This window comes from Lissotriton vulgaris, chromosome 5, assembly GCF_964263255.1.
Source record: "Lissotriton vulgaris chromosome 5, aLisVul1.2, whole genome shotgun sequence".
Taxonomy (NCBI): Eukaryota; Metazoa; Chordata; class Amphibia; order Caudata; family Salamandridae; genus Lissotriton; species Lissotriton vulgaris.
In genome coordinates, this window is record NC_141693.1 from 794,284,857 (window position 1) to 794,356,945 (window position 72,089).

Below are 72,089 nucleotides of genomic sequence, written 5' to 3' on the forward strand. Positions count from 1 at the left end.
CACCACCTTTTTTACTGGACTGGACTATTCCAAATGAACCTAAAGTCTCTCGTCATTATTCAATCCTCTAGGTTTCATACTCTGGAGGTCAATAATATACTTGGATTCTAAAGCTCTTACTGATCTTATCTTATCTCCACCCCGTTCTTTCCTATCCAGTTGATCAATAAGGTAGAAGGACAATAGGTCCCTATTGCTCTTATGGTGGGTCTCAAAGTGGCGTGCCACCGGGTAGCTTTTATCCCTATTCGTAATGGCACGCATGTGCTCCAAGATATGCTTTTTTGCCGGGTTGATTGTACTCCCGATGTATCTCTTGGAGCACGGGCATTCCAGGCAATAGACTACAAATTCCGAGTTGCAATTCAGGAATTTTGTAATCTCTCTGACGGGTCGTGGGTCATTGGGTCTCCCTTCGTATTTGGTCCGCTTTTTGCTGTACTTGCATGCTTTGCACTGCATGCACGGAAAAAAGCCTTGACTGGAAAAAAAAAATTCATATAAATATATATATATATATATATATATATATATATATATATATATATATATATATATATATATATATATATATATATATATATATATATATATATATATATATATATATATATTCACTGAAAAAACCATGGGTTATAGACCATATATAGTTAGGAATTAGCATTTACAAAACCTTATTTTACTCACACAAAACCATTGAAATTCCATATATAGTTAGTTGCACTAACTATATATCGCGCACCCGCAATCCACTGCTGATGATGTCTCATATTACATCTTCATGACATGGTCAGTGACATCACTGATGACATCACTGATGACAACTCAAATGACATCACTGATGATATTATCCAATGACTGAATGTTTCTGTAAAGTTAAAATATGTCTTACATATTGAAGAATGAGTGAATGTATAAGTGTCTGGATGAAGAATTTAGTAGGTGCATGACTGACTGTATGAGTGAGTGATTAAATGTGTCTCACTGAGTGCATGGGTTAGTGACTAAACTGTCTTAATTTGTGCATCATTATGTCTGTTGTTCTGTAAACTGCTGAATGTTTTAATCAGTAGCTATATGAGTAACTATATGGGATATTCATTGGTTGCCCAAGTATTTGTATGGGAGTCTAAGTATGTGTGTGAGTGGCTGGGAGGTGTATGACTCTGTGCATAGATGTGTGAGCAGTTGATTCACTAGATGTATGGGTTCAAAAGTGCATGTGGAAACAGCTGCATGGGCAGTTGAGTGTGTGCATGAGTGTATTGGTGAGTGAATGGATATCTCAGTGCAACATGTCAAAGTAAGTACATATGTAAAACACAGTACATGTGAGAGTTGACACATATAACCGTACATAAGAGCCAGTGAATGTGTGAGTGGCTGTATGGATCATTGTGAACTTGTATCAGGGATCGTATACGAGATTAAATATGTGTTAGAATATGTTTGAATTAGTAAGGTGTGTATAACTGTATAGTTGAGGAAATGGAGGTGTGATTGATCCTTTGCATGACTGACTAGATGTATGAGTAACTCCATGGAAGAGTGACAATCTGTGAGTGTCTTTTTACACTGATTGTATCTAAGGTTATATTAGAGTCTGAAGAGGTTCATTGTATTATCACATGAATGATATTATCAGTGATGTTGTCAGTGATGTCATTTGAGTTGTCATCAGTGATGTCATCAGTAATGTCACTGACCATGTCATGAATGATGTAATATGTGACATCGTCAGCAGTGGATTGCAGGTGCGCGATATATAGTTAGTGCAACTAACTATATATGGAATTTCAATGGTTTTGTGTGAGTAAAATAAGGTTTTGTAAATGCTAATTCCTAACTATATATGGTCTATAACCCATGGTTTTTTCAGTGAATTTTCAAGGTTTTGTAAATGCTAATTCCTAACTATATATGGTCTATAACCTATGGTTTTTTCAGTGAATTTCAATGTTTTTTTAATAGCAAATATCAAAAGCTTTAAAATGTCAAGTACGTAGTAGGTAAAAACATTTTCGTGTCTATGCACGCTGATGTGCTTTGAACGCTGCCCCCCCCTCTTTTCTTTTAGGAGTATTCTCTCTTTGCAGATAGTGAAGGGTAGGTAACGCAGGCCTTTGCCCCCGTTGTAATCCGTCGTGCCTGCTTCCCTCTCCATTTGATTTATTGTTATCCAAGCATTTACTGTTTTAGAATTGGTTCTCTTTGGTTTATTCTCTATTTACAAACAAGCACAGAGTCGCAATAGTCTGTTTAGTCTTTGCAGATAGTGAAAAATCATTAGAAACAACAAAAGGAATCAAGCAAAATCAGTAGGCCACTAATGGGATCTCTTTTTGACCTCGCTAAAATAGAAACATTAGGAACAACCCCTCATGAGAAATATGAAACTAGTGAGAGGAACTGAGCTCGACGCCATGATGGCTGCAAGACAGCTCGGCTCCGCCACCCACCCCGCCCAAAACAACGACAAACACTATGCAAATATTATAAATATATACAACACACCACCAAAGTAACAGGGTAAAACGTTTTATTAAATAACTATTTACATGGCAGCCTGCTGCAACATCGATCCAAATGCATGCCGCCGTTCCCGGGATTTCTCCCCGACTACTATGCGGCCTACGAGATGGAGAGGCCGGGTCGTTGACTAAGCAGGGCCTCCGGCCGCAACCACAGTGCCAACGATCGCTGCTAACAGCCACTGATCTGAAGAACCGCTGCCTGCAATGCTTCCCTGAGCCGCTTGACGGAGGCCCCCGAGGGGCGGTGTGGTGGCGCGGACTCGGAGGGGGCACTTGACTCCTGCCCCCTCCCCAAGTCTTGTTGCCCTGGTGTGGCCTGAGATCACCCCCGACATAGGTGCTCGGCTCCCGGGGTCAGGCGGAACTTGTCTTTTGGTGACTCTTCCATTCTGGACCTTGTCCCTCAATCCGTTTGACCTGAAGACACGTCCTGCGGTGCCCTGGTCCAACCATCACATATACCTGCACCAGGACACGGCGTGGGGTGCACTGAAAGGGAGAGGTGGCGCGAACGAGCCTCCCCCACCTCCCCAGGTGGAGGTTTCTCAACTACACCCCAGCGCTTCACTCGGCCACCTGAGTTGCGCCCGCTCCTGCGGCACAGGGCCTCGCTCGGCCAGCTGAATTGCGCCTGCTCTTGTTATTGCAGCGCTCCATCCGCCATCCAGATGAATTACACCCACTCATGCAGTACAGCGACAGGCGGCTGCCACGGAGCTCAGGAAATGGCGGTCGGCTCCACAGACTTGGGCCTGGCCTGCAAGGATGGCTCTGGGCAACCCTTGAACTCGGACGCTTGACGGTGTGGGGTGCACTGAAAGGGAGAGGCGGCGCGAACGAGCCTCCCCCACCTCCCCAGGTGGAGGTTTATCAGCTACACCCCAGCGCTTCACTCGGCCACCTGAGTTGCGCCCGCTCCTGTGGCACAGGGCCTCGCTCGGCCAGCTGAATTGCGCCTGCTCTTGTTATTACAGCGTCTCACCCGCCATCCGGATGAATGGCACCCACTCTTGCAGTACAGCGAGAGGCGGCTGCCACGGAGCTCAGGAAATGGCAGTCGACTCCACAGACTTGGGCCTGGCCTGCAAGGATGGCTCTGGGCAACCCTGGAACTCGGACGCTTGACTGCTAGGGCATGGGCAACATTCCCAAAAGCGTCCCCTCAGCCTTGAAGATTCTACAAGAGTCACCAGGGCCCCCGACTCCCGCAGACTTACGGTGGGGAGCGACTGCCATGATTGCTTGCGGAATGGCCACGACGGAGTCACGAGATGGTGGTGCTCTCATGCTGACGCCAGCTTCAGTCTGAAACATCCAGAAACACTGTAGACTACCAATTCGATCAGTTCCGGTGGAGCCCCAACGTGACCCGGTAGAGAAGAACTTGCCCTCCCCTCTTTGACTGATGGTTCTTGTTGCCTGTCCCTTCTGTCATATGACGCGCCGCGTTAGCGCACCCGGAAGTGCTCCGGTGCGCGAGGCGCGAAAAGCAGCTACCCTGAAGCGATCCGGGGCGCGGCGCGGAGCGCGTAACGTAAGCATAACAGGTCATGTGACTTGTTAATAAAACTTTTCATTGGTTCATTTCACTTTTGGGTTCCTAATGATGTAAGGCTAGGTCATGTGACCTAAAAATAACACTTTTCATTGGTTCGGACTGGGAAGGGGGCGCTTGGCTCCTGCCCCCTCCCCAAGTCTCGCTCGGCCAGCTGAGTTGCGCCCACTCTTGCGGCCTACGACATGGAGAGGCCAGGGTGTTGACTAAGCAGGAGCCTCCGGCCGCAACCACAGCGCCAACGATCGCTGCTAAAGGAGGGGAGCCTTGCTGGTGAGAGCCACTGATCTGAAGAACGGCTGCCTGCGGTGCCTCCCTGAACCGCTTGACGGGGGCCCCCCAGGGGCGGTGTGGTGGCGGCGACTGGGAGGGGGCGCTTAGCTCCTGCCTCCTCCCCAAGTCTCTCACAGACAGCTGAGTTGCGATTACTCTTGCGGCCTATGACATGGAGAGGCCGGGGCGTTGACTAAGCAGGAGCCTCCGGCCGCAACCACAGCGCCAACGATCGCTGCTAAAGGAGGGGAGCCTTGCCGGTGAGAGCCACTGATCTGAAGAACGGCTGCCTGCGGTGCCTCCCTGAACCACTTAACGGAGGTCCCCCAGGGGCGGTGTGGTGGCGCGGACTGGGAGGGGGCGCTTGGCTCCTGCCCCCCCCAAGTCTCTCTCGGCCAGCTGAGTTGCGCCTGCTCTTGCTATTACAGCGTCTCACCCGCCATCCGGCTAAATTTCACCCACTCTTGCGATACAGCGACTCTTCCATTCTGGACCTTGTCTCCCCAGAGGTACATCACCTTACACAGACATGCACTCTGATCTCCTTGGTCTCAGTCAAGCATCAATAGTAAGATTTTCATAGGTGAGTGTAAGTGGGGGCTGTGTGAGGGCCTGACTGCATTGGAAAGCAATGTGATGCGGTGCCTCCCTGAACCGCTTGACGGAGTGGCGGTGTGGTGGCGCGGACTGGGAGGGGGCACTTGGCTCCTGCCCCCTCCCCAAGTCTTGTTGCCCTGGTGTGGCCTGAGATCGCCCCCGACATAGGCGGCCGGCTCCCAGGGTCCGGCGGAACTTTTTGCCTTTTGGGGACTCTTCCATTCTTGACCTTGTCCCACAATCCGTTTGACCTGAAGACACGTCCTGCGGCCTGGTCCCTGAATGTGTGCAAGGGGACGGTATTGATTGGATCAAGATGGCGGCTTCACACAAAGCTGACTCAAGTGTTGCTGCTGATGCTATGCAAACAAAAACTGGTTTTCAGTTTGTACATTCTTCAGGATTTTTCCATCCAAGGCTGGTTGAGAGTTTGTAGAACGATGGCTTCAGATTTTCAACATACTACTCTTCAACATTCTTCATAAATGTACTTTCAAAATGCTGCCAACAATATTTTCTGAATGGAAGACACCATCTTGCAGCATAAAAGGCTGCGTCAAGGGTGGTATTGCCCAGAATGTCTTGTTTTCTTTTTTTTTTTTTTTCTTTTTTTTTATGACAACTTATTTTTTTTTATTTGTCAGTATCAAATTACACAGTAAAGTCATGAATTCGTTTGCTACAGAAATTGAGTTTCTGGTTCAAAAACAGCAATAAAAAAAAAACTCAGAAGGCATGTTTTCCCAATTACCTCAAAGTACACGATAAGTGTATGAAATTGTGCGTTTATGATCCTGTTTGGCATTTCCTGGCAAAAGTAGCCTGCATAAATAATTCTGTACCTCATTTTCAGCTTTATGCACTGTAAATATGTCCTTTAATAGGTAAACTGTAGACTGAGTTAATGTAAATCCGGTTTACATCAATGGGGAGTAAACGGGACTAGGACACAAAACACACATTATGCTGCAAATGTGGTCATTCGCCGATCAGGTTGCACGCTTCCAGAGAAACCAGACTTCAAATGATACCATAGGCCCTGCTGAGTTGATGACCTCCCCTATTCTTACCAAGCCCATCATACCTGCATTGAAACTTCTGTACTGCTCCTGTGTCTCACACTGCCTTCCTTTCTCACCTGATCTATGCACTGAGCCCAAACACCTCTTACTTATCTTTCTCGAGATGGCAGGGCCAGGTGGGATGAATTGATCCCTCCCCCTCCCTGCTATCACCTCTCTGACGACAAAGGATCACTGCTCCCATCACCCTTATAGGTGATGCATTGTACGAAACTCTCCAGTAAAGTGTTGGTCTGTGTTCGTTCCTTCTTTTGTTCCAAGTCATTGTTCTCCTTCAAGAATGTCTTGTTTTCTAGTGCTCGTAATGACGAAGCCAGAACTGCCGAAAAGGATTCTGGTCCTGCCGCTACTTACTGGAGACATTGAACTATACTCTGGACCTACCTGGCCTCAACCAAAATGGCGCCAGTATGGGAGCAACTTGCAACTCCTTATGACGTTCTAGTTACTTAGCCTTGACGTTATGGGGGATGTATGCGGTCTTTGTGCACATGGCGGGCGGGGAAGGGTACTGACTGGGAATACGGACAACCCTATCGATGTCGATTTTTCATTATTAATTATTGTATTAATAAAGCTTCGAAGTAATGTTACCCATGATACTCGCCCATGGTGTGCGTATAGACGATTTTATTGTAACTGATCCTGTTATACTTTCAATTAAAAAATCAACCTTCGCTGATCCTACAACCGTTTGTCACGTTTAGTTTTTTCAATTAAATGGCTCGCTTGTTACATACTCCTATACCCCTGGCTTTTGAAAGACACCATCTTGTACAATAAAGGGATGCTTCAAGGGTGGTATTGCACAGAATGTCTTGTTTTTTAGTGCTTGTAATGACGAAGCCAGAACTGCCGAAAAGAATTCTGGTCCTGCCGCTACTTACTGGAGACATTGAACTATACTCTGAACCTGCCTGGCCTCGACCAAAATGGCGCCAGTATGGGAGCGACTTGCAACTCCTTATGACGTTCTAGTTACTTAGCCTTGACGTTATGGGGGATGTATGCGGTCTTTGTGCACATGGCGGGCGGGGAAGGGTACTGACTGGGAATACAGACAACCCTATTGATGTTGATTTTTCATTATTGATTATTGTATTAATAAAGCTTCGAAGTAATGTTACCCATGATACTCGCCCATGGTGTGCGTATGAAGGATTTTATTGTAACTGATCCTGTTATACTTTCAATTAAAAAATCAACCTTCACTGATCCTACAACTGTTTGTCACGTTTAGTTTTTTCAATTAAATGGCTCGCTTGTTACATACTCCTATACCCCTGGCTTTTGAAAGACACCATCTTGTACAATAAAGGGTTGCGTCAAGGGTGATACTGCCCAGAATGTCTTGTTTTCTAGTGCTCGTAATGACGAAGCCAAAACTTCCGAAAAGGATTTTGGTCCTTCCGCTACTTATTGGAGACATTGAACTATACTCTGAACCTGCCTGACCTCGACCAAAATGGGAAGGGAAGGGTACTGACTTGGAATACGGACAACACTATTGATAACGCAAAAAAAATTATTTTTTTTGTTTTTTTATTTTTTTGGGGGGTTTTTTTTGTTTTTGCCCCGCGGGGCCCTTTTAAAGCCTCCACATCAAACCTTGGAGGTCAGGGAGGATCTACTATGCCCCCTTATGGTCATTTCCCCCTTCGTTTCGGCTTCCTCTTGTCTCTCGATCCTACCGAGAGACAAGATGGCGGCCGCTCCGGAATGAGAATGTTGACAGACACAGAAGAGCCAATCAGCTTCGCTTTGCAAAGTTCCGTTACGCGAAAAGTACGCGAACCGGAGCGCTACCCGGGACGCTGTTACAGATATATATATTTTTTTGAACGTTAATTTATCAAAATCCACTAGAGCACTTATATTGAGACCTAGCAAAGGCACATCGGGCTAATAGTCCCTACAATTTTGCCAAGTTTCGTGCAAATCCATTCAGCCGTTCGAGCTAAAAGTGAGGCCAACCGCCCTATGGAAATTAAAATGGGAAAAACGCGTTTTGGGACCCCCCTTTTTTCTCGGCCCCCCTTGACGAACCGCCCAAATTGTCAGGAGCTGCTCAGAAACAATATGTGCCATTTTCCTGAAAATTTCAGCCAATACCGTCCACAAACGCCAAAGTTATTAGACATAGAATTTTCAAAAATCCCATAGAGAAAAAATCCTAACTATATATACCTACTGGCGACCGCCTACTTAAGGTTTTAAAAATGAATAAATCCACAGAGGAACTGAGCCCACTCAGGGTAGTACAGTGAATTTGCCGCAATTACGGACTACGATGACCAGCATGCCTCGGCATGCCACGCCCTCATGGGTGCATCCTGAAGCAATGAAAGGCGAACAGGAAATTGGGGCGAATACATCAGCTTCCTCCGTGTCAGTTCTATGATTAAGGGGCGTATTGCCTTGAAACGCGTCGGAATCAGAAAAAAAGCTGAGAAGTTAAGGAATGCGAGCAGGACACAGGCAAACAAAACCGGATGGTGGGCAGCGCGCAGTGTTCCCTCTCAGAGCGCAGGGGCTCATTTGCTGAAACATATATATATATATATATATATATATATATATATATATATATAAATATATGTTCACTGAAAAAACCATAGGTTTCACACCAGTTATAGTTAGCTGAAAATGTTACTGACATAAAATCATTGAAATTCCCACGTTATATTTAGTTGGACTCACTATAACCTGCGCGTGCAATGCACTACTGATGACGTCACATATTACATCACTCATGACATGGTCAGTGACATCACTCATGACATCACTGATGACACCATCCAGTGAATGTGTGTCTTTCTGAAAAATAAATATTAGTGAGTAATGTTTAAATTGTTAAATATATGTATTAGTGTTTCACTTTGTGTATAAGTAGCTGCATGGGTTGGTGAGTAGCTACATGTGTATGTACATGGGTTATTAGATGCTTTTCTTAGTATCAGTATTAATGTCTATATGGTTTGGTGGGGGTATTACTTAGCACATAGATGCATGATTGACTGACTCTCTGTTTGTATGTGTTTTGAAGACAGCATATGTGCAGGATTGTATGGGTGAATGAGTGTGTATATGTGTATGTTAGTGAGTGAATGACTGTCTCACTAGTGTCTTTATCAGTAACTACATATGTTTTAATCTAGTATATGTGAATATTGATGTATATAAGTGAGTATATGTGAGAGTAAGTGTTTTTAAGAGTTACTGTTTAAATAAGTATGTGTTTCTATAAGGGATTGTTTAAGAGAATAAATATGTTTACATTTCAATAGAAGTAAGGTAGTAGTGTGTGTATAGCTCTATATACAAATAAATGGATGTTCAATAGTTTATTTGCATGTGTGAGTATGTGTGTGAGTAACTTTTGGATGACTGTCGGTGTGTAACAGGATGTATAGGTGTATCATTACATATGGTGACTGACTATATGTATGAGTGAGTATATTGAACTGTATGTGAATGAGTAAATGTGTATATAGATGGTGGAATTACTGAATTGGTTGTTGTAACTGGTGTAGGTATCTCCATTTAAAAAAAAATGTAGTTTCTATTTTTGAATATGTGTTTCAAGGGTTACATTACAGTGAAAGGAGGTCTGTCACTCTGTCACAAGGATGGTGTCATCAGTGATGTCATGAGTGATGTCACTGACCATGACATGAGTGATGTAATATGTGACATCATCAGCAGTACATTGCAAGCGCAAGTTATAGTGAGTCCAACTAACTATAACGTGGGAATTTCAATGGTTTAATGTCAGTAAAATTTCCAGCTAACTATAACTGGTGTGAAACCTATGGTTTTTTCAGTGAATTTAATAGGTTTTTTAAATGCTAATTCCTAACTATAACTGGTGTGAAACCTATGTTTTTTTAGGGAATTTCAAAGGTTTTTAAATGCTAATTTCTAACTATAAGTCTCAGTTTATAAGTAAGACTGTCAGCGCTCTAGTTGTTCTTTAGAACACTCTGGGACATTCTGTCATTGGCCTATATTTGGGCTACATCTGGCTGATATTTGGGCTACATTTGTTTTTTTTCGTCTCTGGTGGCCATCTTTGGGCTACATTGGGCTACATTGGGCTACATTGGGCCACATTTGGTCTCTAACATATATATATAGCCCAATGTAGCCCAATATATATTTTTTCAAAGTTAATTTTCGTAAAAACCACTTGAGCATATATCTTGAGACATAGCAAAGGCGCATCGGGCTACCAGTCCCTAAAATTTTGCCAAATTTTTTTTTGTATATTTATTTATTTTTTTAACTTTAATTTTTGCCTTGGAGCGCTCCCGGTGCGCGCCCCAGTGAGCGCCCCGGAAAGCGTAATTATATGAAGCGCCCTGGGGCGCGCACCGGGGAGCGTCCCATAAGCGGCAATATCGCAAACGAAAACATGATCGTGACGTATCGCGTAGCCGCGTTTGCGTGATACGAACGGCGTAAGCGCACCCAGAAGCACTCGAGCGAATACGATTGCGCAACGTAGGCGTCTGACGCGCTTACGCCACGCGCCCCAGGGCGCGTAGCGTAAGCGTGTCGGGTCATGTGACCTGAAAATAACACTTTTTATTGGTTCATAACAGTTTTGGTTTCATAATGATGAAGCCCCTGGTCATGTGACCTGAAAATAACACTTTTCATTGGTTCAATACATTTTTTTTCTCAAAAGGATGAAAGACCACACCTTTTTTCCTTATTCTGACTTTGTCCTTTGACTTAGGAAGACCTGTTTGTACCTCTCTGTACCTTTTTGATCTTTATAATGGCTTCGTAGCAGCAGCAGCTGGTGCATCTGCACCACCACCACAACTACCAAGAGGACCACCACAAGATATCATTGGTGGTCAACAAGAGGAGGAAGAGGAGGAGGAGGAAGAGGGGAGGAGAAGATGGCTTGAAGAACAAAATACCCCATACCAGCCAAGACCACACATTATATGTTAGTTTTTTTCGATTCCACAGGGGAAGAAAAAAGTAAATGCAGCCAAGGTGACTTGCTTAATCTGTGGCATGGAACTTTCTAGGGGGAACCCTAATAAAAAATATTAATTTGGAAACAACACGATGATTCTCCACATGCAGCGCAAGCATCCAATAAACTATTCTGCTGCATAGATGAGGGAACTGGCCAGTAACCCTCCCCAATCCACAGCACCACCACAAAAAGAAAGCAACCCACTCCGTCGGCACCAGAGGAAAGCAAGACAATGCCTTGCATTCAGCCACGATTTGCAGATTTCCGAATTATCTGTAAATATTGTGGGAAGACCATCTCCTACGGAGAACAGAGCGTAAAGCTCATCGTCCTTGCTGGGGACAACCACAAATGCCCTAATAAACCCTAATTATTTCTTTTCTTTTTTATTTGCTCCAGTTGAGCCATTTTCAATTCCCTGTTTTTTCGTTTCTCCCCATGAAAAATACAAAAAAAATATAAAAGTGTTCAGAAAACCCCAAAAAAGTTTAAAATGTTCAAAAAACAATAAAAAAATATAAAACAACAAAAAGAAGAAAAAAAAGTTCTTTTCAGAACTACCTCCAAATTCCAAAAAAAGGCTATATTTTTTAAAAACTCTATTATTCATTTTTCCCCATTGGACGCTCCCCGGTCCGCTCCCCGGTGCGCATACCGGGCGCTCCCAAAAAAAAAAAAATGTTGGGCCCCACTGGGCCCTTTTATGGCCCCCACATCAAACCTAGGGGGTCAGGGGGGTCTATCCCTGACCCCTTATGGTCATTTCCCCCTTTGATTTTTCCACCTCTTATGTCTCGATTTTACCGAGACACAAGATGGCGGCCGCTCCGGACTGTTTCGAATGTTTACAGACACCCGAGAGCCAATCAGTTTTCTGTGCGCAAGTCGCGTGGCGCGCCCGCAGCACTCCCCGGTGTGCGTACCGGGGCGCGGCCATAGATATATATATTTATTTGAACCTAAATTACTCAAAAACCACTGGAGCACATATCTTGAGACATAGCAAAGGCACATCGGGCTACCAGACCCTACAATTTTGCCAAGTATGGTGCAAATCCATTCAGCCGTTTGGGCTAAAAGTGAGTTCGACCGCCCTACGGAAATTAACATGGGGAAAACACGTTTTGGGACCCCCCTTTTATCTCGGCCCCCGCTTGACGAATCCCCCCAGGGAAGGACCGGAGCTCCACAAGGCAAATTTGAGGAAATTTTCAGGCAGATTCGTCAACCAACGCCAAAGTTATTCACAATAGAATTCTGAGATTTTGCATTGAAAAGAATCCTAACTATAACTACCTACTGGCGACCGCCAGTAGGTAATATATATATATATGTATATATATATATATATATATATATATATATATATATATATATATATATATATATATATATATATATATATATATATATATATATATTTATATATATTTATATATATATAAATATATATATATATATATATATATATATATATATATATATATATATATATATATATACGCTCCAAACTTGCCCTAAGCAATGAGTCGCACTCCAAACACCAACATAAAGGAATGCTTTTAATCAGGTACGAACAGTACATGCCAGTAGATTCAATCAACAGCTGTTCCCTCGAGTCTTCGCCTTACGCATTTCAAAGGAATAACCTTCTTCTTCAGAGGCATATGAAGACAGACAGTTTTTTGCAGTTTCCTGTTCAGTTCCACTTATTTAATGCTAAAATCCACACCCCCAGATGGCTTGCTCGTTTGAGATACCTGTGGAGCATTCTGGAAACTGCAGTCCACGAAAATTCCTTGCTAGTCATGGGAGCACAAATGCACTGTAAATAAACATTTCAAGTCTGCAATGGGCCTCCGCTGACGGGCGCTGCTCTTAATCCTAATTGGTGTTTCCAACAGCAGGGCTCGGATACATCGGGCCCCTTGAACCCCTCACTCTGGGGTGGTGCGTCCTCGGCAGCGGGGCACGCCGCCAAAAATATACGCTCCAAAATTTCCCTAAGCAATGAGTCGCACTCCAAACACCAACATAAAGCGATGCTTTAAATCAGGTACGAACAGTACACGCCAGTAGATTCAATCAACAGCTCTTCCCTTGAGTCTGCGCCTTACGCGTTTCAAAGGAATAACCTTCTTCTTCAGAGGCATATGAAGACAGACAGTTCTTTGCAGTTTCCTGTTCAGTTCCACTTAATTAATGCTGAAGTCCACGCCCCCAGATGGGATGCTCATTTGAGATACCTGTGGAGCATTCTGGGAACTGCAGTCCAGTCCATCAATCTTTGCCACAACAAAAGGAAGGGGCACAAACAGGAAAGGATTCTGCTTGTGTTTAATGAAGGCTTGCTGTTGGGTTACATCAAAGTTCACAACTTCTCTGAGATGTTCCGCCTGACGCGTTTCATATTTTCATACTTCATCAGAGGCCTGGAACAGCAACCGTGCACAAACCTGTTGCTGGTCCCTTTTAAATACGTTCCAATACCAACATTTGTGGGCGTGGCCGTTCACACGGCATTCTAGTATTGATTGGTGATTTCTGAAAATTCAACATTGAAAACTAGGGTGCATGCTACTGATTTTTAAAAGGAGAAATGCTAATGGTTGAGAAAAAGTCATTGAAAGAAACATTGCACATGATACGCTGGTATATTGAGAAGTCAAACACCCTTGCTGGTTTGGTTTGCAACATTTTGTGATGAACTTTTCACCTGTGCGTTCAGTTAGGTATTCTATGGAGTGTTACCATGGTAACAGGCGTAGAGAGCAGTGGGGGAAGGTTGAACATTATGTGAGTTTGAAAGTGTAGAAATGTATAACAAATTAAAATGTTAGTTTTGATTTGAATTCATATAGGAAGAAATGTCATTGGCTATCTACATGAATATGTGTGGAAAATGAGAGGGAAGCAATGCCATTCTATGGTTCCAGTGACTGGTGCACAATTCAGGGATTCTGCTTAAGAAAATCTGGTGTGTGATTGACACTGTTCTAAATCTACAAAATAATTTTTAAAGGTGAGTTGTAAATTTGTAGGGGATCTATGCTGTGCACTTTAGGTTAATAAGTAAAATGTGTTCTAATGTGGAAGCAGGAGTTTATTTGTTCAGAGTCTAATTCTGAATTTGTCTGCTTTGGGAAAAACATTGTGATAGGCGCATTTGGTATGTTAATGTGTTTGAGGAGATTTTTTTGCAGTACAGTGCTGTTGTTAAAAATGTAGAGTGTGTACATGAAGTGGTCTAACCACTTACACACTTACTTGTATATCAGGGTTAGAATTCTCAGATAGTCTCCTTGCAGTCTAGTAAACATTCTGGGTGTGCTGCACAAATGCCATAGAAAATCTTCCAGTAGCAGATAGTAATCATTTCAGTGAATTGCAAGGGATACTGTCATTTGTCTAAGATCACTCTGTGAGTCAGTATTCATTTCAGGAAATTGTGGCAGAATTTTTTGCTTAGTTGATGTGTTTAAAAATACGGGAATACATGTTCTCATGAAGTGAGTCAGGCTTTAGGACATGTAGTGTTAGAAAGTTGTATGCAGTATGTGTGTCAGGCCTCTTAATTCCCAAATAGTCTCCATGCTGTGTAGTAAAGATCCTGGGTGTGCTGTAGAAATGCCTTAGCAACTCTCTCTGTAGCATGTAGTAATCATTTCATTGAATTGCAAGGGATATTTTTTTTTGTGTAGAATCAGAATGTGAGTCAGTGTGTTTTGGGGAATATTGTGACAGAATCACTTGCTCGGTGCATGTGTTTGCAGACATGGGAATACATGTACTCATGGAGTGAGTTAGGCTTTAGGACATGCTGTGCTTTATATTCCTAGCCCCTGCATGATACCATACACTGCCCAAACATAACTACAGTGCTCTAAACTCAGAAGTACCAGTCCCACCATGACCCCCTATACTGCCCTAACACCACTGCACTGTCCTAAACCTTGAAACACCATCCCTAGCAAAACCTGCTAAACTCTTTCAACACTACTGCACCATTATAAACCCTGAAACACCATTCTCAGCGAAAGCCCCTATAATGTTGAAACACCACTGTACTGCCCTAAACCCTGAAACAGCACTCCCTGCATGATCTCCTACACTGCCCGAACACTGCTGCTGTGCCTTAAACTTACTTATGGAGCGAACCAGACTTTACAATATATAGTGCTTCTAATTGCTGTGTAGTATGCTAGTAGTGGTCTATAATTGTAAAAAAAAATGTAATTTTTTTTTCTTCACAACAGATTTTAATTATCTACAGAAAGAAAAACCACCTTGCCTTGAAAGACTAAGAAAAGAAAAATATATAAACAGGCTTACTTTTCCAAGAAAAAACAAGTATAAGATTTATCTAAACAACAATGTGTGGAGAAAAAGAAGAAAGCTCCTGGTAAGACAACAAAAGAATTTATAGGAAAATAACACAAACTAAAAAAAGTGTGGAGAATCTGGAAGTTTTTTTTTATCTGTAACTACAGAGAAAAACCAGACAAAAAAGAAAAATGATGGAAAACTATGTGGTAAAGGAATTGTCTATAGTAAAAGACGAAAAAATCAGTTTGTAGAAATTCGCAAGCGTATGTTTTATAACAGATTTGTTTTAAATTTATTAAAAAATATAAAGAATTGTTAAAGAAAAACAGCTTTTTATAAGAAAAAGAAAGATATTGAAACAATTGTTGAGAATGCTTTTGAATTCAAAAAGAAGTTATTTATTTTAGTAATCAATAGAATTCGAACACTAGATAATCCAATCAATGTTATGAAGGCCAAAAGTAAGTGGAAAAGACTAATTAATAGAACTCTTTTTTGTAATGTTTTTTTCTGGAGAATGGAAACATAGTTCAAGTTGTGAGCCATTTTTTAATGAAGAGAGTTACCTTCAGAGTAATGATTTGTTGCATGCAGTTCACTCCAGTGGTCAAGCTTATGATGTTAAGAATGGTTGTCCGATTGAAAAAGAGAAATGTTTTAGGGAGACGTCCAGTGTACACATGGAATTGTAGTAGTATTTGTAGTGTACAACAGGATTCAATCGATTTTTTTCACAATTTCTTACGCAAGTATACTAAGAAAAGTGTTAAACAAAAGATTAAAATGTTGCAAGAATTAGACCCTTGCAGAGTGAGAGAAAAAACGGGTTTGCAAGGTCATTCTCTGGCTAGTCGTTCTAAAAAAGTATGTCAGAGTGTTTTTCTACCATTTTAGGATGTTAGCAGTGCATCATACTCAAGTGAGGAAATTAGTGAGAAGGTTGTATTATGCAAAAAGTCCAGCACTTAAGCTAAAATAGTTAAACAGTGCTCTTTTGCATGGATCTGTATTAGATGCAATCAACATTTGTGAAGAAATTGAGGTTAGTTACTTTGGTCCAGAAGAAGACAGTGCAGAAACTGATACATTAATAGAAGGACTTTTCTTGTATTTGTTGTAGACAAATTCATTATATAAAAGCAGACCAGGTTAGTTGATCTATATTTAAAAAGTGAAAAGGAGAATACTAATCAGTGGAAGGAATTTGCAACTTATTTGTTGGTAGAGAATTGTTTTGATTTGGGTTCTGATCAACGTATTTGTAAATTTTGTTATAATAAATTAAATGAAAATGTCTGCATGATCTGTACATAATAATCTTGAGTTGGTAAATATTCCTTCTGAACTGATGGATTTAAATACTTATGAGTCTATTATTATTCAATGTGTGCATCTATTTCAGGCTATTGTTCGTATGCGGCCTAAGACAGGGAAATTGCCTCCTTCAGATTTACAGAGAGGATTAAAGGGAAGAGTTGTATATTTGCCTCTAGATTTAAAGAAAAATATTGAAACAATTGGTGTAGAAAATGTGGAAGAGGAACCTCTAGTTATTCTAGTTAATTGCGTTCCTACGAAGAGTAAGAAAATCTAGCAAGAATTAGTGGATGTTAGGAAAGTGAAAAAGGCAACGTTGTATTTGGAAAAAAATAATCAATACTATAAAAATGTATATGTAGGAGAAGAGGAAACAACTGTAGAAGAGGACAGTGATTTGTCAAGTGGACAAATTGAAAATGTGGATGTGTCCAGAACTGAAGAAATTTATGAACATTATAGTGTGCATCCACTTCACTCTAAAGAAGTGATGGTGAATATTATTGAGTTATTCCAAATGAAAGAAGCAAAAGGAAGTCCCATTAGTGTATGGGAAGAAAGCTTGGAAGCTTGTTGTTTTCCTCAGTTATTTACAACAGGCAAAGGTGGACGATATGATGACCGACCTGTGCAGATTCCTGCATCTGAATACCGTACATCAAAATTATACGCAGAAGATCCAAGGTTTTGCCAATGTATTCCATATTTGTTTCATCTTCTGTTTGAGGGTGACTTATCTGGACTTTCCTATACAGTGAACCATATACTAAAAAGTGGAGTACATCTGCAAAAAGTTTCGGCAAAGGACTTTATGCATAAAGTCCAACAGAAAGATACTGTTTTTTAATCTCAGCTAATTAATCTCATGGCATGTCAGCATGGTACTAATGAGTATTGGTACCATCGTCATGGGGAATTGAAATGTATGCTAAGAAATTAAGGAACTCCTACATGGTTCCTTACTCTAAGCTGTGCTGAGTATGCTTGGGAAGATTTACTTTAATTTCTTCGAGCGGCAAATGCAAACATAGAAAATATAGAATACAAGACACCTGGAGAACTGTGCTCTTTTGATCCAGTTAATGTATGCAGGTATTTCAATCATAGATTTGAAGCTATGATGTATTTTATCACAACCCAAAAAAATCCTCCTCTTGGAGAGGTTCTGGATTTCTTTTGGAGAAAGGAGTATCAAGCAAGAGGTGCTCCTCACATACACATGCTGCTATGGATCAAAGATGCCCCAAATTTGGAACAGATTCAGATGATACAGTGATGAGTTTTATTGAACAATATTCTACATGTGCTGTACCAAAAAGTACAGAACAAAAGAGTTTAAGACATCAAGTCTTATGGTTTCAAACCCATCGTTGAGAAAAATACTGTCGTCGAAAGTACAAATCTAAGGATAAGTTCTACGCAAAATGTCATTTTGGATTTCCACGCCCAGTAATATCAAAAGGAAGAGTGAACAATTTTATGTCATCTTTGCGACATACTGTCACACGAAAATCACCGAAAAATACATACAACTTAAGAAGAGATGAAGTGTCAAAATACATAAATGACTATAACCCTGGCATTTTGTCCATGTGGAATGCTAACATGGATATTCAATATGTTGCAGACAACTCCATTGCTGTAGCTCAATATGTAACGTCTTACATTACTAAATCTGAAAAGACGGACCTAAAGGAAATGTCGGAAGAAATTTCTCATGAAAAGAGCCTCAGTAAGAAATTGTACAGCTACAGTTTGAAGATGTTGTCTCATCGAGAAATCGGACCATATGAATGTTCAGATCGCTTATCATCTGCAAGTCTATACTCCAAATCTAGAACAATCATTTGGGTGAGTTTAGGTCTTGCAAGAACACGAAACTGAGTTTGGAAATCTGTACAAGAAACTGAGTATTTAGCAGACAGTACAGATATTTTGAAGACAAATATGTTGGATACATACTATCCAAATAATCATATTGAGAACGTTTGTCTCTATGAAGTACTCCAAAGCTATACTTTTAAGAGGAATATTACAGAAGATATCAATAAAGGAGTATATGCTGTGATTGGATCTGAAGGATGTTTAGTGAAACAAAGAAAAGGACATTTGATTAATCACCGAAAACTGAGTTGCGAAACTCCTGACTAAAAGGAATTTTACTATTTAGCTATTTTGCAACTCTTTAAGCAATGACGTACAGAACTGGAACTACTTGGAGATTTTCACAGGTATGGAGATTTATTCAACGTAACTAAAATACTATAGAATGTCTTGTTTGTACTAATTACCTGAAAATGTTGAGTGACGAAATACAGCAAGAAGCTACAATTGCAGAAGAGATTGCTAGAGACAGTTCTCAAGACAGTCAAAGTTCTGCTTCGTTGATTAAGGATCCACTTGAAGAACCAATTATCCAAAATGAAGCACCAACTGCCATGGGTGAGGTGGAAAGAGCAATGCAACAAGCTCAAGAGGATGTAATAATCTTAGAAGAATTGGAAAAACACCTAAATGTTGAGCAAAAACAAATATATGATCAATGACAGAGCAGATGGAGCATGGTTTATATCATGAGAAAAAAGAGTGCTCATGTACGTCATTTAAACCTGTCCGACTGTACGTGAGTGGAGAAGCAGATTAAAGGGATTACTTTACATCGTTTATTGATGCTGCCAGTAGAGCATGACAATAAATTAGAATACCACAAGCTATCAGGAGAAGCTTGTTGTGAAGTTTCTAGAGTCTTGAAAAAAATGAAACTTCTCATTATTGATGAGGTAAGCATGGTATCAAATGTAATGCTTGCCTTTGTGCATTTAAGAATGCAACAAATTCTTAAACAGAGTATGATGTGTTATTTGGAGGCAAACACGTCATAGTTTTTGGAGATCTACTACAACTAACTCCCATAAAAGGACAACCAGTATTTAAAACAGTTACACATGAAGACACCAGAAAGTGCCTGGGAAGCATTGGAAATGTTAATATTTGGTCATATTTCGAATACACAGAACTCATTACAAATATGCGACAGGCAAAGGATGCTGATTATAACAGTATTCTTGAAGATATAAGAATTGGAAAAGTGAGTGAACATGGCAAAGAAGCTTTACATGCACGATTACTTTCAAATTTGTTTCCAAATGAAAATATTGTTCCAGAGAATATATATAGAAAAATTGCAGAAAAGAAATCAGTGATATGCTTGATGCCAACTCTGCAAAAATGCTCAATATTCAATGAAAAAATGTTAAACTTAGAAAATCAAGAAATTATAAAACTGGAAGCTATTGATAGAATAGAGCATGAAGGATCTACTATTATTTTGTCAGAAAAGTTGAAGTCAAAATTGGATTCTTTAGAGAAATCAATATCTAAAGCTGCTGGCTTAGAAATTAATCTATATGCATGTATAAATTGTCTGATAATTTTACGACGTAATTTACATGTGAAAAGAGGTTTAGTAAATGGAGCAATGGGGAATGCTGTTGATTTTGTTAATTACCCAAATAGAGATGACATTGAATTTTTGAAAATCAAATTTGATGAAATTGAAGAAGTACAACAATTGAGTCGTTGTTCAGCTCGATTTTTGCTTGTAAAAGATTTATATGTCAGCCGAAAACAGTTTCCTGTTTGTTTGGCATATGCAGTGACTATTCATAAATCTCAAGGTTTAAGTGTAGATAGTGCTTTGGTGAATATTGGAAGTACTGTGTTTATAGAGGGTATGGCATATGTTGCTTTATCTCGAGTCAGAACTTTATCTGGATTATACTTGATTGATTTTGATGAGACAAAGATTAGTGCAGATGTAAATTGTGTAAAAGGGTATAATAGGTTGAGAATGAGAAAAATTGTAGCGAGGTTGTGGAGAAAAGAAAAAAAATAGATGAACCAGTGATAGTGAGCAAAAAGAAAAAGGATACTATTGAAGAGGTTGTTGGTTTTCAGTTTGAAAACAGTTCTGGTGTCAACTGCTATGCTAATGTAGTGGTTAATGTTGTTTTTTTTCTTGAAACTTTACAACAACAAATTGTTGAAAATCGGGACAAAATATTTTGTTGTTTGTTGAATTCTGTGTTTGAGAAATGTAGTAGTGATAAAACTGAAATAGAAAGTGTTTCTGATATTTGAAATGTTTTAGACATATGTTCTGGTTTAAATCAATTTTCACAGAATATTCAGCAAGATTGTCGGGAATTTCTAATGTATATGTTTGTTGTATTGCAAGATGAAGGTATACATATTGAAAATCTTTTTGGCCTTCCTTATAAATGGCAACATGACTGTGATAATTGTTCGTTTTCAAGTACTACAAAAATAGACACTGAAAGATTTATATATTTGACTTTACCAGACTGCAAATCAGTGTCTTTTAATAATCTAGTTAGAGAAGCAAATCAAAACATGGTCTGTACCCAATGTAACTCACAAATGTTATCAACATTATTTATACAAAGATATGGACAGTATGTAATTTTAATCCAGCAACAATGCAGCCCTGATGGAATAAAACTGACAACTTTAATAAAAACAATTGTGGCTTCTCAACTATAAATTTCAGGAAGAACTTTTGTAACTGTAGCAATTATTTTCCATGATGGTCTTTCTACAACATCAGGTCAATACACAGCTTATTTAAAATGTACAAAAGGCTGGACTCATTGTAATGATACTCAATTGATTTTTAAACAACGTTTGCCTTATGACTTACCAAATTCTTACCTAGTGTTTTTAAACTAAAATTTTAGGGAAAATAATTGGCCTCGGAAAATTACTGCTGTTAAGAAAGTGTAGTCTGGTGTTGAAAAGTACTTTGTGAGTGAGGGTGATCAAGTTCAAAAAATATTCTTATAGTTGACGTAGAGGTAGTGTAAGTGTATCAGATAGTGGGTGATGTGGCTATCACAGTAGATGTTGATCATCAGTGAAGCAGTGGTATTTTAGATTTGTTGTAGTTGTTGTAGTTGTTGTAGATGTTGGTGACATTTTGATTTCCCTTGTAGAGGTTTCTTTTAAAGGTATACAGCTCATTGCTAAGATAAAGGATGAGCAGAGTGTCATCAGCATACCAGATGATGTTGAGATTCTGATAGCATGCTGTATATGATAATAGCATTGGGTGGAGGTATAACCATTGTTATATGGTACAAAAGATGTTGGTGCTTTTGATTCAGAAGGTTGGGAAAAGGAAGCTTAAGAGTAGAGTACTATTAAGTAACTTCTAAACTGTTGAATGGGTTTTTTAAAGACAATCTTATTGATTGTCTTTTCTTTTGCCCGCTGTTATATGATGAGTACTATTGCACTCACTGTTTTCAGTGAAATTCAATATATTCTGAGAACAGCAAAATAAGGTACATAACATATTATACAAATTATTTTGTATTGTGAAATAAATATTATAACTCAATTTTTTCTTCTCTTCCATAGATACTATATTTATAAAAAATATATTATTAACCACTTGGTGCTAAGGCTTTGAACACTTTATAATGGGATTTCCATTAAAATGAATGGGAGGGGCATGACGAGTTACCCTTGTCATTAGCAGCCAAGAGGTTAACTTGTAATTACTTATAAGGAAAGTATGACAAACAAAAATACTTTTTCATTACCCTCTTACTTCTCTTTCCCTCTTTCCCTTTCTTCACTCTCTCCCTTACTCCCCTTCCTTTACTCATCATACTCCCCTTCTCCTATTCTCCTTACTCCCCTTCATTCACCTTTACACTCCTTCTCTCACCATCAGTACGCTTACCTCACCCTCACTCACCTTCTCCTGCTCCCTCTTTCCCCTCTCTCTCCCTCACTTCTCTTTCCTTTCTTCCTTAATCACTACCCTTGTCTTGCTCTATTCCTCACTCTCTTCTCACTTCCCCCTCACTCTCTTTCCTTCACACCATCCCTCACTCACCTTCACTCACTCCCTTTCTCTCACTCCCTCACTCCCTTTCGCTCACTCCCCCTCCTTTAATCCCTCCCTCACTCCCCTTTCCTCCATCCATCTCTAAGTCTCTTCCCCTGTCTCTGTCACTATAACTGCCTCACTCCCTCACAGTCCCTCACTCTCCATCTCTTTCTCTCTCTCACTGTCTCCCGATCTCTCCACCACTTTTCCTTTTCTTTCCTCTCTCTTTCCATAAAACCTTCTCTCTCACTCACTCCTTTTCCTCTCTCTTAATATGCTTCTTTTTCCCTCACTCCCCTTCCCTTACCCACATATCCCTTCCCTCACTGTCACTGCCCTTCACTCAATCTCACTCCTCTTCCCCACTTTATGTTCTCTTCTCTGTGCCTCACTCCCATTCCCTTTCTCCTGCTCCCATTCCCTCACTCCGCCTCACTCTCTTTCCCTCACTCCATCCGTCAGACCTCTTACCTCACTCCCCTTTCCTCACTCCCTTTTGCTTACTCCCCTTCCTTTACTCCCTCACTCCCCTTCACTCCATTTCTCTCTCCCTCTCACTCTGTCTCACTCAATCTAACTACCTTACTCCCTCTCAGTCACTCACTCTCCCTCTCTTTCTCTCTTAGTCTCTCCCTCACCCTTCCTCTCATTCCCTTTCTGTTTCCTTCACTCCTACTTTATCCCTCTGTCCCCTTTCCTCTCTCTAAATCTCCTTCCTTCTCTCTCCTTCCCTTTTCGTCGCCCTCATGCCCCTTCTCTCACTATTACTGCCTTTCACTCACTCTAACTACTTTTCCCTCACTCCCCTTCCCTCATTCCCCTTCCTTCATTCCTTTTTCCTCCCTCCCTCACTTTTTTTCGTCCATGTTTCTCTCCCTGTCTCCCTCTGTCTCACTCATTCTAACAGCCTCACTCCTTCTCAGTTCCTTGCTCTCACTCTCTCTCACTCTCTCCCTCTCTCTCCCTTACCCTTAATCTCCTTTCCTCTCTCTTTCTATCACTCCTCCTCTCTCTCACTCACTTTCCCTTTCTCTTAATTTTCTTTTTTTTTTTTTGGTGCAAGACGTTTATTAAGTACCGTTAAGTGTACACAGCATACTGCCACAACCCGGAGGCCAGCTGCCATTACATAAGTCGCCAATCAGGAAAAGGAAAATGGTCAAAGAACAATCAGCCGTTGCAGAGCTGCATACCAGCACAATAATGAATTAACAGTACAGACAGAAGTAAAGCATATACATTCGTCTCACTTTTGTAGGTTTTGAAAAAATATTAAAGAAAAAGTGAACAGAACAAACTCCAAGCATGTGCACCACATAAAATATATTGCGGGGGGGGGGGTCGGAACCGCGTGGCGACCATGTGGTCTAAGGACAGTTACAGTTCATGGTAGAACAGAGACATCCGAGGGGGGAGCTGTGGGGGGGGGGGGGTGAAAAGGACAACATAGAGGAATTAAAGTGCATTTTCAACTGCGAGGCACATTGAACCGTGGACCATCCCGCAACATCCCATCAAGGCCGCCTCCCCATTCCCAGAACAACAATCACAGCTCACAGTTCATCACTATGTGAAGATTCCGTTATCAGGTAGCATTGCAGCGGGGCCCAGATATCAGTGGGCCTGGATGAGGGCGGTAGCAACTCTGCATACGTGTGAAGTTGTTCCTGACAATACACCAGGTCACTCACCCACTCCTTAAATTTGGGCGCCCTTCCCCTGCCCCATCGACAGGCCACCCTGCGTTTGGCCAACAATAAGGCCAGTGCCACATACTTGCGGTGAGCCGCCTGCAAGGGTTCCACATACCCTAACAGAGCCATCACAGGAGTCGGTGTTACCTCAGTGTTTATCATTGTAGAAAGGGCCTGAAACACCTGGTCCCAGTACTGGAGTATTCGGGCACACCCCCAAGCAAGATGCAGAAAATCAGCCCCAGGGGCCCCACACCTGTCACAGGTATCATCATCCCGCAGTCCAAATCTGTGTAGGCGAGCCGGGGTGTAATATAATCTGTGCACAAATTTGTAGTGGATGATCCTATACCTGCTGCTGGACGATATACGTTCCGTCTGTTGCAAGCAGAACTCCCATTGTTTATCAGTGAGGGGGTAGGCAGTTCCCGATCCCATTTCACCTTGGCAGGAAGTGTAGTGTACTCAATGTTGGCTCGAATGGATCTATAGAGCGTAGACACCAGTTTGCGGGGGTTCTCGAATTGTAGGACGTGCTGCAAGGGAAGTAGGACAGGTGGTTCATGCGGAAAGTCTGGTGTGAGGGCTTGTAGCCCATGCCGCAGGCGCAGGTAGTAAAAGATCTCCAGAGGAGTGGGGTGTATGCCTCCAAATAGGTGGTCTCTGGTGCGGAATGTGCCATTGTTATACAAGTCCCCCCACGTGTGTACATGAATTTTGGTCAGCAGTGTTGGGAAGCCAGTTTCCTGCAGCAGTGGCAATTGTGGGTGGTATGTCAGGGGAAGAAGTGGGGCGTAAATCAATTGCAGTCCCAGCATGTCACCAATGCGCACCCAGGCCGTGACAGTGCTAGACAGAGTGTTAGGGGTCTTATCCCTACCTTCTACAATGGTGCACAGTGCTCCCTCTATAGGCGTGGGGTGCGCTAGCCAATGCTCCGCAGCCAGTTGCGGCATGTACCTAGGCTGTCTCACCCAGAAATAGGCGTAATGCGCCTGGGCTGCCCGAAAGTATAGTTCGAAATCAGGCACTCCGAATCCACCCCGCACATAAGGCCTGGTCAGTACCTCCCACTTGAGCCTGGGTTGTCTCCCGCCCCACACCAATTTAAGCATTTCGGATCGAAGCCTTTTAAAGAAGTATGCACCAGGGTGAAAGGGTATGTTGAGGAACAGATAAAGCAATTTCGGAAGCACAATCATCTTAACCAGAGAGGCCCTCCCCGCCATTGAGAGGGGCAGCGTCACCCACCGCGAAACCTGGTCGGCGATCGTGCTGATGGCCGTACCATAGTTTGCCCTCATGAGTGCCTCCCTATCCTTCTCGACGTGGATACCCAGGTACTTAAAATCACCCTCAGTCCATGTAAGCGGGTATTCCAGTGGGAATGCAAGCGTGGAAGCAGTGAGGGGGAAGATACAAGATTTGGCCCAGTTTATCTGCACTCCTGTAAGGGCCCCGAACCTAATGAATTCCCTAAGCAATGGGTGTAGGTTATCACGTGGATGTCGAACATACAGTGTGATGTCGTCTGCGTCCATTGATTTAAGGATTTGTCTCTGGAAGCATCGTAGCGCGCTGTCTTTGTAGTGTTGCCGCAGTTTAGCAGCTAGGGGTTCCGTGGCGATGGCAAAAAGGAGGGGGGACCCCTGCCTGGTCCCTCTGGAGACCTCGAATTCCGGGGAGAGCTGCCCATTAATAAGGACCCTGGCTGCGGGGCGTGTATACAATAGCTTTATCCAGGAAATAAAGATGGCCGGAAACCCCATGCGACCCAGCACCCTAAAGACATAATCCCACTCCAGTGAGTCGAATGCCCTGGTGGCATCTAGAAAGATGGCCGCCATGGGCAAATCTTCATGCACAGAGTCATACACTGAAAAGAAGGTGCGTAGGTTGTGGGACGTAGCTCTCCCCGGGACAAAGCCCGCTTGATCCGGAAGGATAAGGTTTGGCAGCAATAAACTAATTTGTGTGGCAATAAGCTTAGCCAGTATCTTTACATCGCACGTTAGCAACGAGAGGGGCCTGTATGAGTCACAGTGCGAAGCAGGCTTGCCTGGCTTGAGTAGTGAGATGAATAGCGCAGTCCTCATGGACGCAGGGAGATGACCCACTTCCAGAGCATCCTCATACACCTCCCTTTGTACCGGGGCCATGAATTCTATGTATGTTTTGTAAAATTCGACAGGGATGCCATCGAGTCCCGTGGCCTTGCATGACTGCATACTCATGATCGCCTCTCTGACCTCATCAAGCTCAAACGGGGCACTCAAAAAGGCCCTCTGAGAGTCACTCAGCCACCCAAGCGCCACATCTGTGAGGTAGTCGTCTAGAGATGGCCCTTCCGCCCCCCTGGAGGTGTATAAAGTACTATAATGGTTGACAAATTCATTAAGTATCTGTGTGGAGTCCCGGAGCAGAAGCCCCTCGGCAGTTTCCAATTCCAGAATGATGGTTGGCTCCGCATAAGCCTGACTGTAGCGGCCAACGCCTTCCCGGGCCTCTCACCTTCCCCATATCTCCGCGCCACCCAATACTTATGCCTAAACTTCGCCTCGCGCGCAGCTTCATCCGAGTATTCAGTAATCAATTCCCTTATCTCCGCAAGCGTGTCACCAGTAGGGCGTGAGCGGAGGGCCTCTTCCGCCCGTCCCAGCCCGGCCTCCAGAGCCTTCAATCTATTCAGGATAGCTTTAAGCACCCCAGAGCCCTTTGCAATACGGAAACCTCGCAGTGTAATAGGGGGGCCTAACTCCGCCCCTCGCAGGGCAATATGAACTGGGGCATGATCAGAATATGTTCTGGGGAGGTGTCGTGCACAAGTCAGTGAGGCATAGAGGTGGGCAGTCAGAAAAAAATAATCAAGCCTAGCCCAGGATTTAGCCTGTGCCGTAAAATGCGTACCCTCCCTTTTCGGCCCTCAGTGTGCGCGCCAGGCATCTACAAGGTGGTTCTCTTCCAAAATGGCGCGCAGTACTTCCCGCCCTTTCGTGTAGTGGTGCGGAGCTTGGTGCGAGCGATCTAGGGTCGGGTTAACAGCAACATTGAAATCTCCCCCCCATATTATGTGTTGCGACCCAGTTTCCAATATCTCAGCCCAAAGCGTTTCAAAGTACCGCGGGTCATCCACATTAGGCCCATAACAACATGCTAGGGTCACTGTCACACGCCCCAATCTACCCCATACCAGACAATGTCTCCCCTGTGTATCCGCTTTCGAGCCAGCCATATGAAAGGGAGTAGATTTCTTCACCAATATTACAGTACCCCGGGCATAGGAGGAGTACGACGAGAACGCAGCACATGAGGCCCATCTATTACCAAAGGCGTGTGTCCTGTGAGGTGCAAAGTGTGTTTCCTGTAGAAAGGCTATATGTACATTATGTCGATCCAAATAGCCCAGAATGTGCCTCCTCTTTCGATGGTCCCCCAAGCCCCTCACATTCCAAGTAAGAACATTCAGACAGGTGTCCCCCATTCTGAGAGTCTACCATTTAACAGTAAAATCAATACGAACTGACAGTCCATACAGCCATCAATATCCACGTCATATAACAGCCTGGTCGACCACACTGAGCGGTCTACGGTCCCCCCCTCTATAGCAATAACAATGTACCATCCCACCCCGCAGTAGGCAGATGGTCGAAGAGTTAGAAGTGCACATGCCAGACAACAAAACCAAACCGTTCAACAAGCATGCCCCAGTGTTTGGCAGGCCATTCGACCAACAATCCCTCCCCTCCCCTGCACAAAAACACAAGGAAAGGAGCAGTCAGCAATATCACAATTATCCGGGGGCACAGGCCCAACTTGTTGAAAGTGCGATCCATAGTCCAGTCGATCACAAGCGTACCACCTGCAGAACTCCCCCCCCCCCTCCCACTGAAGCGCCCCCCAACTCGCCAGTACCCGGTGCCCATCCCCTCCCATAGCAAGCCCACAACAATAGAACATCAAAAGTGCATTTAGCAAGTCCTGTGGGGTACACCCGCTCGGGGTTCCAGAGGTGCACCGTCTTCCACCCCCACCTCTCCTCTCCGCAGTCTCCTCCATTCTTACCGTCTCTGTCCAGGCGAGGGAGAGAGCATGGGGGGGTGGGGGCCTGGCATGCAACTGGACCTGTGGGACCACCCAGCCGTAGCCTCCTGGGGGGTTGTCGCAAGTGCCTCAAACCAAGGCATTAGTTGATATTAACCAGCAAATGTGGAGAGTCTCAAATCCCATTCATTCTGCTCCAGAGTCGTGTCCGCCTTCCGCCTGTGCTGCCCTCTTGTCTCGTTTAGGCAAAGTTTTAATGTAGTCTTCGACTTGCTGCGGATTCAAGAAGAAGTGTTGCGTGCCCTGGTGGGTTACTCGCAGCTTGGCGGGATAAAGTAGTGCATAGTCAATATTCAGCCCTCTCAGTTTTCTTTTTACAGCCAGAAACTTTCTGCGTTGTTCCTGGACAACCGGGGTAAAGTCCGGGTAGATGGAAAAGGACACTCCCTCATAGGCAAGATTCTGGTTCGCTCTGGACGCTTTTAACGCCGCATCCCGGTCACGATAATTTAGCAGCCGTGCAATAATGGGCCTAGGCGGGGCGCCAGGTTGAGGTTGGGGTCCAAGGGAGCGATGGGCACGTTCCACTATAAACTGTTTGGAGAGGGCCTCGTCCCCCACCGTCACCATTATTAGCCGTTCAACGTAGAGCTCCATCCTCCCCGTGTTTGTGGACTCCGGAACACCCGTGATTCGTACGTTGTTCCGCCTGCTCCTTGCCTCCAATTCTTCGTTCTTGGCGGCTATTACCCTTAGCACGTTGTCCAAGCGAGAGAGCCTCGTGGCTTGCGATGTCGTGGCATCCTCGGTTTCGGATATTCGGCGCTCGGCCTCCGTCAACCGCTCTTCGTGAACATCCATTTTTTGGACGATGCCGTCCATTCGGGCGGAGAGCCTGTCCACCTTGTCCACCACTGTGGCAAATCCCTGTCGCATCTCTTGTAGCATCGTGGCGATCTCGGGAACTATGGGGGCCTCCTCCGCTGCCCGGCTCCCCGGTTGAGTGCTGTCCCCCGTCTGCTTAGTCCCTTTCTTTTGCGTTGCTGGTTCAAATTGCAGCTTAGGCTGCCGGGTGTCCGGTTTCCCCATGCCGGGACAGCAGTAATCGTACCGCGGGTCCGAGCCGCACTTTAGGGGTTCCGCGAGTGGGCGGCACCCAGAGGCGGTCGAGTTCCAGCGTTCAGTAGCCGAGCGATGCTCGTCTCAGTTCAAAATGCGCCATAGGGTTGAAAGCTGGTGTAGAAATCCACCCGGTGAGGCAGCAGTCCTCTGTTGTGGCCAAGGAGTACAGGCTCGTGTGAGTTGGGCGCGCGCGGCGTTTCGCGGCCTACACGCCACGTGTCAGTCCAGGGCTTTGCGTGAATTCCAGCGCCGCCGCCAGTGAGGACCCAGCCCGGGGCATCCGCCGCTCCAGATTCACCTCGCTCTAACTCCGCCACCGCAGGTCGTAGGATCACCAAACTCGGACAGAGTGTGCAGCAGTGGTATATCTTCCCCCCAGTCGAGTTTCAGGCAGGTGGATGCAGATTTAAAGGATTAAAGCAGGATATGGATGCCAGGCGGCCGGAGCCACACTAAAGTGCGGCCATTCAGCTCGTGCGCCCTCTAGCGCCCCCTCCCTTTCTCTTAATTTTCTTCCTTCTCCCTCATTCCCCTTCCCTCACCCTCATACCCCTTCCCTAACTGTCACTGCCCTTCACTCACCGTCACTCCAATTCCTCCACTCCACTTCCTCCAGTCTGTATCTCACACCCCTTCCCTTTCCCGCCCCCTTTCCATCACTCCCCATAACTCTCCTTCCCTCACTCCATTCCTTACTCCCCTTCCCTCACTCCCCTTCCCTAACTCCCTCCATCCCCTCACTGCCCTTCTATCTCCCTCACTCCCATTCTCTCACTTTCCCTTACCCCCTTTTACTCCTCCTCATACCCCTTCCCTCACCGTCACTCCACTTCCCTTACCTTTACTCTCCTTACCCTGCTCTACTGCCCCCTCTCCGTCCCTTACTCCCCTTCCCTGTCTCCATCCCCCTCCCCTTCTCTCACTCCCCTTCCCTCACTCTCCTTTCCTTACTGCCCTTCCCTTACTGTTTCACTCCCCTTACCTCACTCCCCTACCCTTAGTCCCCTTCTTTCAGTCACTCTATGACTCCCCTTTCCTCACTCACTATACTCCCCTTTCCTCACTCACTATACTCCCCTTTCCTCACTCATTCCCTCAGTCCCCTCCTCCCCTTCACTCAGTCATTTCAGTCATTCATTTATACACTACACATTCATTCAAAAAAAGTATGGCACAGTATATAAGAAATATAGCTCTTCTTGGAGAAGTGAAGTTAGTTCTTAGAAGAACTGTTTTTTAGTCTTTTTTTGTTTTACATTTTTTGTGTGTATTTTGAACAATTTTATATTTTTGGGGATTTTCTGTAACATAAAAGTAAACAGGTAACCAAAAACTGCTCAACAGGAACAAGAACAAAAATAATAAAAGAAAAAAATTAAAGGCGGGAGCATGTGTGCTGCCTCTTCTTTGCCACGATTAAATCAACGAATGTGTAAAGTCCGCAAAATCCGGGCGGATATCTGGAGCAGTTGAAGATGGAGATACGCCCGAAGAAGATGTGCTGGGGACAGCAGCTGCAGGACTGTCCCTGATGTGTTGTGTAGATGCCCAAGCATAGTTGTTGGGATGTAGATTTGTGAGAAGACGAGTCATACTCGCAATGCTGAACGAATAATGTTTGGTGGCATCACCTCTTGAAAGGATGGTGCCACAGATTTTACAAGTAACCCTGGAGGCATTTACCTTTTTTTTGGCCTTCTGGGTTGGTAAAAAACTTCCATACAAAAGACTCTTTTGTTTTCTTTTGTTTAGGCTATTCAGGCAAAAACTCTACATCAGAGTCTGAAGATTGCTGTTCTGCCATTTTCAAAGCACGAAGAAAACACCGTAGAGGGAAGTGGGTGGGGTTTTTGAAGATTTGGAAAATTAACTACTATAAACCAATCAAAAGTGTTGTTTTCAAGTCACATGACTTTACGTGCGTGCAGGGCTTCGCGCACGTTGCGCGACCGGGGCACGCACGAGTCGCATATGAATGACATTTTACCCGATTTTTGCAAATGCTTTTAAAGCTAATATACGGTTCTTAAAAGTCAAAAATACTATTTTTACAGTTATGTCACAGAATGTCTTGGGTTATTATGAACATTACATTTACAGAAATGACTATTTGGAATGAAAATGTTTTCGCAAGGTGCGTGCAACGTGCGTGCTAACACCGTGCGCGCATGCGTGCGAACACCATGGGCGCACCTTTAAAACACAAAAAAAGACCAGAATTATTTTTAAAAATCTAAAATTTGTAAATAATACTACATAAATCAAAATTAAAATTTAAGTATTGTTAAAAATATAGAACATTTGTATAATAACACAAAAAAGACAATAATTGATACATTTTAAAATTAGCATTTAAAAAACCTTTGAAATTCACTGAAAAAAACCATAGGTTTCACACATGTTATAGTTAGGAATTAGCATTTAGAAAACCTTTGAAATTCACTGAAAAAACCATAGGTTTCACACAGTTTATAGTTAGGAATTAGCATTTAAAAAACCTTTGAAATTCACTGAAAAACAATAGGTTACACACCAGTTATAGTTAGCTGGACATTTTACTCATACAAAACCATTGAAATTCCCCTGTTATAGTTAGTTGTACTCACTATAACTCGTGCGCCTGCAATCCACTGCTGATGACGTCACATATTACATCACTCATGACATGGGCAGGGACATCACTCATGACATCACTGATGACACCATCCTTGTGACAGAGTGACAGACCTCCTTTCAGTGTAATGTAACCCTTGAAACGCATATTCAAAAATAGAAACTAACATTTTCAAAAAAATGGAGATACCCATACCAGTTACAACAACCAATTCAGTAATTCCACCATCTATATACACATCCACTCATTCACCAACAGTTCTATATAGTCACTCATACATATACTCACTCATCATATGTAGTGATACACCTATATATCCTGTTACACACTGACAGTCATCCAAAAGTTACTCACACACATACTCACACATGCAAATAAACTATTGAACATCAATTTATTTGAATTAACAGCTACACACACACTACCACCTTACTTCTAAGGAAACTTACACATACTTACTCTCTTAAACAATCACTTATAGAAACATTTCCTAATTTAAACAGGAACTCATACAATCTCTCACTCTCACATATACTCACTTATATACATCAATACTCACATATACTAGATTAAAACATATGTCGTTACTGATAAAGACACTAGTAAGACAGTCATTCACTCACTAACACACACATATACACACTCATCCACCCATACAGTTCTGCACATATGCTCTCTTCAAAACACATACAAACAGTGAGTCAGTCATTGATGCATCCATGTGCTAAGTAATACCCCCACCAAACCATACAGACACTCATACTGATACTAAAAAAAATCTAATAACCCATATACACACACATGTAGCTACTCACCAATCCATGCAGCCACTTATACACTAAGTGAAACACTGATACATATATTTAAATATTTAAACATTACTCGCTAATATATGTATTCACTAAGATACACTTAATAAGCCAGTTAACCAATCAATTATTTTTTAAAAACACATCCATTTAGACACTTATTTAAACATTTATTCTTCCATCGACCTTTACATATACATATATAAAACAAATTTATTTTTCAGAAAGACACACATTCACTGGATGGTGTCATCAGTGATGTCATGAGTGATGTCACTGACCATGTCATGAGTGATGTAATATGTGACGTCATCAGCAGTGCATTGCAGGCGCGCAAGTTATTGTGAGTCCAACTAACTATAAACATGGGAATTTCAATGGTTTTATGTCAGTAAAATTTCCAGCTAACTATAACTGGTGTGAAACCTATGTTTTTTTCAGTGAATATATATATATATATATATATATATATATATATATATATATATATATATATATATATATATATATATATATATATTACCTACTGGCGGTCACCAGTAGGTAGTTATAGCTAGCATTTTTTTCAATGGTAAATCTCAAAATTCTATTTGGAATAACTTTGGCGCCGGTTGACGAATCTGCCTGAAAATTTCCTCAAAATGGCCTCGTCGAGCTCCGGTCCTTCCCTGAAAGTCTGGGGGAGATTCATCAAGCAGGGGCCAAGATAAAAGGGGGTCCCAAAACGTGTTTTCACCAGGTTAATTTCCATAGGGCGGTCAAACTCATTTTTAGCCCGAACGGCTGAATGGATTTACACCAAACTTGGCAAAATTGTAGGGACTGATAGCCCGATGTGCCTTTGCTATGTCTCAAGATATGTGCTCCAGTGGTTTTTGATTATTTTAGGTTTAAAAAACATATATATATCTATGGCCGCGCCCCGGTAGGCGCACCGGGGAGCGCTGCGGGCGCGCCACGCGACTTGCGCACAGAAAGCTGATTGGCTCTCGGGTGTCTGTAAACATTCGGAACAGTCTGAAGCGGCCGCCATCTTGTGTCTCGGTAAAATCGAGACATAAGAGGTGGAAAAATCAAAGGGGGAAATGACCATAAGGGGGCAGGGATAGACTCCCCTGACCCACTAGGTTTGCTGTGGGGGCCATAAAAGGGCCCAGTGGGGCCCAAAATCTTTTTTTGATTTGCGCGGGGGGAGCGCTCAGTATGCGCACTGGGGAGCGGACCGGGGAGCGTCCCATGGGGAAAAATGAATAATAGAGTTTTTAAAAAATATAGCCTTTTTTTAGAAATTGGAGGTAGTTCTCAAAAGAACTGTTTTTTTTCTTCTTTTTGTTTGTTTTATATTTTTTTTATTTTTTTTGAACATTTTAAACTTTTTTTGCGTTTTCTGAACACTTTTATATTTTTTTTGTATTTTTCATGGGGAGAAACGAAAAAACAGGGAATTGAAAATGGCTCAACTGGAGCAAAAAAAAAAAAGAAAAGAAATAATTAGGGTTTATTGGGGCATTTGTGGTTGTCCCCAGCAAGGACGATGAGCTGTACGCTCTGTTCTCCGTAGGAGATGGTCTTCCCACAATATTTACAGATAATTCGGAAATCTGCAAATCGTGGCTGAATGCAAGGCATCGTCTCCCTTTCCTCTGGTGCCGACGGAGTGGGTTGCTTACTTTTTGCGGTGGTGCTTGTGGGTTGGGGAGGGTTACTGGCCAGTTCCCTCCTCTATGCAGCAGAATAGTTTATTGGATGCTTGCGCTGCATGTGGCGAATCATCGTGTTGTTTCCAAATGAATATTTTTTATTAGGGTTCCCCCTAGAAAGTTCCATGCCACAGATTAGGCAAGTCACCTTGGCTGCATTTACTTTTTTCTTCCCCTGTGGAATCGAAAAAAACTCCCATATAATGTGTGGTCTTGGCTGGTATGGGGTATTTTGTTCTTCAAGCCATCTTCTCCTCCCCTCTTCCTCCTCCTCCTCCTCTTCCTCCTCTTGTTGACCACCAATGATATCTTGTGGTGGTCCTCTTGGTGGTTGTGGTGGTGGTGCAGATTCACCAGCTGCTGCTGCTACGAAGCCATTATAAAGATCAAAAAGGTACAGAGAGGTACAAACAGGTCTTCCTAAGTCAAAGGACAAAGTCAGAATAAGGAAAAAGGTGTGGTCTTTCATCCTTTTGAAAAAAAATAATTATTGAACCAATGAAAAGTGTTATTTTCAGGTCACATGACCAGGGGCTTCATCATTATGAAACAAAACTGTTATGAACCAATAAAAAGTGTTATTTTAGGGTCACATGACCCGACACGCTTACGCGACGCGCCCTGGGGCGCATCGCGTAAGCGCGTCAGACGCCTACGTTGCGCGATCGTACTCGCTCGAGTGCTTCCGGGTGCGCTTACACCGTGCATATCACGCAAACGCGGCTACGCGATACTTCACGATCATGCCATTATAAAGATAAAAAAGGTACAGAGAGGTAGAAACAGGTCTTCCTAAGTCAAAGGACAAAGTCAGAATAAGGAAAAAGGTGTGGTCTTTCATCCTTTTGAAAAAAAATAATTATTGAACCAATGAAAAGTGTTATTTTCAGGTCACATGACCAGGGGCTTCATCATTATGAAACCAAAACTGTTATGAACCAATAAAAAGTGTTATTTTCAGGTCACATGACCCGACACGCTTACGCTACGCGCCCTGGGGCGCCTCGCGTAAGCGCGTCAGACGCCTACGTTGCGCGATCGTATTCGCTCGAGTGCTTCCGGGTGCGCTTACGCCGTGCGTATCACGAGAACGCGGCTACGCGATACGTCACGATCATGTTTTCGTTCGCGATATTGGCGCTTACAGGACGCTCCCCGGTGCGCGCCCCGGGGCGCTTCATATAATTACGCTTTCCGGGGCGCTCACTGGGGCGCGCACCGGGAGCGCTCCAAGGCAAACAAAAAAGTTAAAAAAATAAATAAATATACAAAAAAAAAATTGGTAACATTTTAGGGACTGGTAGCCCGATGTGCCTTTGCTATGTTATATGCTCAAGTGATTTTTATGAAAATTAACTTTGAAAAAATATATATTGGGCTACATTGGGCTATATATATGTTAGAGACCAAATGGAGCCCAATATAGCCCAATGTAGCCCAAAGATGGCCACCAGAGACAAAAAAAAACAAATGTAGCCCAAATATCAGCCAGATGTAGCCCAAATATAGCCCAATGACAGAATGTCCCAGAGTGTTCTAAAGAACAACTAGAGCGCTGACAGTCTTACTTATAAACTGAGACTTATAGTTAGAAATTAGCATTTAAAAAACCTTTGAAATTCACTGAAAAAACCATAGGTTTCACACCAGTTATAGTTAGAAATTAGCATTTAAAAAACCTATTAAATTAACTGAAAAAACCATAGGTTTCACACCAGTTATAGTTAGAAATTAGCATTTAAAAAACCTATTAAATTCACTGAAAAAATCATAGGTTTCACACCAGTTATAGTTAGCTGGAAATTTTACTGACATAAAACCATTGAAATTCCCACGTTATAGTTAGTTGGACTCACTATAACTTGCGCATGCAATGCACTGCTGATGACGTCACATATTACATCACTCATGACATGGTCAGTGACATCACTCATGACATCACTGATGACACCATCCTTGTGACAGAGTGACAGACCTCCTTTCACTGTAATGTAACCCTTGAAACACATATTCAAAAATAGAAACTTTTTTTTTTTAAATGGAGATACCTATACCAGTTACAACAACCAATTCAGTAATTCCACCATCTATATACACATCTACTCATTCACAAACAGTTCAATATACTCACTCATACATATAGTCACTCACCATATGTAGTGATACACCTATACACACCGACAGTCATCCAAAAGTTACTCACACACATACTCACACATGCAAATAAACTATTGAACATCCATTTATTTGCATATAGAGCTATACACACACTACTACCTTACTTCTATTGAAATTTAAACATATTTATTCTCTTAAACAATTCCTTATAGAAACACATACTTATTTAAACAGGAACTCTTACTCTCACATATACTCACTTATATACATCAATATTCACATATACTAGATTAAAACATATGTAGTTACTGATAAAGACACTAGTGAGACAGTCATTCACTCACTAACATACACATATACACACTCATTCACCCATACAATCCTGCACATATGCTGTCTTCAAAACCCATACAAACAGAGAGTCAGTCAATCATGCATCTATGTGCTAAGTAATACCCCCACCAAACCATATAGACATTCAAACTGATACTAAGAAAAACATCTAATAACCCATGTACATACACATGTAGCTACTCACCAACCCATGCAGCTACTTATACACAAAGTGAAACACTAATACATATATTTAAAAATTTAAACATTACTCACTAATATTTATTTTTCAGAAAGACACACATTCACTGGATGGTGTCATCAGTGATGTCATGAGTGATGTCACTGACCATGTCATCAGTGATGTAATATGTGACGTCATCAGCAGTGCATTGCATGCGCAAGTTATAGTGAGTCCAACTAACTATAACGTGGGAATTTCAATGGTTTTATGTCAGTAAAATTTCCAGCTAACTATAACTGGTGTGAAACCTATGGTTTTTCAGTGAATATATATAATAAAAGTAAAAGAATCCTGAAAACAGATGTTTCGAGTCTAACCGTGTTTGTGCTGTCAAAATTGCTCACCAACGTCTGGCATACCCGCACTGGCATTATGAAATCACAGGCCCCGAGTTAATCCCAAATCTTTTAAAATGTAACTCTGGTAGTTTTAATTTACAGGAATGATTTTATAGTGTATAGCATGTGCCGTTTTGTTATTGTGTGGATTTTATCATGGTTGTACATGTTTTACTGTTGTTGAATATCTTTTATGGCTACATGGCCGAAATAAAGATTGAATAATAATAATAATAAAAGTAAGGGCTTTATCAAATGTGCTGTTTGCAAAGCATGTAAGCAGGGGATTAATAGGACTGAATATCATAGCCCATTCCATAGCACACCTAGGAAAATAGATAAAAAACTTACATGCAAAACGGAATATGCGATCTATGTATTGGAGTGCCCCTGCGGATTAAAATATGTAGGGAGCACTAGACCTCTGTGTCATAAGAGAGTCCTTCAACATCTACGGGCTATTAAAAATGGGGATGAATCATACCCTGTGGCTCGTCATTTTACTGCAGTTCATGCAAAGGATTTTGATCTGCTGAAATATTACATTGTTGATTGCATCCTACCCCTGAGGCGTGGTGTTGACAGAAATGCTAGATTAAGAAGATTGGAAACAAAATATATTCTTGAGATGGACACTAAGAGCCCTAATGGGTTGAATTCAACGGAAGATTTTTATACGTTTTTATAAATCTCTATCTGAAGTTTAAGGTGGTTTTAAAGCTGCATATATCTTCTAGTGTCCTTCCATAATGAATAAGTCAATATGCCGCATGTAAAATGAATCAATTTTAAGTATTTTATATTTTCTATTTTTGTTTAAAATATCTTGGGTTTGGGTGGTGAATACACTGTTTTGATATATATCGAGTTGGTGGATGATTAGAAGTATGCTCACTGGGGCTTTATTCAAGAGAAATCACTCTCATGTTCCTGCAGGCGCAGTGGCTAAATACAACCCTCCTCGTGTGCCAGTCACGGATGTGACTCATGTTTTTGAGTGAACTAGACCCATTATTGGAAGCAGCCATGGAGGACTTTTGTAGCATAGATTTTTAAATCATGCGTTTATTTTAGAAAGTTCCGTTTATTGTGGTTGTTTTTTAATAATGGGATGTTTTTATCAGAAATAATGTATTTATTTATTTATTGATGTTTTTACTCGATGTAGTGAATATTTATTGTAAATGTTTACTCGAATTGCAAATTTGCACATGATTTTGGCACGTTTTGCACTTTATTTGTATTGTATTTAACAGCAATATTTGCACAGGAGGTTAGCACAACAAGCCTAAGTCAATTAGTACTGTATTTAACAGTTGTAACTGCATTTAAGCAGGGACTGAGTCTTTCATCCATGTTTAGCACATTGGTAATTGCACTGTCACTTTAAAAGGTGTCGATCTGCCCATGTGATGTGTCATGTGATCAAGGTCCGAGAGGGACCGAAACGCGTCATGGCGGTGGTGTTGGGCGAGTAAGTACAATAAAGAAATATTCAGCCCGATTTTGGGTCTGCATCGTCTCTTGGGATTCGAATCCTGTGTGCTAGAGGCAAAATCAGGAAATATATTTATATATATATATATATATATATATATATTTATTTTTTCCACTCAAGGCTTTTTTCCGTGCATGCAGTGCAAAGCATGCAAGTACAGCAAAAAGCGGACCAAATACGAAGGGAGATCCAATGACCCACGACCCGTCAGAGAGATTACAAAATTCCTGAATTGCAACTCGGAATTTGTAGTCTATTGCCTGGAAGGCCCGTGCTCCAAGAGATACATCAGGAGTACAATCAACCCGGCAAAATAGCGTATCTTGGAGCATATGCGTGCCATTACGAATAGGGATAAAAGCTACCCGGTGGCACGCCACTTTGAGACCCACCATAAGAGCAATAGGGACCTATTGTCCTTCTACCTTATTGATCAACTGGATAGGAAAGAACAGGGTGGAGTAAAGATAAGATCATTAAGAGCTTTAGAATCCAGGTATATTATTGACCTCCAGAGTTTGAAACCTAGAGGATTGAATAATGACGAGAAACTTTAGGTTCATTTGGAATAGTCCAGTCCAGTAAAAAAGGTGGTGCTACAAGATGTAGCGATATGTCTGCAATCGGAAACTTCCTACTGAGCAAAATATGCTGGGGAGATACTGAGCTAGGAAGTCTAAGGTGAGTTTGTATTATCTTACTCCCTCTTTCATACTTTTTCTCTCTCTCCTAACCGGTTTTCCGGGACAAAGATGACTGCACTATACTATAGGCCCATACAGGGCGAGACAACAGGATGAGGGAACAGACAACAGTTGAATATGCCCATATAGGGCGAAATTAAATAGTGCATGCAAAAGTGCAATGGGGAATGTAATACCAAAGAGGAGGAGGATGGTGACATGTAATGCTGTTCATGAACAAACAAAATATGGACATGATGTATTTGAATAATGAACAGCGCGAGATTGGCTATTGCGAAATTGTTCTTTACATAAAACAGGGTTTTGCAATATGCACATAGAAATAACAAGAGGGAAAATGTGAATGACTTTATTTAATTGCTTACCTCCTGCCCATTTTTCACCCATGAATGAATTGCACATATGCGCTACAATGAAATGTGAATGAGATAATGTTGGGTAATACCATGTTGTTTTTAAATTTGCACGAGCACTTTACTGTCACTATTTCCCCTGCTTACCGAGTGTTTTTAATGTCTTTATATGGAGTATAATATTGTACATTATAAGATGGCCGCCGAGAGACTTTCGGCGAGGTTAGTCCTCTCTCTATGCTTAGGGAGGAGTGGGGATATAATGGTGGCTCACATGCAATTGTGGTTGACACTGACGAAGCCTAAACGGTGAAACGCGTCTGTCAAGGGGGCAGGGGCGTCTGCCAATAAATCTGTTGTTGTGAACATTGACTTGGAGTACCGTCTAATTTCACTTGGAGATCACGAGTGTGTGGCAATCATATATATATATATTACTATACAAAGATAGCGTGGCACACTTCTTGGTGGTCTCAAGTTGGTTTATTACAATTTGCAAGCAAAACTCCAAGGAGTTTTGCAGCAGTTTTGTTCTGAAGTGACAGCGTGGCAACACCGGAGATTAAGACAGGCAAAAACATCCAAATTTTTTAAAAAAACAGACGCGTTTCAGGTCGTGAGTCCTTTCCTCAGTGGATTTTGTCCCTGTAAAGGCTCTCTCCAAGTTTGGTCTGCATATGGTTGGATTTATAACGGCCTGCCAAGGTCGTGGATAGAGCCTGCTGCCGTTTGGCGGGTCCGTGGCGGCCTCACATGATGCTGCCCTAACACGGAACGGGATGAGTGTGCACCTAGCAGAAAGGTGTGCGCTCACAGCGCAGTGATGACAATTACTTATGACACGGAACTTTGAGTAAGGCTGCCATCAATACTAAGGACACTTTGGCGCTGAGAACCCGAACCCACCCGGGTAAATGATGCACGGACTACATCTCCCAGGAGGCCATGAGGCCACGCCCAACTGGGCGGGAGAGGCTTAAAGAACAGGAAGTGCTCCAAATCGGCTTCCCACTGCCTTCCAGATAAGCCACTGAGGGAAGGACTCACGACCTGAAACGCGTCTGGCTTTTTTAAAAATTTGGATGCTTTTGCCTGTCTTAATCTCCGGTGTTGCCACGCTGTCACTTCAGAACAAAACTGCTGCAAACGATTTTGTCCCTGTAAAGGCTCTCTCCAAGTTTGGTCTGCATATGGTTGGATTTATAACGGCCTGCCAAGGTCGTGGATCGAGCCTGCTGCCGTTTGGCGGGTCCGTGGCGGCCTCACAGGATGCTGCCCTGACACGGAACGGGATGAGTGTGCACCTAGCAGAAAGGTGTGCGCTCACAGCGCAGTGATGACAATTACTTATGCACGGAACTTTGAGTAAGGCTGCCATCAATACTAAGGACACTTTGGCGCTGAGAACCCGAACCCACCCGGGTAAATGATGCACGGACTACATCTCCCAGGAGGCCATGAGGCCACGCCCAACTGGGCGGGAGAGACTTAAAGAACAGGAAGTGCTCCAAATCGGCTTCCCACTGCCTTCCAGATAAGCCACTGAGGAAAGGACTCACGACCTGAAACGCGTCTGGCTTTTTAAAAAATTTGGATGCTTTTGCCTGTCTTAATCTCCGGTGTTGCCACGCTGTCACTTCAGAACAAAACTGCTGCAAACGATTTTGTCCCTGTAAAGGCTCTCTCCAAGTTTGGTCTGCATATGGTTGGATTTATAACGGCCTGCCAAGGTCGTGGATAGAGCCTGCTGCCGTTTGGCGGGTCCGTTGCGGCCTCACATGATGCTGCCCTAACACGGAACGGGATGAGTGTGCACCTAGCAGAAAGGTGTGCGCTCACAGCGCAGTGATGACAATTACTTATGACACGGAACTTTGAGTAAGGCTGCCATCAATACTAAGGACACTTTGGCGCTGAGAACCCGAACCCACCCGGGTAAATGATGCACGGACTACATCTCCCAGGAGGCCATGAGGCCACGCCCAACTGGGCGGGAGAGGCTTAAAGAACAGGAAGTGCTCCAAATCGGCTTCCCACTGCCTTCCAGATAAGCCACTGAGGAAAGGACTCACGACCTGAAACGCGTCTGGCTTTTTAAAAAAATTTGGATGCTTTTGCCTGTCTTAATCTCCGGTGTTGCCACGCTGTCACTTCAGAACAAAACTGCTGCAAACGATTTTGTCCCTTTAAAGGCTCTCTCCAAGTTTGGTCTGCATATGGTTGGATTTATAACGGCCTGCCAAGGTCGTGGATAGAGCCTGCTGCCGTTTGGCGGGTCCGTGGCGGCCTCACATGATGCTGCCCTAACACGGAACGGGATGAGTGTGCACCTAGCAGAAAGGTGTGCGCTCACAGCGCAGTGATGACAATTACTTATGACACGGAACTTTGAGTAAGGCTGCCATCAATACTAAGGACACTTTGGCGCTGAGAACCTGAACCCACCCGGGTAAATGATGCACGGACTACATCTCCCAGGAGGCCATGAGGCCACGCCCAACTGGGCGGGAGAGGCTTAAAGAACAGGAAGTGCTCCAAATCGGCTTCCCACTGCCTTCCAGATAAGCCACTGAGGAAAGGACTCACGACCTGAAACGCGTCTGGCTTTTTTAAAAATTTGGATGCTTTTGCCTGTCTTAATCTCCGGTGTTGCCACGCTGTCACTTCAGAACAAAACTGCTGCAAACGATTTTGTCCCTGTAAAGGCTCTCTCCAAGTTTGGTCTGCATATGGTTGGATTTATAATGGCCTGCCAAGGTCGTGGATAGAGCCTGCTGCCGTTTGGCGGGTCCGTGGCGGCCTCACATGATGCTGCCCTAACACGGAACGGGATGAGTGTGCACCTAGCAGAAAGGTGTGCGCTCACAGCGCAGTGATGACAATTACTTATGACACGGAACTTTGAGTAAGGCTGCCATCAATACTAAGGACACTTTGGCGCTGAGAACCCAAACCCACCCGGGTAAATGATGCACGGACTACATCTCCCAGGAGGCCATGAGGCCACGCCCAACTGGGCGGGAGAGGCTTAAAGAACAGGAAGTGCTCCAAATCGGCTTCCCACTGCCTTCCAGATAAGCCACTGAGGAAAGGACTCAAGACCTGAAACGCGTCTGGTTTTTTTAAAAATGTGGATGCTTTTGCCTGTCTTAATCTCCGGTGTTGCCACGCTGTCACTTCAGAACAAAACTGCTGCAAACGATTTTGTCCCTGTAAAGGCTCTCTCCAAGTTTGGTCTGCATATGGTTGGATTTATAACGGCCTGCCAAGGTCGTCGATAGAGCCTGCTGCCGTTTGGCGGGTCCGTGGCGGCCTCACATGATGCTGCCCTAACACGGAACGGGATGAGTGTGCACCTAGCAGAAAGGTGTGCGCTCACAGCGCAGTGATGACAATTACTTATGACACGGAACTTTGAGTAAGGCTGCCATCAATACTAAGGACACTTTGGCGCTGAGAACCCGAACCCACCCGGGTAAATGATGCACGGACTACATCTCCCAGGAGGCCATGAGGCCACGCCCAACTGGGCGGGAGAGGCTTAAAGAACAGGAAGTGCTCCAAATCGGCTTCCCACTGCCTTCCAGATAAGCCACTGAGGAAAGGACTCACGACCTGAAACGCGTCTGGTTTTTTAAAAAATTTGGATGCTTTTGCCTGTCTTAATCTCCGGTGTTGCCACGCTGTCACTTCAGAACAAAACTGCTGCAAACGATTTTGTCCCTGTAAAGGCTCTCTCCAAGTTTGGTCTGCATATGGTTGGATTTATAACGGCCTGCCAAGGTCGTGGATAGAGCCTGCTGCCGTTTGGCGGGTCCGTGGCGGCCTCACATGATGCTGCCCTAACACGGAACGGGATGAGTGTGCACCTAGCAGAAAGGTGTGCGCTCACAGCGCAGTGATGACAATTACTTATGACACGGAACTTTGAGTAAGGCTGCCATCAATACTAAGGACACCTTAGCGCTGAGAACCCGAACCCACCCGGGTAAATGATGCACGGACTACATCTCCCAGGAGGCCATGAGGCCACGCCCAACTGGGCGGGAGAGGCTTAAAGAACAGGAAGTGCTCCAAATCGGCTTCCCACTGCCTTCCAGATAAGCCACTGAGGAAAGGACTCACGACCTGAAACGCGTCTGGTTTTTTTAAAAATTTGGATGCTTTTGCCTGTCTTAATCTCCGGTGTTGCCACGCTGTCACTTCAGAACAAAACTGCTGCAAACGATTTTGTCCCTGTAAAGGCTCTCTCCAAGTTTGGTCTGCATATGGTTGGATTTATAACGGCCTGCCAAGGTCGTGGATAGAGCCTGCTGCCGTTTGGCGGGTCCGTGGCGGCCTCACATGATGCTGCCCTAACACGGAACGGGATGAGCGTGCACCTAGCAGAAAGGTGTGCGCTCACAGCGCAGTGATGACAATTACTTATGACACGGAACTTTGAGTAAGGCTGCCATCAATACTAAGGACACTTTGGCGCTGAGAACCCGAACCCACCCGGGTAAATGATGCACGGACTACATCTCCCAGGAGGCCATGAGGCCACGCCCAACTGGGCGGGAGAGGCTTAAAGAACAGGAAGTGCTCCAAATCGGCTTCCCACTGCCTTCCAGATAAGCCACTGAGGAAAGGACTCACGACCTGAAACGCGTCTGGTTTTTTTAAAAATTTGGATGCTTTTGCCTGTCTTAATCTCCGGTGTTGCCACGCTGTCACTTCAGAACAAAACTGCTGCAAACGATTTTGTCCCTGTAAAGGCTCTCTCCAAGTTTGGTCTGCATATGGTTGGATTTATAACGGCCTGCCAAGGTCGTGGATAGAGCCTGCTGCCGTTTGGCGGGTCCGTGGCGGCCTCACATGATGCTGCCCTAACACGGAACGGGATGAGTGTGCACCTAGCAGAAAGGTGTGCGCTCACAGCGCAGTGATGACAATTACTTATGACACGGAACTTTGAGTAAGGCTGCCATCAATACTAAGGACACTTTGGCGCTGAGAACCCGAACCCACCCGGGTAAATGATGCACGGACTACATCTCCCAGGAGGCCATGAGGCCACGCCCAACTGGGCGGGAGAGGCTTAAAGAACAGGAAGTGCTCCAAATCGGCTTCCCACTGCCTTCCAGATAAGCCACTGAGGAAAGGACTCACGACCTGAAACGCGTCTGGTTTTTTTAAAAATTTGGATGCTTTTGCCTGTCTTAATCTCCGGTGTTGCCACGCTGTCACTTCAGAACAAAACTGCTGCAAACGATTTTGTCCCTGTAAAGGCTCTCTCCAAGTTTGGTCTGCATATGGTTGGATTTATAACGGCCTGCCAAGGTCGTGGATAGAGCCTGCTGCCATTTGGCGGGTCCGTGGCGGCCTCACATGATGCTGCCCTAACACGGAACGGGATGAGTGTGCACCTAGCAGAAAGGTGTGCGCTCACAGCGCAGTGATGACAATTACTTATGACACGGAACTTTGAGTAAGGCTGCCATCAATACTAAGGACACTTTGGCGCTGAGAACCCGAACCCACCCGGGTAAATGATGCATGGACTACATCTCCCAGGAGGCCATGAGGCCACGCCCAACTGGGCGGGAGAGGCTTAAAGAACAGGAAGTGCTCCAAATCGGCTTCCCACTGCCTTCCAGATAAGCCACTGAGGAAAGGACTCACGACCTGAAACGCGTCTGGTTTTTTAAAAAATTTGGATGCTTTTGCCTGTCTTAATCTCCGGTGTTGCCACGCTGTCACTTCAGAACAAAACTGCTGCAAACGATTTTGTCCCTGTAAAGGCTCTCTCCAAGTTTGGTCTGCATATGGTTGGATTTATAACGGCCTGCCAAGGTCGTGGATAGAGCCTGCTGCCGTTTGGCGGGTCCGTGGCGGCCTCACATGATGCTGCCCTAACACGGAACGGGATGAGTGTGCACCTAGCAGAAAGGTGTGCGCTCACAGCGCAGTGATGACAATTACTTATGACACGGAACTTTGAGTAAGGCTGCCATCAATACTAAGGACACTTTGGCGCTGAGAACCCGAACCCACCCGGGTAAATGATGCACGGACTACATCTCCCAGGAGGCCATGAGGCCACGCCCAACTGGGCGGGAGAGGCTTAAAGAACAGGAAGTGCTCCAAATCGGCTTCCCACTGCCTTCCAGATAAGCCACTGAGGAAAGGACTCACGACCTGAAACGCGTCTGGTTTTTTAAAAAATTTGGATGCTTTTGCCTGTCTTAATCTCCGGTGTTGCCACGCTGTCACTTCAGAACAAAACTGCTGCAAACGATTTTGTCCCTGTAAAGGCTCTCTCCAAGTTTGGTCTGCATATGGTTGGATTTATAACGGCCTGCCAAGGTCGTGGATAGAGCCTGCTTCCGTTTGGCGGGTCCGTGGCGGCCTCACATGATGCTGCCCTAACACGGAACGGGATGAGTGTGCACCTAGCAGAAAGGTGTGCGCTCACAGCGCAGTGATGACAATTACTTATGACACGGAACTTTGAGTAAGGCTGCCATCAATACTAAGGACACTTTGGCGCTGAGAACCCGAACAAACCCGGGTAAATGATGCACGGACTACATCTCCCAGGAGGCCATGAGGCCACGCCCAACTGGGCGGGAGAGGCTTAAAGAACAGGAAGTGCTCCAAATCGGCTTCCCACTGCCTTCCAGATAAGCCACTGAGGAAAGGACTCACGACCTGAAACGCGTCTGGTTTTTTAAAAAATTTGGATGCTTTTGCCTGTCTTAATCTCCGGTGTTGCCACGCTGTCACTTCAGAACAAAACTGCTGCAAACGATTTTGTCCCTGTAAAGGCTCTCTCCAAGTTTGGTCTGCATATGGTTGGATTTATAACGGCCTGCCAAGGTCGTGGATAGAGCCTGCTGCCGTTTGGCGGGTCCGTGGCGGCCTCACATGATGCTGCCCTAACACGGAACGGGATGAGTGTGCACCTAGCAGAAAGGTGTGCGCTCACAGCGCAGTGATGACAATTACTTATGACACAGAACTTTGAGTAAGGCTGCCATCAATACTAAGGACACCTTAGCGCTGAGAACCCGAACCCACCCGGGTAAATGATGCACGGACTACATCTCCCAGGAGGCCATGAGGCCACGCCCAATTGGGCGGGAGAGGCTTAAAGAACAGGAAGTGCTCCAAATCGGCTTCCCACTGCCTTCCAGATAAGCCACTGAGGAAAGGACTCACGACCTGAAACGCGTCTGGTTTTTTTAAAAATTTGGATGCTTTTGCCTGTCTTAATCTCCGGTGTTGCCACGCTGTCACTTCAGAACAAAACTGCTGCAAACGATTTTGTCCCTGTAAAGGCTCTCTCCAAGTTTGGTCTGCATATGGTTGGATTTATAACGGCCTGCCAAGGTCGTGGATAGAGCCTGCTGCCGTTTGGCGGGTCCGTGGCGGCCTCACATGATGCTGCCCTAACACGGAACGGGATGAGCGTGCACCTAGCAGAAAGGTGTGCGCTCACAGTGCAGTGATGACAATTACTTATGACACGGAACTTTGAGTAAGGCTGCCATCAATACTAAGGACACTTTGGCGCTGAGAACCCGAACCCACCCGGGTAAATGATGCACGGACTACATCTCCCAGGAGGCCATGAGGCCACGCCCAACTGGGCGGGAGAGGCTTAAAGAACAGGAAGTGCTCCAAATCGGCTTCCCACTGCCTTCCAGATAAGCCACTGAGGAAAGGACTCACGACCTGAAACGCGTCTGGTTTTTTTAAAAATTTGGATGCTTTTGCCTGTCTTAATCTCCGGTGTTGCCACGCTGTCACTTCAGAACAAAACTGCTGCAAACGATTTTGTCCCTGTAAAGGCTCTCTCCAAGTTTGGTCTGCATATGGTTGGATTTATAACGGCCTGCCAAGGTCGTGGATAGAGCCTGCTGCCGTTTGGCGGGTCCGTGGCGGCCTCACATGATGCTGCCCTAACACGGAACGGGATGAGTGTGCACCTAGCAGAAAGGTGTGCGCTCACAGCGCAGTGATGACAATTACTTATGACACGGAACTTTGAGTAAGGCTGCCATCAATACTAAGGACACTTTGGCGCTGAGAACCCGAACCCACCCGGGTAAATGATGCACGGACTACATCTCCCAGGAGGCCATGAGGCCACGCCCAACTGGGCGGGAGAGGCTTAAAGAACAGGAAGTGCTCCAAATCGGCTTCCCACTGCCTTCCAGATAAGCCACTGAGGAAAGGACTCACGACCTGAAACGCGTCTGGTTTTTTAAAAAATTTGGATGCTTTTGCCTGTCTTAATCTCCGGTGTTGCCACGCTGTCACTTCAGAACAAAACTGCTGCAAACGATTTTGTCCCTGTAAAGGCTCTCTCCAAGTTTGGTCTGCATATGGTTGGATTTATAACGGCCTGCCAAGGTCGTGGATAGAGCCTGCTGCCGTTTGGCGGGTCCGTGGCGGCCTCACATGATGCTGCCCTAACACGGAACGGGATGAGTGTGCACCTAGCAGAAAGGTGTGCGCTCACAGCGCAGTGATGACAATTACTTATGACACGGAACTTTGAGTAAGGCTGCCATCAATACTAAGGACACTTTGGCGCTGAGAACCCGAACCCACCCGGGTAAATGATGCACGGACTACATCTCCCAGGAGGCCATGAGGCCACGCCCAACTGGGCGGGAGAGGCTTAAAGAACAGGAAGTGCTCCAAATCGGCTTCCCACTGCCTTCCAGATAAGCCACTGAGGAAAGGACTCACGACCTGAAACGCGTCTGTTTTTTTTAAAAAATTTGGATGCTTTTGCCTGTCTTAATCTCCGGTGTTGCCACGCTGTCACTTCAGAACAAAACTGCTGCAAACGATTTTGCCCCTGTAAAGGCTCTCTCCAAGTTTGGTCTGCATATGGTTGGATTTATAACGGCCTGCCAAGGTCGTGGATAGAGCCTGCTGCCGTTTGGCGGGTCCGTGGCGGCCTCACATGATGCTGCCCTAACACGGAACGGGATGAGTGTGCACCTAGCAGAAAGGTGTGCGCTCACAGCGCAGTGATGACAATTACTTATGACACGGAACTTTGAGTAAGGCTGCCATCAATACTAAGGACACTTTGGCGCTGAGAACCCGAACCCACCCGGGTAAATGATGCACGGACTACATCTCCCAGTAGGCCATGAGGCCACGCCCAACTGGGCGGGAGAGGCTTAAAGAACAGGAAGTGCTCCAAATCGGCTTCCCACTGCCTTCCAGATAAGCCACTGAGGAAAGGACTCACGACCTGAAACGCGTCTGGTTTTTTAAAAAATTTGGATGCTTTTGCCTGTCTTAATCTCCGGTGTTGCCACGCTGTCACTTCAGAACAAAACTGCTGCAAACGATTTTGTCCCTGTAAAGGCTCTCTCCAAGTTTGGTCTGCATATGGTTGGATTTATAACGGCCTGCCAAGGTCGTGGATAGAGCCTGCTGCCGTTTGGCGGTTCCGTGGCGGCCTCACATGATGCTGCCCTAACACGGAACGGGATGAGTGTGCACCTAGCAGAAAGGTGTGCGCTCACAGCGCAGTGATGACAATTACTTATGACACGGAACTTTGAGTAAGGCTGCCATCAATACTAAGGACACTTTGGCGCTGAGAACCCGAACCCACCCGGGTAAATGATGCACGGACTACATCTCCCAGGAGGCCATGAGGCCACGCCCAACTGGGCGGGAGAGGCTTAAAGAACAGGAAGTCCTCCAAATCGGCTTCCCACTGCCTTCCAGATAAGCCACTGAGGAAAGGACTCACGACCTGAAACGCCTCTGGTTTTTTAAAAAATTTGGATGCTTTTGCCTGTCTTAATCTCCGGTGTTGCCACGCTGTCACTTCAGAACAAAACTGCTGCAAACGATTTTGTCCCTGTAAAGGCTCTCTCCAAGTTTGGTCTGCATATGGTTGGATATATATATATATATATATATATATATATATATATATATATATATATATATATATATATATATATATATATATATATATATATATATATATATATATATATATATATATATATACATTACCTACCCGCAATCCACTGCTGATCATGTCACATATTACATCATTCATGACATGGTCAGTGACATCACTGATGACATCTCAAATGACATCACTGATGACATCACTGATGACAACATCCAGTGACTGTATGTTTCTGTAAAGTTAAAATATGTCTTACATATTGAAGAATGAATGGATGTATAAGTGTCTGGATGAAGGATTTAGTAGGTGCATGACTGACTGTATGAGTGAGTGATTAAATGTGTCTCACTGAGTGCATGGGTTAGTGACTAAACTGTCTTAATTTGTGCATCATTATGTCTGTTGTTCTGTAAACTGCTGCATGTGTTGATCAGTAGCTATATGAGTAACTATATGGGTTATTGATTGGTTGCCCAAGTATTTTTATGGGAGACTGAGTGTGTATGTGGGTGGCTGGGAGGTGTATGACTCTGTGCATAGATGTGTGAGCAGTTGATTCACTAGATGTATGGTTTCAAAAGTGCATGTGGAAACAGCTGTATGGGCGGTTGACTGTGTGCATGAGTGTATTGGTCAGTGAATGGATATCTCAGTGCTACATGTCAAAGTAAGTACATATGTAAAACACAGTACATGTGAGAGTTGACATATATAAATAACTGTGCATAAGAGCCAGTGAATGTGTGAGTGGCTGTATGGATCATTGTGAACTTGTATCAGGGATTGTATAAGAGAGTAAATATGTGTTAGTATATGTTTGAATAAGTAAGGTGTGTATAACTGTATAGTTGAGGAAATGGATGTGTGATTGATTCTTTGCATGACTGACTAGGTGTGTGAGTAACTCCATGGATGAGTGACAGTCTGTGAGTGTCTGTTTACACTGAGTGTATCTAAGGTTATATTAGAGTCTGAAGAGGTTCATCGTATAATCACATGAATGATGTCATCAGTGATGTGATCAGTAATGTCAAATGAGATGCCATCTGTGATGTCATCAGTGATGTCATTTGAGATGTCATCAGTGATGTCATCAGTGATGTCATTTGAGATGTCATCAGTGATGTCATCAGTGATGTCATTTGAGATGTCATCAGTGATGTCATCAGTGATGTCACTGACCATGTCATGAATGATGTAATATGTGACATGATCAGCAGTGGATTGCGGGTGCGCGATATATAGTTAGTGCAACTAACTATATATGCGAATTTCAATGGTTTTGTGTGAGTAAAATAAGGTTTTGTAAATGCTAATTCCTAACTATATATGGTCTATAACCTATGGTTTTTTCAGTGAATATATATATATATATATATATATATATATATATATATATATATATATATATATATATATATATATATATATATATATATATATATATATACATACATATATCCAAAAGAAGAGGTTCAGCGCTTTAGGTGCAACTCACAGCGTGTTTATTAACCTTTAATTCGGGAGGAATGCAGGGCACAAAGCATCACCTGCCAGCAATTTTATGCGCCAAACACGTTGTGGGCTTCTATAGCCCTCGCTCACTGGCATTTCTGCGGGGGAAACAGCTGATAAAATGTCCACCACACTCGCAGTGGTGATTAAAAGTCCTGCCTTGTGTAGGCGTAGGCACTGGGCATTCTGGTAATGGTAGTTCTTTCACTAATGCTGTGCCCCCAAAAAGTCTCAATCACCCCATTGGGTCACTGTACACAGGTGAGGCAGGGACCCCGCATCTATTGTCTAACCGATGAATGGTCCGTGTTGTTCTTTTTTCGCACTTGTAATCATCGGCGAAGCAGCTGCAGCGTCCACAGCGGGGCACCTCGTGACCCAAGCAGACTGCTGTAAATCCAAAAGAAGAGGCTCAGCGCTCGGTGTGCCACTCACAGCACCTTTATTAACCTTTAATTTGGGAGGGATGCAGGGCACACAGCGTCACCTTCCAGCAATTTCATGCGCCAAACGCGTTTCGGGCTTCCATAGCAATGCTCACTGGCATTTCTCTGGGGGGAACAGCTGATGAAATTTCCACCGCACTCGCAGTGGTGAATAAAAGTCCTGCCTTAAGTAGGCGTGGTCACTGGGCATTCTGGTAATGGTAAATTTTTCAATGATTTTATGCCCCTAAACAGTCTCAATCACCCCATTGGGTCAATGTACACAGGTGAGGCAGGGACCCCGCATCTATTGTCTCACCGATGAATGGTCCGCCTTGTTCCTTTTTCGCACTTGTAATCATCGACGAAAGAGCTGCAGCATCCACAGTGGGGCACCTCGCGACCCGAGCAGGACGCTGAAAATCCAAAAGCTCAACGCTTGAGGTGCCAATCACAGCACGTTTATTAACCTTTAATTCGGGAGGGATGCAGGGCACAAAGCATCACCTTCCAGCAATTTCATGCGCCACACGCATTTCGGGCTTCCATAGCCCTTGCTCACTGGAATTTCTCTGGGGGGAACAGCTGATGAAATTTCCACCGCACTCGCAGTGGCGATTAAAAGTCCTGCCTTAAGTAGGCATGGTCACTGGGCATTCTGGTATTGGCAGTTCTTTCACTGATGTTATGCCCCCAAACAGTCTCAATCACCCCATTGGGTCGCTGTACACAGGTGAGGCAGGGACCCCGCATCTATTGTCTCACCGATAATTGGTCCGCGTTGTTCCTGTTTTGCACTTGTAATCATCGCCGAAGGAGTCTGTCACACCGACGCGTTTTGGGCACATGCCCTTTCTCACGGTGGGCGGCACTACTTTCCTTTCTGCTAAAAAGGTTTTGCATCACATGCTACTTCCCTTAGACTTCTGGGACTTGTAGTCAATATATTTTCACATACAGCAGAATGACACCTTTTGTGACAGTTGTATATCTATGTTCAGGGTTACATTTTCTGACACGTTATTTGGCTGCGATTGCACTTACTGCTTGTTTTATATACATATACTTTAAAGGTACAGTATCTAATTGCAATTAATGTATGAATTTTTTAATAGTGCAATCGTATAGCTTGCCTCTTTGTCACCTTTCTTAGTATAAAGTTATATGTTTTATCGTGTTTAGGGTATAGTAACCCTAGTTTCTTCTCATATATACTTTTTCATGTGACCATCATCCTTTCTGGGCTAAATCTTCCCCCCACCTCATCATTGCATACATTTTATCATTATAGTTCATTAGGTAAGAATATTTTTTCTTCAGATCTTGATATTACCTACTGGCGATAGCCAGTAGGTATATATAGTTAGGATTTTTTTCCTATGGGACTTTTGAAAATTCTATGTCTAATAACTTTAGCGTTTGTGGACGGAATCGGCTGAAATTTTCAGGAAAATGGCACATTTTGTTTCTGAGCAGCCCTTGAAAATTTGGGGGGGTTTCGTCAAGGGGGGGCTGAGAAAAAAGGGGGGTCCCAAAACGCGTTTTTCCCATTAATTTTTCCATAGGGCGGTTGGCCTCACTTTTAGCTCGAACGGCTGAATGGATTTGCACGAAACTTGGCAAAATTGTAGGGACTGTTAGCCCGATGTGCCTTTGCTAGGTCTCAATATATGTGCTTCAGTGGATTTTGAGAAATTAACGTTTAAAACAAGATATATATCTGTAACAGCGCTCCGGGCAGCGCTCCGGTTCGCGTACTTTTCGCGTAACGGAACTTTGCGATGCGAAGCTGATTGGCTCTCAGATGTCTGTCAACATTCTAAACAGTCCGGAGCGGCCGCCATCTTGTCTCTCGGTAGGATCGAGAGACAAGAGGAGGCCAAAACAAAGGGGGAAATGAAGGAAAGGGGGCAAGGTAGACCCCTTCTGACCCCCTAGGATTGATGAGGGGGATATTATAGAGCCACACGGGCCCAAAAAAAAACCAAAAAAATCAGATTTTTTCGCCGTAGAGACGCGTCTTGGTACGCGAACCGGGCAGCTAACCGGGCAGCTAACCGGGAAGCTAACCGGCAGTGTAACGGGAGTCTGAGGAGTAGCTGATTGGTTGTCAACATTGTAAACAGTCCGGAGCGGCCGCCATCTTGTCTCTCGGTAGGATCGAGAGACAAGAGGAGGCCAAAACAAAGGGGGAAATGAAGGAAAGAGGGCAAGGTAGACCCCTTCTGACCCCCTAGGATTGATGAGGGGGTTATTATAAAGCCACGCGGGGCCAAAAAAAAAAAAATCCGATTTTTTTGCCGTAGAGGCGCGTCTTGGTACGCGAACCGGGCAGCTAACCGGGCAGCTAACCGGGAAGCTAACCGGCAGTGTAACGGGAGTCTGAGGAGTAGCTGATTGGCTGTCAACATTGTAAACAGTCCGGAGCGGCCGCCATCTTGTCTCTCGGTAGGATCGAGAGACAAGAGGAGGCCAAAACAAAGGGGGAAATGAAGGAAAGAGGGCAAGGTAGACCCCTTCTGACCCCCTAGGATTGATGAGGGGGATATTATAAAGCCACACGGGGCCAAAATTTTTTTTTTTAAAAATCCGATTTTTTCGCCGTAGAGACGCGTCTTGGTACGCGAACCGGGCAGCTAACCGGGCAGCTAACCGGGAAGCTAACCGGCAGTGTAACGGGAGTCTGAGGAGTAGCTGATTGGCTGTCAACATTGTAAACAGTCCGGAGCGGCCGCCATCTTGTCTCTCGGTAGGATTGAGAGACAAGAGGAGGCCAAAACAAAGGGGGAAATGAAGGAAAGAGGGCAAGGTAGACACCTTCTGACCCCCTAGGATTGATGAGGGGGATATTATAAAGCCACGCGGGGCCAACAAAAAAAAATAAATCCGATTTTTTCGCCGTAGAGACGCGTCTTGGTACGCGAACCGGGCAGCTAACCGGGCAGCTAACCGGGCAGCTAACCGGCAGCGTAACGGGAGTCCTACATATTGTGTTTTTTGAACGTTTGTGATATGTGCACGTGTGGATTTTGTCTAAATAAGGTTAAAAAAATATATATATATCTTTAAGCGTGTTCTGGCGCGCTTACGTTTTGGGTTTGGTTTGCGCTGCAGAGACGATACGTCACGGTTATGCGATGCATCATGAGGTGTCTCACGGGCTACATGATACGTCACTTAATAAAGAATATATTTTACAGCTATAGATATTAGCTTTTAAAAAACCAATGAAATTCACAGAAAAAACCATAGGTTATAGACCATATATAGTTAGGAATTTGCATTTACAAAACCTTGAAAATTCACTGTAAAAACCATAGGTTATAGACCATATATAGTTAGGGATTAGCATTTACAAAACCTTATTTTATTTGCACAAAACCATTGAAATTCCATATATAGTTAGTTGCACTAACTATATATCGCGGACCCGCAATCCACTGCTAATGATGTCACATATTACATCATTCATGACATGGTCAGTGACATCACTGATGACATCACTGATGACATCTCAAATGACATCACTGATGACATCACTGATGACATCTCAAATGACATCACTGATGACATCACTGACATCTCATTTGACATTACTGATTACATCACTGATGATATCATTTATGTGATAATACATCTTCAGACTCTAATATAACCTTAGATACACTCAGTGTAAACAGGCACTCACAGACTGTCACACATCCATGGAGTTACTCACACACCTAGTCAGTCATGCAAAGAATCAATCACATCTCCATTTCCTCAACTATACAGTTATACACACCTTACTTATTCAAACATATACTAACACATATTTGCTCTCTTATGCAATCCTTGATACAAGTTCATAATGATTCATACAGCCACTCTCATATTCACTGGCTCTTATGTTCAGTTATTTATATATGTCAACTCTCACGTGGAGTGTGTTTTACATATGTACTTACTTTGACATGTAGCACTGAGATATCCATTCACTCACCAATATACTCATGCACACAGTCAACTGTCCATACAGCTGTTTCTACATGCACTTTTGAACCCATACACCTAGGGAATCAACTGCTCACACATCTATGCACAGAGTTATACACCTCCCAGCCACCCACACACATACTCAGTCTCCCATACAAATACTTGGGCAACCATTCAATAACCCATATAGTTACTGATATAGCTACTGATTTAAACATGCAGCAGTTTACAGAACAACATAAATAATGATTGCCAAATTAAGACACTTTAATCACTAACACATGCACTCAGTGAGACACATTTAATCATTCTCTCATACAGTCAGTCATGCACCTACTAAATCCTTTATCCAGACACTTATACATCCACTCATTCTTCAATATGTAAGACATATTTTAACTTTACAGAAACATACAGTCACTGGGTGTTGTCATCAGTGATGTTATCAGTGATGTCATCAGTGATGTCATTTGAGATGTCATCAGTGATGTCATCAGTGATGTCACTGACCATGTCATGAATGATGTAATATGTGACATCATTAGCAGTGGATTGCGGGTCCGCGATATATAGTTAGTGCAACTAACTATATATGGAATTTCAATGGTTTTGTGCAAATAAAATAAGGTTTTGTAAATGCTAATCCCTAACTATATATGGTCTATAACCTATGGTTTTTTCAGTGAATTTTCAAGGTTTTGTAAATGCAAATTCCTAACTATATATGGTCTATAACCTATGGTTTTTTCTGTGAATATATATATATATACATACATATGTATATATATATATATATATATATATACATATATATATATATATAGAGAGAGAGAGAGAGAGAGAGAGAAAGAGAGAGAGAGAGAGAAACTTTGGTGGTTGTTGATATTTACATAGTGTGAAGTGTTAAATACAGGAATGTTATTATTGTGGGTTAAAATGCTTTATATTGTTAGGTTGAAATATTTGAATTAACGATATTTTTGCTGTCGCTATTTTGTCAATTTACATAGGCTCAATGCATTTTCGATATTTTGTCCTAAAATATTTTTCTGCCAAAATGTGCATGTGGCAGTATTTTTATTGTTAACATTCCGGACTACAATCCATTGCATAAAATTGCAAAATATGATGCATATCAGCATACTGAGAATTTGGGTGGATTTTTCAAATAGAGAATTGTTTTCTACATCAGGCACAGTAGTTCTAAATTGATGGCCTGAGGTATTATTCTTAGATCACAAAAATATTCTCAGTTGCTATGTAACAAAATCACAGGTTTGATAGCTGAGACTGCATCACAGCACAAAAATAACCATTCGTTGGGATTCACAGAGCCTAGCCCCATCTGTAAATGTAAATCCGTATTTGTAAAGCGCGAACTACCCACCCTTATGGGTCTCAAGTTGCTGGGGGCCGTTGTGGAAATTAAGGGGCAGATTTACAAGCCCCTTGCACCTCTTTTAAGCCGCTGTTGCGTCATTTTTGTGACGCAGTGGCTTCGCAAAAGAGGCGCCATGGTGCAGGGTATTTACAACGTGTCACATCCGGGAGATGCGTCACGTTGTAAAGCCCTGCGCCAGAAGCAGGCGTTCCAGCGCAGGGGGCGGGCATTCCGGCGCAGGAACGTCTCCTAAAAGTGGATGAGTGAAATCTAGAAGGTTTCACTCAGTCACTTTTTTGAGCGCATGCTGCGTCCAAACCCTGCGCCTGCTTGAATCAGGCGTAAGGATTGACACAGCATTTTGAAGATAGGGCATCCCAGAGCCTTGCTGGAGCTTGCGACGGCACTCCAGCAATGCGCCGACTTTACAGCACAGATGCGTCACACATCTGTGCCGTTTTTGACCCATTGTAAATGCAGCGCATCCATGGTGGCGGAGCCCTGACGCACAATAACTGTTGCATCCCTGCTGATATGCAGAGATGCGCCAGTTATTGGAAATCTGCCCCACAGTTAGCTATTGCCCAGAGTCACATGGTGCATGGTGTGTGTCTTAACATTCAAGCGATGGTTAGCAATAGCAATTAATAATCGAAATGGCATTTTGGTACTTTGGCACTGTGTGACTGCTGGCACGATCGCAAAGAAAGTGATTTGGCAAAGGAAGGGCTTTGCAGCTAGAAAATCCCTTAGTCCGTTCTCAGAATGGGAAATTGTATTCTCCAGTCCTGCTTTCTCTGCTTTATTCTTTTCTGTGCCACTTAATGAGATAGATAGCTGACAAACAACAAGGGCACCCAATGAGTCAACACAGGACCTCGGGTAATATACTTTATATCTAACAACAGTGGTCCCATGCAAGATTAAGAATGAAAAATATAATAATATAGACACAGTGGAACTATATTGGTTGAAGTGATTTATCCAGCCGGACAGTGATCACAAAAAATCTTTACTATATATAAAATGGACACCAAAATTCTCTTACATTCAACAAAGAGTGAGACACAAGCCTGTGCCTTCACGCTTACAGATTGGCAAAGTGAGAAGACAGGGAAAGAAAAAGATATTTAGGCAGAGAGTGAACGATTTCTGTTAATTAAAGCAATGACAGAAATTCATATACACCATTATAGCATATCTTAATAAACATACATATTCATATATGGTGTGACAAGAGGTCGACGACGTTTCGATTCCATAACCAAAATGCAAGGAATCATCATCAGGACACAAAGTATTATGCCAAAAGACTGTTCTACACAATACCCTCTGAGTGACAGGGGGGGATTGCCCTGACGTCTTGTTAAAGGGATGGCTCCAGTAATTTGCTGGGTGAGGGCAAGCGGATCAGGATCCTACGATGGAAGGATAGGGGTAGTTTGCAGAGCGGTAGTACTTAGGACGACTCCTAGGTAGGGAGCCGCCTTGCCCCGTGATGGATCGGAGGTTACAATGAAGAACCGCCTCGCTGGGAGCATTGTTATTGCGAAGCCCTTGGCTCGCCCGACCGCGCCTTACTTGGCGCTGGCACTAATACCCAAAACCCCATTGTGGGCTTTTCCAAACATCACCTGGGGTCTTCATTGTAACCTCCGATCCATCACGGGGCAAGGCGCCTCCCTACCTAGGAGTCGTCCTAAGTACTACCGCTCTGCAAACTACCCCTATCCTTCCATCGTAGGATCCTGATCCGCTTGCCCTCACCCAGCAAATTACTGGAGCCATCCCTTTAACAAGACGTCAGGGCAATCCCCCCCTGTCACTCAGAGGGTATTGTGTAGAACAGTCTTTAGGCATAATACTTTGTGTCCTGATGATGATTCCTTGCATTTTGGTTATGGAATCGAAACGTCGTCGACCTCTTGTCACACCATATATGAATATGTATGTTTATTAAGATATGCTATAATGGTGTATATGAATTTCTGTCATTGCTTCAATTAACAGAAATCGTTCACTCTCTGCCTAAATATCTTTTTCTTTCCCTGTCTTCTCACTTTGCCAATCTGTAAGCGTGAAGGCACAGGCTTGTGTCTCACTCTTTGTTGAATGTAAGAGAATTTTGGTGTCCATTTTATATATAGTAAAGATTTTTTGTGATCACTGTCCGGCTGGATAAATCACTTCAACCAATATAGTTCCACTGAGTCTATATTATTATATTTTTCATTCTTAATCTTGCATGGGACCACTGTTGTTAGATATAACTTAATGAGATAGATCCATCATAGTCATCTCGTTACCACATGATTTTCAATCTTTCTGATGCACACACACCTGCAGGTTAAGGCTGCCAACAATACGAAAGGCTACCAAAGGTAACCACGTATGCAAAGTCCGGATTAGTAGTGGGCATTTCGTCAAGAAGCCTTGTAAAATGTAGCGTATACGAAGCAGTGATAATTGTTGCATTCAATGTAAAAATAAAATAAAATATTACAAATGAAATGAATACTTTGTAAAAATAATAGCATATCTAAAAAACATGGTGAAACGAGAAGAATACAGATAAGTATTTCAGCCGTTCTCATGACATATCACTTGCATTGAGCTTACATGCATTACAGAGTTAATTATTTACCTATGCAAGTATTTTTTTCTGATCTTCAAAATTAATTCACATGCTTTTACTAATCCATGTACAAGTACAAATTAATGAGAAGCCCTAACATATTTAAATGACCCCCATGCCATACTTAAGAAACAAAATGCACCAGTACACTCTTTGGAAAAATGTTCAGAAATCCCGGAGAGTATCGCTGAGCCCCGTGGTTCGTCCACCCCTGCTTCCTTCGAACTTAAAAAGGCTGAGTGACCTCGCGACCATGAGTTCTTGAATATATACTGGACGCGCTTCAGCAGATGAAGCATTCATTATTTTGTTCTAGAAGACAGACATGATAGGAATTAGAAACACACAACTTTTCTGGCGAGTCAAGGTTAGTATTACCCACAAAATCAATTTCAAGACCAGTTATTAATTCAGATGATGTATTCATGCGGCACAGTGCCATTGTCTGCATCCATTCAGTTCCACTGGCAACTGAACTACCAGCAGTTCCATATTCCAATGCAGCTAAGGATGGTAGGGGCTTAGAATGCCATTGAAACGCACACAGGAAAACTGTAAAGGTAACAAAATGATGTAAAAGCATATTCCAAACTTTGAGTAACTAAGATTCATAACTAGGGTTCATAGAGGTGGGAAGGGGGGCCAAAATGCAACTACAACGTCATCAAAGAAGGTGGCAGTTCAGCTGCACCACTAAAGTGGTGAGTCTGCCAGGACAGTTGAGGGGGCCTGTCCCAGTGAAAGAGCACATTAGAAAGGGTGGGAGACCTTTACAGCACCTCTGATTTGTCAGAGAGAAACAGCATGTGGGAAGTGACAATCTACCTCAATTATTATTTTTTTTTTTAAATATATTTTTATTGCAGGAATCAGTAAATTTTTACAAAGCGACCAGCATCATAAGTTCAATCAAAATTAGTAGAATACATCCCTCCGTCCCCTAGTAGGATGAACCATTACACAGCCATTTAGCCCACAACCTAAGGGTCGGGCGGCGATACCCAGTGGGGACTCAACAGGAAGTCGGAGCTGGTCCGGATGATCCACTATCCGTCATCTGCTTTTCTAAACCATCCTACAAAAAAGCCAAAAGAAAACCCCCCCTTCAAAACACTATGAACCAAACCAAATATCCCCCCCAACCCCGCCATCAGTGCACGGTAACAGCCGTAATAGGATCTGTGAGAGGACCCATGAGGAAAGCAACAGACATGTAAAGTGCAATCGTCTATCGGGACTCGGGGCGAGCTGCATCTTCGCCTTCGGAATCGCTGGGAGCGCAATAATCCCTGAGGGCCTGCACTAATGTCTCCCATTCTAGCGCTGCCTCCTGCGCCTTCTCGTTGTGTTGTCTCCTAGCTAACTGGTACCGCAGCGTGCTTTCCCCCGCCGCCCATTTCAAGAGTTCGCTGTGCCATCGGGCCCCCGTTGGACCAACCCGTGCCTTCCAATTCCTGGTCACCTCTCGTTTAGCAAGGAGAAGCCCCAGATCAATGAATTTACTGGTGATTTTATTTTTGGGGGTATGTGGGAACCAGTGCAGGAGCCCCACTGCCGCATCAACCTATAAGGATCTCCCCGTTACCTCCTCCAGGGTATTCCCCACTTCCAGCCAGTAGGAGGACAGCCCCAGGCAGGACCACAACATATGAAGAAGGTCTGCATCAGGCGCCTGGCACCTGGGGCAGTCCGCGGAGTCCGTGGCAAAATATTGTCGGATCTTCGCCGGGGTCAAATATGCCCTATGGAGTACGTAGTAGTGGACCAATTGAAAGCGGGCGTGGCGCGTGCTCTTCCAGGCCCGCCTCATGAGTTGGGACCAGGTCGTCTCCGGGATCTCCTTCCCTATGTCTTCCTCCCAACGGGTTCTTAAGGTAGTAAGGGGGGCCAACCCCTCATTGAGCAGTCTGCCGTACAGGCAAGTGACCGCCTTAACAGTGCCCGCGGACATCATAACGTACTGGCACACCGGAGAAGTAGGAGGTTCCTCCTGCCCGTGCTTCCAGTGCGCCTGAATCGCTCGGACCAGGGCCGAGTGCAGAAGAAAATCACCGCGAGGAACCTCGAAGCGATCAATGAGCTCCTGAAAGGGCAAAAGCGCCCCGTCCTCGTAAAGGTCACCCACCAACTGTAGGCCCGCGTCCTCCCAATCCGCTAATCGTGACCAATCACCACCATGAGGCAGGGCCGTCAGCATGCCCAGAGGTATTTCGGGTGCATACGGTATCCGCAACTGGCCCCGGGCGTGGGCTCGGTTCCAACACAAGCGAATGGTCTTCTCTTCAAGTGTCAAGTCCTGCAAGGCCAAACGCTGTCGCAGCGCTATGAAGGAGAGAACATGCCTAGCTATCCCTGTGCCCCTCCTGTCCTCTGGGCCTCGGAATTCCCTGGCGACCTCCTGGGTGAAAGTCTGCAGCTGCGCTGCCAAGTAATACTTTTCAAAGTCCGGCACCGCCAGCCCACCCTCAGCTTTCGGCCTCGTCAGGGTCTTGAGGGCCACTCTTCGGCGGCCCGAACCCCAGAGAAATCCGACCACCATTGACCGTAACAGTCGAAATGTGGCTGGTGGGATCCAAATCGGCAGCGCCCGGAAATATTATAGCAACCTGGGAAGCGCCACCATTTTAAGCAAAGCGATCCGTCCAGCTACCGAGAGCGGTAGAGTAGCCCAGAAGTCCATGCTACCACGCAGCGCGCGAGTGCTGCGAGCTATGTTTCCATCCAGGAGGTCTGACGGTTCATGGTAGATGTATACCCCCAGGTAGTTAAAGCAGTCAGGTTCCCACCTAATCTCTCTACTGATATCAGGGCTAGGTGTACCCTTACGAACCGGGAAAAGACAGGTCTTAGCCCAATTCACCCGAAGGCCCGAGACCTCCCCAAACGCCGTGAGCGCCGTCGCAGCCCCATTCAGTGCAGCAACCGGGTCCTCAAGGAAGAGCAACAGGTCATCAGCGTACAGCGAGACATAATGTGGGCCCGAAGGCGTCCATAAGCCCTTATAGTGGGCTCACGACCGGAGTAGCAGCGCCAGAGGTTCCACCGCTAACGCGAAGAGAAGCGGGTACAATGAACAACCCTGTCTCGTGCCTCTCTCCACCGGATACTGCGAGGAGATCAGCGGGCCTGCCCGTACCCTGGCTGACGCTGAGGTATATAGTACCGTGGTCCATCTGACGAAACCCTCACCGAGGCCGAACCTCAGTAATACTGTGCGCAGGTAGTCCCATTCCAGGCTGTCAAAAGCCTTCTCCAAATATACCGAGAGGACCACCGGGCACGGGGCGTCCACGAGCGGTTCTCCCAGCAAGCGGAACAGCCTACGGATGTTCATGGTCGTGTTTCGCTTGGGGATGAATCCAGCCTGGTCCTCATGCACCAGAGAGCTCATGTGCCCTAGCAATCTCGATGCCAAGATGCTGCTCAGTATTTTATAATCGACCGTCAACATTGATAAAGGACGGTAGGACGCCGGATCAGACGAGTCCCTTCCCGGCTTGAGGAGGGGGACCACTAAGGCCTCGCACATCGAGCCGGGGAGCCGACCAAGCCGCTTCGCCTCTCTGTAAACGATCAGCAACCTCGGTGCCAGGAGATCAGCATAAGCGGCATAAAATTCAACCGGAAGGCCATCCAGACCCGGGGTCTTATTCCTTGCCATCTTTTTAATGGCGCTGCGAATCTCCCCCAGTTCGATGTCGGAACCCAGGGCTTTCGCTACGTCAGGTTCCACCATTGGGAGTTCTAGGGGTCGCAGGTAGTCATCAAGCCGGTCGGGGTCCCTGGCAGAGCGACTGCGGTACAAGCGTTCATAGTAGTGCAGGTAACAGCTCAGAATCTCAGGTTGAGTGTGCACTTCGGTCCCATCCGCCGTACGCATGGACGTCGTCAGAGAGGTCTGGCGCGTAGGATTAGCTAGCCACGCCAGCAATGCGCTCGATCTATCCCCCTCTGCGAGGGACCTAACAGTATAGGCCTTATAGTCGAAACAGCGCAGCCGTTCGACCTCTGCCGCTACCGCCTCCTTCGCCGCTGCCGTGCGTTCCTGGAGTTCCGGGCGCCCGGGGCGGCGGAGTTCCAACTCACGGAGTTTCCGATCTGCCATTTCTAAATCATCAAGGATGATTCGCCTCATGCTCACCTTCTTGGAAATACCGAAGCCCCTGACCACCACCTTAAAGGCGTCCCATTCTAGTGCCCTCGAACCCGCAGTGCCCCCGTTGGACGAGAAGTATTCCGAGATCTTGTCTTCTAGGTCTGCTTTGAATACAATGTCCTCTAAGAGTTCGGGACGCAACTTCCAGGTGGGCACCGCAGGCTCTCCCGGAAACCAGTGGAGGTCCAGCAGGAGAGGATTATGATCTGAGATGGTCCTGGTCAAATATTCAGACCGGACCGCCGCTGAAACCAAGTCTGTCGAGCCCAGAAACCCGTCCAGACGGACGTGTAACTCGTGCAAGCCTGGGAAGTAGGAATAGTCCCTAGTGTCGGGGTGCTGCGCCCTCCAGATATCCGTCAGACCCCAGTGCGTCTGCCAGTCCCTCCTACCTTTAGCCACACGGCAAACCGGAGAGTCAGGGAGGGGGGGATGTTAGCGGTCATTCTCCACATCTACTACTGAATTGAAATCCCCGCCGAGCAGGAGGGGCCCGGGAAAGAAGTGGGCTAGTGAGCCCGATAACCTGGAAAGGAAGGCAAGCTGGTCCACATTGGGTGCATAAACACAGCAAACGTTTAGGTCCCTCCCCCCCAGAGTGCCCGAAATGGCCACATATCGACCCTCCGGATCCACCACTGAATTCGTAACCTGAAAAGGAACCCCAGCTCTGATCCAAATTAGCGCCCCCCTGGCATACGCGGAGTATGAAGTGTAAAAGACCTGCCCCCTCCACCTACGCTGTAGCGCCGCCCCTTCCGCCTTGTTAAGATGGGTTTCCTGCAGCAGCGCCATTTGCACCCCTCTACGCACTAAATAAGCGTGGACTTTGTGACGTCTAGACATAGTGTGAAGCCCCCGTACATTCCAAGTAATGCATTTCACATTAGCAACATCAGCCATTGTCCCATATTGTTCGTGCAAAGTCTCTCCATCCGGGCCCCAACAAAGAAAGAGCAACAATCAACCCAGCACTGGTGGCGGCCATTTTCCCAAAACAAACACAACAACCCGGGTTCGACCCAAACCCTTGCCCACCCCCCCAGAACAGGACCCAAATAGTACCATCTAGACCCCATCCAAACCATACCCCCAGCAAACCCTCTGTCCCCGACTAATCCTGCAGTCGCCACCGCAGGAAGGCCTTAAGGGCCAGGTGCGGGCTGGGCGTTGGCAATGGGCCCTCGATGCTCGGGCTACCGAGACTAAAATGAGCCCAAAACAATAAGAGGAAACCCTCAAGGCACAGGCAGGGCACCCCACCTCCACTTCCCCGGGGATTATGAGCAATCGCCTACCCCCACCACCCCCGCTGCGGGCCCCCACCCAAATGGACGCAGCTCACCCCGTCAACCCTGTCCATCCAGAAGTTCCTCAACCGAGTTCGGAGTGATCACCGGGGTGTGGACACTGTCGGTCACCGATTCCTCCGAGTCCGTTGGTACCCCCTCGTCACCAAGGTCCGCTTCCTCTTCTATGGTACCATCCCATGAGCCAGACAGCGCAGACAACACCTCCAGCACTCCCTTCCGCTCCGTCGACGTCTCCGCAGTCGAGGGTCCGCCTGACCGGCCACGGCGACTCCGAATCCTTTTAGACTGCCGTCGCTGTCCAGGCTCCACTGCTAGTTGAGATGAGGAGCTAAAGCCATCCTTCCCGGCTCTATAGAGTTCTAGCCAGTTACAGACATCCTCCGGGGAATCAAAGAACTGAGTCTTGTCATCGACAATTATGCGGAGCCTTGCAGGAAACAGGAGCGAGTATCGGATGCCCTTGCTCCGGAGCTCGCGCTTGACCGCCAGGAATGAGAACCGCCTGCGCTGGGTCTCATAGGTGTAGTCCGGGAAGATATTCACCTGGCTGTTCGCCACCTTGAAGGGGCCATTATGTCTGGCGGCATTAAGGATGAGATCTCTGCCCCGAAAGTGTAATAACCGTGCCACCACTGGTCGTGGGGCACGGCCCTGTTGCGGCGGCCTCGCTGGGACTCTGTGTGCTCGCTCCAGGGTGTAGAAGGAGGATAGACCCTCCGGAGCCACCGTGTCCCGTAGCCAGGCTTCCAAGTAGGCCACCATGTCGCCATCTTCGATCTTCTCCGGCAGGCCCACCACTCGAATGTTATTTCGCCTGTTGCGACCTTCCGCGTCTTCCGCTCGCCGCTCCAGGGCATCAATCCGGGATAGGGCATCCTTCATCATCGCGGCTAGGGTTCTCTGTGCTGGCTCCAAGGTTTTTATCGAGCCCTCCACTTCCTTGACCCTATCCGAGAGCTTGCCGTGGTCCGCTCTGAGGAGGCCCAGACTAGTCGCCACCTGGGCAATGTCCTGCTGGAGGGCCGAGCGTGTGGTCGCGATCGCCTCCAGGACCCGGTCAAATTGTTGCTGCAATGGCGCTCCACCAGAACTCTCCGGGTCCCCGCGTTCTTCTTTGTCCTGGGCCTCCGAGTCTGAGGCGGCTGGGGTGGTCCCCTTGGCTCCCCTTGGTTTCCCCATGGCGCAGGAGTCACACTGTGGAGAGCCAGTCAGAGGCGCCACCAAGTGCGGGTGTCGGCTATGTCTCTCTCGGCTAGTGGCCTTCGGGTCGAGGGCGGGCGATCTCCGTCTCCAGGGCCTGTTGGACCTCCACAGCTTCGGGCCGCGCCACCACCGCATCGTCGGAGGGCACTGAGGAGGAGGCGGGGACAATCGGCGCCAGGTCAGGCAGGCCCGTTTGGCCGATGAGGATCTGGAACGAGGGTCTCCAACACCACCGGAGACTTTGTGGCGCCAAGGCTTCGTGCTGCCCATGGAAGTCAGCCACTCGGGGGGATGCAGCCAGGCGCGGCTCAGGGGGTCGGCACCGCAGTCAGGGCCGCCAGGCGTCCGTGAGTCGAGGTCCACTATAGTGTGGGCATCCGATCATCCAGGAGCGATCACCGTATTTAAAGTCCGATCAGAACGACACCCAAACCATCACATCACAGGGAGATGAAAAGGTGGGGGGTGCGCTGTAGATAACGACGCTCCTCCAGACTAAAGCCCCCGACCAAGGGGACAAAGAGGTCCGGGCGCCATGTTGGGCCGCACTCCGCGGGACCACAAACTTCGACTTTCCGTCGGATCAACTCATGTTCGAGTTGCACCAGGTGCCTCGGCAGGTCCCAATCAGTCTGATCGACGGTTTGTGGGGACTAGGGTGCCCCCCGGCCTCCGATCTACAGGATAATCACGGGCTCAGTCCCGGAGCCGAGCTCTCAGGCGACCATCGCCATCGGTGTTCAAGCCACGCCCCTGACAATCTACCTCAATCTAGAGGTATGACCAAATCAGAGAAACATTCCTTCTTTCTACACCTACATTTGCGAAATGTCCACCTGTAATTGCTTCGCTGGCAGAGACAGTACCTTTTACCAAGTTAGGGAAATTTAAACGTGAAAGATTTAAAAGATTTTCAAGAAGTGTAGCAGATGCCCTAGATTCACAAACTGGCAGAGTGAAATGTTACCAGCAACACTCTACGTCAGACTGAATGTCACTAAAATGGGCCTTTTATTATTCCTATTAAACAGTGAAGCCGTACATTCATGAGCATTACAATTTTTTTTATAATAAGCGTACACTTTTCCTGGCCAATAAAATCACTCTTTGAGGACTCTTAGAAAGTGTCATAATGCGACCCCCCTACCCCAAAAGATCCTCTAAAAAAGACAACTTTCTATGAAATAATCACACAAAACCGAGGGGCTCTATTCATGTATAAAGCTGATCAGAAAAAAAATGCATTTACCATGTACCACAATCATATTTCTCTTTGCCTGCTACTTCCCTGGGAAGAAGCCAAACCAAGCCTCAAACCTGCTACAAGTACAAGAACGCAAAGGAAACATTTGGACTGCACAATTTACCTGAATGGCCCAAAATAGGAGGAACTCGAGGCAAGACCCCAACCTCTCAGGTGTCTGCACAATATAACAAACTATCCTAATTTTGTGTAGTAGTTATAGGAAGTTTTCAAAAACCTGGCATTGACTGTGCCATGTAGAGCAAAGGAACGTAATTTCAGTAAATGAATAGCAATCTAATGCCCATTCCAACCGATGCCACTATCCTTCCATTCCATTTGAGGCTGCAAGCGGACATACTCTAGAAGTGAACACATTGAAAAATGGTAACTGAACTCAGGAGCGAGGCTTCAGAAAAAAAGAATATTCATGCTTTTCAAGCCACATAAGTTTCTCCCTCTATTCAAAGTTTAAATGCTGCATGTATAAATCGTGGTCATGGCAGAAGAGAAACATATCTCATGCACCCACAGGCGCACGCACGCATATAGACATAAATGCAACTATCCACATATGAACAATCACAATCATGCACACGCACAGACAAACACTGTCATGCCTTGAGACTCCTATGACACTGTCCCTTTAAGAAATGTGCTATTTAGAGCACCATGAACCAAGGAGCGACGCTTCACGTTCTTGTGTAAAGCTCCCTTCGTTTCCGCATCCGTCTTGCTTCTGATGCCTGACTTTCGTATTGATTGGATCTTCCTGTTTGCTGTACGCTGTACCGAAGAGAGCGTTACCGGCCCCCGCGTTCCTGAGCGGGCTCCAGATTGCGCTTACGATCAGCAGCGGTTAGCTGTATACAGGCGTTCATACTTGGGTGCCTGTGTCCCATATTGCTGCTTGTTCACGATATTCTCCGTGAACCTTCTTCCCCCTCGCCCTTGAGTCCCGCCCGGCGGCCGGGTTTTGCCCCGCCATCCGGCAGGGCTCAGCTTTGTGTTCTTTCCGGAGTGTGCTTCACCTGACACCCGGGCCTGTTCTCCATTGTCCGGTGGGGCTTCATTCTGACACCTCCTCCCTGGAATCCCTGTACCCGGCAGCCAGGCTTGGTCTCCGCTGCCTGGTATGTGTTTTCTATATATCCCTCATTTCCCATTAGATAGTCAGTTAGTGTCCTTTCTGCCCGACCCCTACTATCAGCCCTACACTCCCCTTTAGTATTTTATTTAATCCCCTTACTGGATTCGTGTACTGGAATTCAACTTCGTGTATTTGGTGTGATTCTTGCGTGGACCAGAGTGGGTGCAGTTTCAGCTTCACTACAGGGAATCACGGTAACAGCGCCTTTGCGCTACTTATATACTTTTATAATAAGGCTTGTCATACATAAGGTTGAATATATGTTTTTTGGTTTCCATAGACGGTCATACCACCATCAGAAGAAGTGGGCTAAAGGTTCTTTGCATGCCACCAGTTAGTGAATGTTTCTTCAAGCCTTCTACAAAACAGATGAAGTGAGAAGTGTACAAATTAAACTATATTATTACTACCAGTATTTAGTCAACAATTACTCACTAACACATTTTGTCATCTCTGCCACAGCTCCAGATGAAGTTCCTTATATAAGACTCCACATGTTTAATTCAGCGACACGTTAGGAACCTTGGGTAGGTGATGTTTCTATGTATAAAGGTGTCTTAGTGTTTTCAGTATAGTGTGTCATTAGATAGAATACTTACTCACCTTTTATTGCAGCCTACCTGTTGACCAGTTCCCCCATTGAAGCACCACGCATCCAACCTGAAGATCACCATCGAACACATTTTTTCCCCCCAACTTTCCTTGTTTTGTCTCCCTGTTTTCCCCTGGCGTGTCTCTCGTACTCTAGTGTTTGATAGAGTCGGAAGGCCGTAGGGGAAGGCTGTGGAATATTCTTTGGATTCCTGACGCTCCTGTGGAACCTACTTGCAATTCTTACAGAACGTGAAGCCCACGTGGTGCGTTCTGCCCGAGCGTCATGGATCTCGAAGCAATAACTTTGGCAGATTTAGCGGGTATGTTAGGAAATCTGCAGGTTGAAACTCAAACGCTAATGACAAGAGTAGACACTATTCAAAGACATCAAACTGCGGGGGCGACAGGTGGGGGAACGCCGGTGGTACAAGTAACCACTCCCCCTGTCATACCTCTAGCACCCCCTGAAAGATTTGCAGGAGACGCAGCGCGATGTGCAGCTTTCCTTAGCCAATGTCAACTGCATTTTTCCTGTAAAGCTACCTGTTTTCCCTCAGACCAGGCCAAAGTAGCTTTTGTAATTTCATACCTTAGTGGGTCTGCGGCTGATTGGGCGATACCATTAGTAGACAGGGATGACCCATTATTACATAGCTACTCATCTTTTAGGCGGAATGATTTAAAGGACGCTTTATCTCAAATAGTTGACCTCCCCACCTCCTGTACAGCACTGATTGATTTGGTAGTAAAGATTGATCATCGATTTCAAGAAAGAAAGAAAGAGAGAGGGAAGCATGAGTACCGATATGTTGCTACAAAGGAGAAAAAGAGTGCTCCAGAGAAACTCAGCGAAGATAGCGAACCTATGCAGATAGGTATAATTAGAGGACCCCTGACTCCCGAGGAAAGACAGAGGGGAAGAACATTTACACTTTGCCTATATTGTGGTAAAGCAGGTCACTTTCTGCGAGAGTGCCCGGTAAAGCCCACACAGTCAAAGTATTCGGGAAACTAGTAAGCCTGGGTTCTTGTGAGACGAGGAACCCAGGTAGGTCTGGTCTTACAGTCTCTTCATCTGACCTTATCACCACTCCCACTAATCATTTATATGTCTCTGCACATCTGACTCAAGGTGCACTTGGTTTACATGTATTGGTAATGATTGATTCTGGGGCATTGGGGAACTACATGGACTTAGAGTGGGCAAATGAGAATATGATAACTTGTACAAAGAAGGAGATAGCCTGTAACGTCACCACTATCAATGGCAGTTCTCTTAGTTCTGGTATGGTAACTCAGCGTACCACCCCATTACACATGACAATAGATCCTGATCATCAGGAAGAAGTGATGTTCGATTTAATTTGTTCCCCACAATGCCCGGTGCTGCGGGGTATACCGTGGTTGAGGTCTCAAAACCCTAACATCAATTGGGAGACTTCTACCTTAACATTTCCTCCTGTCATACCTCCACCCTTAGTTGGGGCAGCTGTGGATGACTTACACATAGGCAGCAACAGTTGGGAGAATAGTCCTGCTCTACCGCCCTGTTATCAAGACCTACAGGCGGTCTTTGATGCTAAGGAAGCAGAGGTTCTCCCCCCACACAGGGTCTACGACTGCCGTATTGATCTCGAGGCAGGGGCTAGGATTCCATGCAGCAGAGTTTACGCTCTTACTGAAAAGGAGAATGTTTATTTACGTGACTATCTGGACTCCATGCTTGAAAAAGGGTTTATCCGACAGTCTCGTTCCCCGGCCTCTTCCTCTTTATTCTTTATTCCGAAACGAGAAGGGGGTCTGCGTTGCTGCATTGATTATCGGAAGTTAAATGCTGTTACAATAAAGAACCGGTACCCTCTACCTCTTATCGCCTCTCTCCATGACAAAATCCGCAATGTCCAATATTTCACTAAGTTAGACTTACGTGGGGCTTACCATCTGGTGCGGGTCAAGGAGGGAGACAAGTGGAAAACAGCCTTTTGCACCAAATACGGTCTCTTTGAGTATCTTGTGATGCCCTTTGGGCTATGCAAATGCCCCTGCGGCGTTTCAATTCTTCATAAATGAAGTATTAAAGGACATGCTTGAGATCTATGTGATTGCCTACATAGATGACTTGTTAATTTTTTCTTCTACCTTGACTGAACACCAACAACATGTACGCAACGTGTTAGAACGTTTGTTAGACAATCATCTGTATTGCAAGCTAGAAAAGTGTACCTTTCACACCAGGGAGGTACCCTTTTTGGGATATGTTGTTTCCCCTAGGGGTCTTAGTATGGATTCCTCCAAGGTGGAGGCTGGTCTAGCATGGCCTGCTCCTCGTTCAGTAAAATAAATCCAAAGCTTTTTGGGTCTAGCCAATTTTTATTGATGGTTCATCCGTAATTT